This window comes from Seriola dumerili, unplaced genomic scaffold (genome assembly GCF_002260705.1).
Source record: "Seriola dumerili isolate Sdu_G_001 unplaced genomic scaffold, Sdu_1.0 BDQW01000161.1, whole genome shotgun sequence".
NCBI lineage: Eukaryota > Metazoa > Chordata > Actinopteri > Carangiformes > Carangidae > Seriola > Seriola dumerili.
Genome location: NW_019174416.1, coordinates 2,248,615 through 2,320,703, shown reverse-complemented (window position 1 = coordinate 2,320,703; position 72,089 = coordinate 2,248,615). Strand labels below are relative to the sequence as shown.

General features: G+C 39.8%; 3 protein-coding genes across 4 annotated transcripts; 1 reads left to right on the top strand and 2 right to left on the bottom strand.

Moving 5' to 3' along the window:
• The first annotated feature begins 8,291 nt into the window (after nt 1–8,291).
• Nucleotides 8,292–12,596, top strand: LOC111226795 (melanin-concentrating hormone receptor 2-like). Its single transcript, XM_022752109.1, has 2 exons — nt 8,292–8,916; nt 11,076–12,596. The coding sequence occupies exons 1-2, from the start codon at nt 8,513–8,515 to the stop codon at nt 11,713–11,715; spliced, it is 1,044 nt and encodes a 347-aa protein (XP_022607830.1). The 5' UTR covers nt 8,292–8,512; the 3' UTR covers nt 11,716–12,596.
• A 23,099-nt stretch (nt 12,597–35,695) lies between these two features.
• On the bottom strand, nt 35,696–56,537 carry tspan17 (tetraspanin 17). Of its 2 annotated transcripts, XR_002665314.1 has the most exons (9): nt 55,972–56,537; nt 46,627–46,677; nt 44,617–44,763; nt 43,588–43,758; nt 42,970–43,095; nt 42,668–42,715; nt 40,846–40,962; nt 36,765–40,549; nt 35,696–35,892 (listed from the first exon to the last, which is right to left on the bottom strand). XR_002665314.1 is itself a non-coding variant. In XM_022751800.1 (8 exons), the coding sequence occupies exons 1-8, from the start codon at nt 56,056–56,058 to the stop codon at nt 40,484–40,486; spliced, it is 813 nt and encodes a 270-aa protein (XP_022607521.1). In that variant the 5' UTR covers nt 56,059–56,537; the 3' UTR covers nt 36,436–40,483. The 2 variants fall into 2 exon arrangements, 1 of the variants encoding a protein (XP_022607521.1); XM_022751800.1 differs by lacking the exon at nt 35,696–35,892 and having other exon boundaries at nt 36,436–40,549.
• Nucleotides 56,538–58,375: 1,838 nt separating this feature from the next.
• On the bottom strand, nt 58,376–71,030 carry synpo (synaptopodin). The gene is made up of 3 exons (XM_022751893.1): nt 70,196–71,030; nt 63,589–65,672; nt 58,376–61,519 (listed from the first exon to the last, which is right to left on the bottom strand). The coding sequence occupies exons 1-3, from the start codon at nt 70,362–70,364 to the stop codon at nt 60,446–60,448; spliced, it is 3,327 nt and encodes a 1,108-aa protein (XP_022607614.1). The 5' UTR covers nt 70,365–71,030; the 3' UTR covers nt 58,376–60,445.
• Nucleotides 71,031–72,089: the final 1,059 nt, after the last annotated feature.

The window sequence follows — 72,089 nt, the reverse complement described above, 5'->3', positions numbered from 1 at the left end:
TCCTTCCATCAGAGTAGATGTGTGGTTACTTTATAATGGAATGGGTTCACCGCATTATGTGAATTTGTCTTGCTTGATTCCCCTGAGGAGCTGCAGAAGGAGATCATATGATTGTCCAAAGATCCTCCACAAGATCTGTGTCATCCAGCAGCCAGTGGAGAAGAAAACAAGCATATCAGGACAAACACTACGGTCAGGCTCATTTTGGAGAGAATCGCCTATCAAAGCTCATTTGGGTTTTGATTTAAAGAAACATTAAGTAATCTAACTTGAACTGAGCGTAAATTGCGCAAGTCTACAATCTGATGATGTGCATCACTGGGTGAAAAGATTTTTCTGACATGTGTTGACCTGTTGCCCATTCATATTGATAGATACTGCCCCACTGGGAGTAAGTCATAATGTGATCGACCATTTAATCACAATAAATTGTACAATATAAAGACAACTTGTGTGGGAGGGCACCTACAGGGGGGATGTTATGTCTATGTGTTATGACAGAAGAAAAAAACCATCAGAGCCATGGTGTTGTTCAAGACTAATGTTTTGTCATAGTTTCAGGATTACGTTTTATTTCTATGTGTGAAATTTTCATTAGGTTTAACCTGAGATGAATCTGAAGAGAGAGCTTCCTCATATAGCTGACAGTGTTACACTGCTCATACAGTGCATGTACTGTACATGTGAAGAGCTAAACACAGATTTGTAAACAGGGCTACACACCAGTGGTAAAACACAACAACACTGCAGGCATGTATCATGACACTGAACCCAGCTCAGCTCATTTGACCTTGTGTTCATCATGTCTTAACCCCTCTGAACAAATATTTCACATTGTCTTTCCTAGTGTTAAATATAAACTAAACACTGACCAGACCATGCAATTAATATTAGCAAAGGCCCGGAGCATTTATTGAGATGTTTATCTTATCTTATCAAAAAATCATATGACATCTGAGCCATGTGATACTATTAACCTTGAACCAGACAGGGCAGGCCACTGTTTCATTTATGAGGATTCATGTTTTTTTCTCTGGATTTGTGCTTGACTGTAACAACAACAGATGCTTTAAGACCGGCTCAGATGAACGTGTGGCAAAGGCAAATGTATATCTGTGACTCACGAATGACTATATCTGCGCAATAAATGACAACAAGTCTGCTCTGACATCTGCGGCAAATCAGAAAAATATTTATTATATACTTGTATATATATATATATATATATATATATATATATATATCCATTATATATATTTATGAATATTATGGTCATTATGTACTAATGAATGTTAGTATATGTAGACCCTTTCTGTACTGCACATAGACACTGTGGCAACTGTGGCATTTCAGTTCACATTCTCATTATCTAATTATAAGCCTAAGGCACACAAGCATCTATTCAATTAAAGATGTTTTAGAAAATTTTGTTAAGTGCTTCTCATTTTACTACTGAACCCAAGCAGTGCTTATCATTCACTGTTTTCAGTCGCATGTCTATAGAGGGTAGTTATGGGCGAGGAGCACAAGCTGGTCTCAGGTCAGTGTTTCTTGATGAGAGACAAAATGATTTGCTGTGGCAAGTCACTGATCAGTGTTCGTGTTTTCTCTATTAAAGGTAACTATTGTCAAATCTTAATAAATCCCGAAGGGAAATCCCAAATATAGACCCATAGCTTTATTGTGTGCTGCGTATACAGTGTACAACAGTGGTAATGAAGTAAACACAAAAGTACAAAATCTTGTTTAAAGACAGGGCATCATACACCAAACCCTTTAAATAAATGCTACCCCCCACAGACAGATTTAGTGCACACATAAAGCAAGAAAGAGCTGTCAACCACCCTGCCTCCCTCTCTGCCTGAGGTGATGATCCGACTAGAAATCAGTGCAAACTCCTTAACGCTATCGTTTATACTCTTCACTTAAATGAGTCCTCATCAGGACTGAGAGGAGGAGGTTCAGTCACCACAGTGACATCGGAGTATGCCAAAGCCTTTTGACCTGTGCTAGAGAGAGTCAGTACAGTCTTTGATGAGATTGTCTTTTTCTACATTTTTTTAGACATTTATGCGTCATTGAATCAACGCTGGATCATTTACTGGGCTCTCAGTGCCTTTCGGGTTCCAGGCAGAAATTAGATTAAGAAATGGTCTGACACATAACCCTCCTGTGAAGCTGAAAATTGTTGTGGAGCTAAGCAAGCTGTTTCCCCCTCTTTCCAGTCTTTGTGCTAAGCTAAGCTAACTAGCTGCTGGCTGCTACATATTTACTGTAAAAACATGGGAGTGGTATCAATCTTCTCATCTTTTACTCTGGAAAAAAGAGAATGAACATATTTCCCAAATTGTCAAAGTATTCCTTTAAGTAAATGCACACATTTGGGAATATGCACCATTTAAACTCAATAGAAGTCAAGGGACAGTTTTTTTGTCTTTGTTACATGTGATTCCCCATCTCTCCCCCTCTTCTCGTTTCCAGCCAAACCAAAGCTAGAAACAATTAAAAAACCTTCAAATGCATACAGTATGTGATAGTAAATGGACTCTGAAAGCTGCTTTGGACTAGTTCTAAACTAAAGTGGCCTTTCAAGCCAGATTTTTTTTTTTTTTTTTTTTTTTTTTTTTTTTTCAGGGAGTGGGTTATAACCAAAATGTTCCCACACTGGTGTGCTTCCATCTTCCAGTATCGTGACATGAGACTGTGGACATTTGTGTCGTGGTCACTGTTTCAGAATCGTTATACCCCTAAGGCAGACTAATTCAAAGTTGGCCTGTCAGACAACTACATTTACACTAGTTTTAATAACAATAATAATTTGGATTTTTATAGCGCCTTTCAAGGTACCCAAGGCCAGTTTACAGGGAAAGAAACACAAAATAAATAAAGAACAAATAAATAAAAACAAGACGAGACAGAAAACAAGATGAGACAGAATGAAAACAAGACGACGCAGCCTGAACTGAAGGGGGCCAAAGATTTCTCCTGGACTAAGTGAAGGACTAAGTGAAGGACGAAGTGAAAACTCCAAGGAAGAACGTACCACTTCAGAATAATGCTGCTTATCACATGGATAGCACGTGCATGACTTTTTCAGTAAACAACTTGTTATTGTTATTGACAGAAATGACCCACGCAATCATTTTGCTGAAATTATTTTCCTGGACATCAAGTCGATGCTTGAGCTTGGGCATGCATTATTATCACAAAGAATAAAACTAATATTCCCTTTGTGTTTTTCACTGTATATTTTTTCTGCTTCTGCTGTTGTGTCTGTTTTTACTTCTCTGATGCCTCCATATTGTGATCTGTTCCAGCTTTTATGAGTTGCCTGAGGCTGGTGTGGTCTTATTAATGAACACTAATATATTGAGGGTGGTTACTACTACATAGTCCAGGACTCTTTTCTCCGACAGCAACAAATCCATATTCAAGATGTCTTTTGAAAAGCCATTTTTTAAAACTAAGATCGACTATTCACTATTTAAACCTACTTTGGGTTAAATTTATACCCTGAAACTGCCCATAAATGTCCATACACTTTACCCTCATGTTTATTCCTCACTTGATGCAGGCTAGAGTTTTATTGAACGCTCATGGTCTTTTTCCTGCTTTACATTCACACAGGTGCACACCTTCCTACTCAGGAGCTGACCGGGGCAAGCACCGTCCTCCACTGTCGGCCACAGAGCAGATGGGAGATATGACCCCACTAACCCTGTCTCGCACCAGTACTCCCGCTGGCAGCTGTTGAAGGAAGGAAACGAGTACTGCCCAGGTCTGGAGATTTGTAGCAGACAAAAGCCAAATTTTTCAAGGTTTAGAGCTGTGGCCCACTACTATTTACACTAATACCAACTGTACTGTCTGATGAAGACAGTTCAAGTTTGTCTTTGCAGTAGCAGGCTGCACAAATGGCATGTATGACTAACATTAAGCTTGTTATGGGCTACCACTGTAGCTTTAAATAACTCATATATGAGTTCCCTCTAAGAAACAGGCAATCACGTGAAGCATGGACAAATTGAATATTTCTCTGAAGAAGAACAAACAATTATAAAAAACATACAAAAGTAATGAAAATGGTAGAAAAAGGGAACCTTTTAAATGAATTATTACTAGCACAAAGACATTTCCAGTCCGTAGAAAATGTTTCAGGAGTCTTTATGAGCTAAAACTTGACTTAAGCATCCTCCTGCAATTATGCCGCATTTTCCAGACAACTGGGTGTTGAAGATGAAAGGTTTTAATAAGTGTGAATCTGACAGACCGAATGTAATGTGCACCACAGAAGGTCTAATCTGCTGTCAGTCGAATTTAACATTTTATGACTTTGGCAACCCTATGAGTCCCTTCATGGTAAAGCTTTGTATCATTATTCCCTCACCACCACTGTTCTCCTTCACTGAGAAATCAGCATGAACTCGTCTCAGACGTGAGTGGATGAACACACCATTTGCAGAGCTGTCATTGGTCCTGACTTTCAAACTGACAAAACATGGAGCTGCTCTGGGAAAGCATTCAACTTGCTCCTTAATTTATTCATCAAAATCAGTTTCTCTTTTCACAGCGGCATCATCTAAATCAGGTTCACAATAGCTACCACTGCCATGGAGGTCATGTTTTCATTGTCTGTTTATTTGTCAGCAGGACTGCACAGAAAGTACTGAATTGATTTACACCACTCTCGGTGGATGAATGGGATCATTTACTATGAATTTGAATTTTTTTCTCTGGTGTATCTTTTTTTGACGTTGGCTTAGGGGAGTGCCCTTCTAGTATGATGATGGTACCACCTTCAAGTACCAGCTAGCCATGCTAACAACTCTCAGTCAACTCTGAGGCTCTACTTACACACAGTGGGGCTTTAAGCTAAATGTTCTGCATGCCAACATCCTGATGTAAAGCAGGTGTAATGTGTATGATGTTCACCATTTTAGTTTAGCATGTTAGCATGCTAACATGAGCAAATTATCACTAACCAAAAAGTATAGTAATGATGATGGTAATGTCAATAGTTTTGGTATTCGGTTGTAAATCAAGTTAGTCAAATTGAAATTTAGACCAGATAGCAGCAGGGAATGAAAAGTTGGGAATCACTAAAGTTATTACAATTCATCATAAAGGGACTTGAATGTTTGTAGCAAATATCATGGCAATCCATCTAATAACTGTTGAGGGTATCATGCCAGAATAAGTACAAACAAAAATAGATTAGCCCTTGGTCTCATTTTTTTTTTACTCAAGAATACTTTAGCAAAGCCAATACCTCTGTCAAACAAACAAACAAGAAAATACTGAGATGTGATTGAGATGTGTCTAGGATGTGATTGGTGTCCACCTGGGGCAAATTTTTATTGATTGGATATATTTCAAAGAGGCACAGACCTGTGTATATAAGGTCCCTCAGTTCACACTGCATGTCAGGACAAAAACCAAGCTATGAAGTCCAACAAACTCTCTGTGAACCTCAGCGATGAAAATGCTGTAATAACTGTGAAATGCAAGAAATTTGGAACTAGCGTGGTTTTTCCTACAGCTGGCCGTCCGGTCAAACTCTAACACAGCTTCAGAAGTCCTCTGTAGGGATTGGATAACCTGACGGAAGGACGAGCACCTCAGCAGCACTCCATCAATCGAGTCTTTAGTACTTTTTTAACTTTACTATCGAGTTTGCCAAACGGAATTTAAAGGACTCTGAGGGCATGAGGAAAAAGATTGTCTTGTGTGATAAGACAGAAATTGAACTCTGTGGACAGAACTCGAAGAGTATGTTTGAACACCAGGCACTGCTCATCACCTGGCTAATACCATCCCTACTGTGAAGCGAGTCGGTGGGAGCATCACGCTATCGAGTATCAAGGGGTGGCAGTGAGAGCTCAAAGCACTGCAACTTAAGAAACGTGTAGATAAATAGACAAAACACAAGAAAATTCAGAACACATCCTCATCAATTTCAGAACATGTGCTGCAAATACTCACAACACAATCAAATACACAAACGCACTGCAAGCAGCACAAACAACAGCAGAAGTGTTTCCAGGGGACACTACAAAGTGATGAACCTGGCTTTTTGTCCTTTGTGGTGATTTTCTGTCTCATTGCTCATTTTGCATCTCTCTGTGACCATTTTTCATCTCTTTGCAGTCTCTTTATTGTGGTTTTATTCTCTTTGTGTATATATTTGTATGTCTCTTTGTGGTCTTTCTGTTGTGACCATGTGGTGTGATGTTAAAGCTAAAAATGGACATTAATTAGAGCAATACCTAAGTGGAAGCAATATCTCTCCTTACATCTCAGAACAGTATTGTGTCCCATAAACGATCTGTTATTGCCTGTTGGCATTCATTTGTAATTTACTGCCCTATTGTGGCCACAGTATTGTCTCTGGACGCAGGTTGACTTCCAGCTGTTGTATATCTGATTTCTAATGTTTTTGTGGGTGTGGCTGTGTCCTTTTGACAAAAACTGGGGCTAGTCATGCAGAAGGGGTGAGCAGCATTATTAGGACACTTGCACATACACACTGTGGATAATCCTGGGATATTTGATGGGTGACTATAGCTAGGTACAGGCAAGTATGCTTGTTAAGCTTTCCTTGACTCAGCCTCCACCGTTCTGAGATCAGTTATCAGTTGCACACATTATTATAAAGATGCATGTGGAAACTAAAATTGCACAGTAGACAATTACTTCAACAGTCTTTTCTTCCACAGCATTAAGAGGCAGCAGTAGCAAGCAAATGAACTAATTATACGGTGATTTATCAGCTCAAATCCTAAAACTTCTTCAGCCAGGAAGGAGTGCAGAAAGGTGAAGATGTCAAGGAAGAGTGCAACAAGATGCAGAAACTTTCTATTCCTATACCAGTATAGGAAAGACAGGCAGCACAAAATTATGAGAAAGGACAGGCCCTGAATTTATGATTAATCTGAAACTACTACTGTGTCTCTGTGGTCATTTCTTGGTTTCTATCACAGACATTTTCCAGACATTTTCAAGGCCTATGCTTGGTAGGTCTGTTCAGTAATCCAGTGGTCAAAACCCATTGGACTTGCTGTTTTGGTCTTGCAGAAGTTTTGCCACTCAACATGTTTTTAACTTGTAGATATAATCTTCACAGACACTCTTGATGACACCAATTACACTTTCCATCTCTGGGAATGAGGGGTTTATGCTCACAGATCTAAATTGAAGAGATCAAGAAGATAAAACATAAATAAAAAATGTGAATTTCATTCAGGGTGGAATTTTCTTTTGCTGTCAATAAGTGACAGAGCTGAGTTTAAAGAGCTCATTAAAGCATGTGTGCTCTTGAACAGCGACAAAAGTCAGAAAAGTCACAAAGTGTATCCTATTCTCTATGAACACTGGTGTGAAAATAATTATATTATTGTGCACTTTGAAAAGTAGTTGAAACAGGAAGAAGCCATCACAGGGAATGAACAAACGGCACCTGAAGCCAGCATGTGGAAAGCTTAAATATATTCCTGCTGACCTGTGGTCAGATCCCAGCAGAGCCCTCTCTCCTGAGCTGCTTCAAACCCGGATCAAAGCTCCTCCTGGTGATGTCAGAACAAAGCTCCATAAAGAGAAAATCACATCTTTGGTATAGGGTTTATGGATTCCCCCTGAGGTCGTATTCACCATTAAAAAACTTAATTGGTAGTGATCAGCTCAACGTCTTAAAGCTGAATCTAATCATCATTTGAAGAAAAGAAAAAGGGGAGACATTTAAAGCCCACTGGAAATGTATGTTTTAATTGAAATGAAAGAACACAAATCTCTTTTTGTGTAAAAGTAATTGAACCATGTGTCTCAATTGTAGATGTTTCTGTCCCTCAGATTTCATCTTCCCAGTGACTTAAACCCTTTAAAGTAACCTTAAGGAGGTAAGTTTCATACTTATCTTATTGATTCTGAGTTTTTATTGATTTTGTTATGTTAAAGTTTAAACGTGAAAGGCTTTGCCATCTGTATTTATCACACTACAGAATGAGCTTTATTCTTATCAAAGTAGCCTATACAATAAACATGCATCCGTTATATTGAAGTAACTGCCTCAAAATGCATCACAACAAGAGTTTGTTTACTCTCCTTAATTTCAAATCGTTATCAACATGTGAAGAAGGTCAAGGTTTGTGGCTCCCAGGCTCATCTACAAGTGCCTGTTTGATTTGCTTTTTCTTATTATGACACAGCTAATGATCTTCGAAGGGAGGGAACTCTTGTCCACTGAGGCGCACACTGTTTGGTAAAGCGCACAGCAGATCATAATTTGCTTCCAGAGATAAACGTGTTCCAGAGACCGTCATTGCTCATGTAGTCAGATTTTATTCCACGTTTTCTTCTTTCAAGTCGCTTGGTCTTTTATAGGGGGAATACACGCTGAGACGAACTCAAGGTAAGAAGACGCGCTCTTGGACAGTGCGTGACTTTTCCGCACAAGTTTGGAGACCGGACTACGCTTTAACTTCAACCACACCGAGGCGATTATTAAGAGGACGTGAAGATGAACGACACGGGCATATCGTGTAAAAACAACCAAACAGACAACTTGACTGACCCGTCATGTCTGAGCCCATCTCCCTCATCCTACAGCCACATCGATATCACCACTTTCATGCACATATTCCCTTCCATTTACGGCATCCTGTGCGCAGTTGGAGTTATAGCCAATGGACTGGTCATCTACGCGGTGGCAGCGTGCAAGAAGAAAATGGTATCAGACATCTACGTGCTGAACTTGGCAATAGCAGACATGCTGTTCTTGCTTGTGATGCCCTTCAACATTCACCAGCTGGTCAGAGACAGACAGTGGGTCTTCGGAAACTTTATGTGTAAAGCAGTTGTGGTGGTGGATGTGAGCAACCAGTTCACCACAGTGGGAATTGTTACTGTGTTGTGCATTGATCGGTAAGTGCTCCATGCATAAGTATGTCAGATTTGAATGCGTGTTCAGTCCGTCAGTGTTTTGTTATTATTCTTTTAGAAGGTGGTGAAAAATCACTATATTTATCTGGAATTCAAAACAACAATACTACTACTAATAATAAGAACAACACAAGTAATAATAACAACAATGATAGCCCAATAGCAATAAAAAGAATAAAAGTAGAGGTGTTTAATCTTCCCCCAGTTATTATACTAAAAGTATACCACTAAACAGTCCATCTAAAAATATATACCCCATTGGAGGGCAGTAATCATCTGACACAACCCATAAAAACATAATGTTCCTTGCATAAACAATCTGCGTCCTGTTTATGATCAGAACACATGAAGGAAATCTAAGTGAGTCCTTATGCCAAGTGTCTGACTGATAAACATCTCCATTTGAAGGTAATCACAGCTGAAGGAGGTGTTTTCAGAGCTTCAATGTCACAGGTCCTCAGAATAATACACATAATGTATTTCTTAAGGGCCACTAAACAGCTAATTGCATTTTGATGAGCAGCGTCTGTACCCATAAATTCCTAATAACATTTAGAAATGGACTTATTACTTTTATTTTCATCATTATAACTTTACCAATATGGATTTAGAGTATACAGCCTTGTCATCACAGCAATTTAACAAATAGTGGAAAAAAGATCAAACAGCCCTTTGAAAAACTGAATTCCACAACACCTTCAAAACAAGTAATTCAGGCTGTAATCTCACGTTAGAAACAGAAAAACAACAGATGACAACTTAAACAAACCAACAAAAGTCTAGTTTGTGTCCCACATTAATAAGTTAGAAAACTACAGATACTAATAACATAATTTTAATGTTTACAGTGCCTTCCAAATTAGAGTGAAAAAGTTAGCCTCAAATATTGCAAAGTTTCATCTTTTAAAAACAACAGCAACAAATAAAATGATAATCTTTTTTTTCCTGGTAGTGCCAACAAAGACAGTGTTGTTTTAATCGATACAGGAAAAGTTGTGTCTGTTGTATCTCAGCTGTGTAATTTCATTTTGTGGCAGTTTTGTGGTTATCAACATCCTGTTTCCAAATTACAGTGTAAAATCAAAGTGTAAAAAAGTCATTGAATAACAACTTAACACTTTAGTTGTGTTAATAAAAAGTGTATATAGGCTTTTTAATCGGGTCTAGGCAAATAAAAGTGTTCACAAGAAATATTTAAAGCATATAAAACACACTTTCGGTATGGATGCTGCCAAAGGAAACCTATTTTAACCTGAATCTATCCGCTGTAATGCCGTAAGCTACAGAGAGATCAATAATCTACACATACATGGTTGATACAACTCGTGCCAACGGTTTCTCCCTCTGTATAAACCTAAAAAGGATGTAGCTACTTCTCCAAATTGAGAGTATAAAACATTCAGTGTAGCGTGGGTTTGGTTGGAGTTCTGACAGTCTGGTGTAAGTTTTTGATCATGTCAGTATCAAAGTTAACTTATCTGAGGCAACATGCCAGTAGATCACACGTTGGGTTTGGATCTGCACTTAATGATTCAACTGTTAGACCAACATCAACATCAACATCAGGACTCAGGACATCAGCTTCTGTTGAAGAATAGAATGTTGAACTACTGATTTATGGACTAAGATAATTGTAATTTAGCAGGATAACCTGGGGAAAATTGCGAGAATGTCAACATCTTAATGGTTTACTCGCTTGTTAAATCACCCCAGACAGGTCGGGCATGAACACAGAGTAACTTGTAACATGCAGACAGTGACTGAATGTATGTCATTTGCTCCACTTCAGTAACACTTGTAAGTAATGACAAAGCAGTCATTAAATTCCTGCTAAAGTCCTACAGTTTGAGATCAATAGTGACTAAACAAGCCGGGCAACTCCTCAAACTGAAATAAAACCAAATCCAAAATGGAAATGTTCATCTCCTACTGCTGAGTCACCCTGTATAAATTACTGTACTGTAATCACTGCATCCATCATTTTACTGAGTGCGTAATATGTAAAGTGTATCTTTGACAAGGTATTTGGTTTCATCATTGTTTGTCAAGGATGAAAATGACCTCTTTACAAAGCAAGTTGCTTTGATCGTCTGTGTTTGAGACTGCAGTCCAGCTCTTAACAAGTGACTTCTTCCTCCTAGGTACATAGCTATCGTCCACCCCACCTCGGAGAAGAGGACCATCCACTGGACCATCATGATCAACATGCTTGTGTGGCTGGGCAGCTTCCTCCTCACCGTCCCGGTCATGATGTATGCCAAGGTTGAGCGCCGGCAGCATCTGGAAGTCTGCATGATGTACCTGGACGGGCCTGAGGACATGTACTGGTACACTTTCTACCAGTCAATCCTGGGCTACATCATCCCTCTTATCATCATCAGCACCTTCTACTCGCTCACCCTCTACCACGTTTTCAGCTCCATCCGCCGGGTGAAACGTAAGCAGTCCGTTTGGGCAAAAAGAGCCACCAAGATGGTCCTGATGGTAATCGCAGTGTTCCTGATCTGCTGGTCGCCCTACCACGTCATTCAGGTGATCAACCTGAGCAACAATACACCAACTATTGCCTTTGTCTACGCCTACCACATCAGCATCTGCCTAAGCTACTCCCACAGCTGCATCAACCCGCTCATGCTGCTCATCTTCGCACAGAACTACCGTGAGCGTCTCTGCCGCAGAAACGTGCTGCACAGCTCCCAGCACTCGTCCAAGCTCACGGTGGTCAAAACCGACGGTTCCAGTACAACCAACGACCCCAACTACCGCTGTACTGTTGTCTAATCAGAAAGATGTGTCATTTTGTAGATACACATGTAAATGTTTTGCCGCTCACCTCAAAAGGCAGCAGCTTGTCAAATGGTGTTGCCCGTGAAGTAATATTTCCCAACTTTTTCACAGTCGGAAATTGATCCCACACAAAAAACTGGGCATAAAGCATAAGCAGCCATATCAACCATGACTGAAAGAAGTAAAACACAGGTCATGTCAAAGGTTTTCAAAAGAAAATGCAAAGAAAAAGAAACAGATCTTTGGCTCAGAGGAAAGCAAGCACGCTAAAAAAGGAAAGTGAATGTCTCTGAGCCAAAGCTAGAGGGAATTTCAGCAATGACTTCAAGGATGGAAAGACAAGAAGAGACGCTGAGAAGCGACTCAGACATGGCTCTCTTTTTCCTCTGGACAGGGACCTTTCATTAACCTTCATCGATTACAGGCTACATCCAGTGTCATGCTGGTCAGTGACAACACTGATGGGCAGCTTTTGAGATGTGGCACTGGCAAACATAAACACTTTCAAATCTGAAATATTGTGAAACTCACCAGTCTTTTACTAGGAGTATTAGCCAGCTCCCTGAGGGCTCATGATGAAATTTAATTCCACTTAATAACTGTAAAGGTTGTTGTGACGTCGTCAGTCTAGTTAAAATAATTATCGGAGCCACTTTCTAATAAGGAACCACCTGAGGGGCTTATAAACTGTAATAAATCGCTTTATTATGGTTAATAAACAATGTAATAATTCATTACAGGTCAGCTATGAGCAATTAATAATAATAAATTAGGGCATTTTAAATAGTTTACAATATAATTGGCAGTTGTTTATCCTCTCTATTTTGTAATAATGTTATAATTTTGGTAAGTATGCAGTTGCAGTTATAAATGGTGTAAAGGGTCATTAAGTTTGGTTTTAAAAGTTTAATCTGCCTTTGTAAGTGTTAATAAATTGTCAATAAATGGATTTTGGTCCAGATCGTCTGTCAAACAGCTGAGGTATAATCTTCACAACCTGGCAACCCAAAATGTATTCTTATTATTATCAAATCATTACATATAATTATGTTAACCATGAATAAAGCCATTAATTACAACTCACTTATTAGAAAGTGTTACCCAATTATCTAACATGTAATTGTTAAATAGTTGAGTTGGGAAAAAAAGAAAGCATTTGTGAAACCAGTGGCAATTTCTTGCTGGTCAAACATGAGAAGTTTTGTGAGTCTCATGATAAAAGTGTGTTTCTAATATAACTACACATTGCTGACTGTTGCCAGTGTAAGTACTATATGTCATGAGTATTTGGTGGTGACTGACATGTTCTTCATCTAATGATGGAGCCGAACAGTTAGCACACTGTTTGATGAAGCGTGTTTACAGTATTTAAAGAGAAACACTGGTTGCTAATCATGAACAATAGAAGTCTGTTATTTTGCTATTTCTGGACTGAGCAGAACGACCTGAATCTATTCGTTGTAGGCTCTAATTGCTGGAAAATGCAGCGTAAAACACCAGTGACTGCCTTATGCTAATGTCTCACCAACATAAAGACAAGCAAGAATCTGTCAGATCGTCGGGAAAGGCCTACGGCGGTGCAGTTGATCCTAGTGGATGTTTTACAATCTTTATGGTCACAAATATATCACCCCACGCATCAACAGTGCAGTCAACGAAACAGAGGATGAATAAACACAACAATGGACAACTACATACTGATAGCTTTGTTACTTGGGAGGAAAGTTGGTGAAACTGATAATAAAACTCATACTATATATTGATATTATATATTGAGTTAGATGGTGTAGATTTTTGAAGAAATCTGTGGTGGTCTTCTACTGTTTTTCTATTTAATGTACAATCTTCAGATTGTTGTTGCTTGTCTGTTATTTTCAATGCGAGACTCATCTGTATTCACTCAAACTGCTCAGGAGCTGCTTTCAAATGCAATTTTTGTGGTGAGGAGCACTCAGAAGACAAATACAGCGATATTGCAGACAACAAACAATGTGAAGGACAGTGCTTTCACTTTGATATCATGTCATTTGTCTGATTGAACATTTGCGTAATGAAAATGCTGAAGAGGCAGATTTACAGGAAAATTATATTTGCATTATCTTTTGTCACCATGGTTATTAAGTATGTTTACAATGACACTGGAGCACTAAACGTGATATACTGTGTGTCCTGTACATGAATCACATGTCCACACTCAAGCAGCTGTGCATCACACTGTTATATAGTTCTTCTCCTTGCTGTGTGCAAAGATTGTAGGCATTGTTTTACTTTATTCGAGGCTGGAAAACCAGTAGGGCAAAGAGGACAACTGGGCCCCGGGGCCGTAGAAATCAGTCTGTGCTAATTTGATAATTAGCAAATCTGTTGGGTAATATTCTCGACTAATCCACAATATAAACTGAACTGCTAAGGGCCTTTAAGTCACAGGGTATATTTTTACTTGATCATGAGGCTCCTGTATTCAAAAAGGGCCCTGTGTCATGATCTAGTTCTAACACCTTTAAAAGGGGTCTCCAGTGATTCATTATTACACTTCGATTGGGACTCACAAGAGACGAAAGAATGGTCAAAGTTATAGGTCAATCTCAAAAACCATGATACCTATATTTTCCATAATAGTGTTAGAATAGTGTTATTTCCTGTTTGTGTTACAAATTGCAAACTCAAGCCAGGATAAACCCAGGTGACATCACTATGACATAATCGGGGTTATTTTCTCATCCTTAACAAAACACCTGCAGAGGCACAGAGGACATTATACAACTTTTTTAACCAACAAGTCCTTTAAATTAAATGACAAAGTATACCATTGTCATTACCCAACATGACATACTGTACATAAGTTTTCCCCATTTGAGCCACTATGGGCAAGATGCTTGTTTGGTTTTTTTTGTCTGTGCCTTCCAAAACTGTAGCTGCTGGAAAAACAAACCAGTTTTATGATCTGACAGCTGTCTGGTTTAGTTTTGGTTTGACTTAGGCACAAAAACAACTTTGACAAAATGGCAAATTTTCTTGACTCACCGCTCCACTCCGACCTCCTCCATCAGCCGAGTTTACGGCCGTTTAACAAAGTCGCACTACTTCATACTTTGCTGCCAATGAGAAAGAGCCATGATTCCAATAGCTGCCAGAGCGCTCTCTCACCTGAACATAAACACATGTAGTTTTGGGGAATTTTCTGAAATGACCTTTATGTTGGTATTCCAGCTGATATTACGCTTACACAATGAATATTCCTAAATAAAGTTGAGTGTAATCAAATTTCAATCAGTTTATTTTTGCTCTGGGGCCGGACACATGGTTAATCCAGCCTGGACTTTCATATGGTCTTTCTCGGTGTTTGATATTGTTGAGTAGTTATCATCCTTTTTTGTCGTTTTCATTGTTACTGTGTCAACTGGCTGATGAAATCCTTTAAAGCTTATGTGGTTGTTGTAGTCTGTGGTATAACTTACTTGCCATAACTTATAATAAACAGATATATGAGTTATATCTGAACACTGTAAAGATTCAGACTGATATTGTACAGCATAATTGTATACTTCCAATTGCTTCCCAGTGATTGTCAACGGAGAAACTACAGCCTGTACTTTGATAATCACTAATTTAACAAGTGTCACACCAGAGACTACTCTCGTTTGTGTTTAATTCATCACTGCTGTTATTTGTTTTACTTTAACATCTGTAAAGAATACCCAGATGAGATTCAGGCTTTTAAATCAGTAATTGGTGCAGTGGTAATATTGGAGATGCATCTTTGATTGCCCTCACCCACGTCAAACAAAAACAATTGACTTTGCTACTTAAGCTGTTTCTCGTAAGCTCTTAAGTTAATAATGAGTGCAGCAGGCTGCTTGGGGATGCCAAGTGAACCAGTATAAAAATAATAAGTACTGTCATTTATGGTGTGGAAGTCTATTTGCCTCATGTTTGTCTGGTGCGGCGGGGTTGACAGCAGAAAGAGTTTCAGAGTCGATGTCTGTGAGGATTCTCAGTCATCCAGCACATGGTTATTTAAGAAAAGTCAAATGGAGGGCAACTGTAGACACCTGAGGACGTTTCACCTCTCATCCAAGAGGCTGAGCTGAACTGAATTGAAGGAGCCTCTTGGATGAGCGGTGAAAGTCCAGTTGCCCACAGTTCAACTCCTATTGGCGTTCCAGAGTCACAAACAATCCACTTAAGTTACCTTGGATGAGACGTCACCCTCAACCTTGGGTTTTTGGTTTTTGTTTGATTCTCATATTAACAACTGCACATTCAGGCCATAGAGGATTATAGAAACTGAATTAAAGACCCTCTGAAGTATCTGTGCGTTGTCACAGCGGTTTTATGAATGACTTTCTCCATGTCGTGAAGACAGCATTCTTTATGATCCTTAGTGTAATTTGATTTAAAGTTGAGGACACAGTTGAACAAAATTACCATGGCAGCAGAGAATATAGGTTTGCATTTATTTTTCCTATTTAAGGAAATTACTGCGAGTAAACCTTTGACAGTCCTTGCTTTCAGACTGGATGAGATGAGATATGTGACGCTGATGTGTGGTCTTCCCTTCCCTGAACATGTAAATATAGAACATTCCTAGACCACAGGGAGGGAGTTTACTGTGGTGTGTTGGCCTTTTGTAGTCACATTTCTGTTTTGACTCTCATGAAGTTGAAAAATTAAACAGAAAAAAAAAAAAAAAGTATATTTAAAGAAGAGGTTTGACTTAAAAGAATACATGGAGCTCGTTGGTTAGCTTACCTTAGCATGAAGACTGGAAATGGGGGGAAACAGCTCGCTGGGCTCTGTCCAATGTTTGACAATATATAATAAAAAAATATGATTAAATATTTGCATCATCTTTGTTTAAAATTTTAACACGTCACAAATTTCTGTTTGTGGACAGAGATGTAACATAATTCACTAATGAACTTTAGAGCTGGTTGGGAAATATTTGAAATTCAGGCTTGCTGTTTTTTTCTGTTTCCAGTCGTTAATATAAGCTGAGCTGACAGGCTATAGCTGTACAGACATAAGAGGTATCAATCTTATTATAATTGAAATTAATGTTCAAATATGAAAATTCATTTCATTTCTGATTAAAATTTCTTTAATTATTGACAAATATAAGAAAGCAGCAGCTAAGAAAAGACAGGCAGTATAAAGTACATTCACTGTATATAGATAAATTTGTACAGTCCTTTTTGAATGAAAACTACTTTTATTCCAACATAAACGTGAAAAACGAGTCCTGTTCTTATTCAGTCTTCCTTTGTACACAGGAATTTGCCTCTGTCAACCTTGTCAAATGGGATTTTCAGCTCTCTGTTCGCAGTGAAATCTCCCAGGTTGTGTGTTGACAGTTCATTTTTAAAGGTAAAAGACTTAAACATGTCATTTTACCCTCTTCTTCACATTCACTGATACAAGCAGCACCTGCTCTGCATCAAAAAAACATTCCACTCCTGATTCAATAAATGGTTGGACACTAGTCCTTTTATGATCTGGGCAAACACATAAATCACATGATTTTCTCCTCACTTGTCCTCTGCACTGACTTCTCTTCCCCATCTCAGTGAAGCAGAGTCCCAGCAGAGACAACATAAATCAAATTATGGATTCTTTACACTCATGTCTCAGGCCTGGAGAGAAGAAGATAAACTTTTTTTTCCTAGGAAGGAAGGGCTATTATCATGAGATCATAAAAGATGCACACCTAACAAATCGTCCACTCTTCTGCTGAAACATTGAAGAAAAATCGCTGGCTGTAGGATAAGCGGGAAGCAGGTTTTACAGAGCTTCTCAGGTGCTCGAGCATGGCTGATGAACCAACGCTGACTATGAAAACTAAAATGCTGTAGTAGCATAATGCTGTTGCAAAAATGTTAATGTTACACTTGATAATATTTCCCTGTGGAAGTGGAAGTGGGGGGATCTCCTCTAAGGTTTGGAGAGTTAAACTACAAATGAACAGTGTATACATTTCAGCTCATCCAACATTCACACCCAAACTCTACTCAAATATCATCTGTCGCAGCTCTCGCTATTTCTGTGTTGGCTGACTGTGTTGCAAAAGATGACTCACTGGCTGTGATAACTATTATGGGATGAGTTTCATTAGTCCCACGTGAACCAACAAAAGTGGATTAATCCACAGCTGTAATTAGGCCTGAAAAAAATGCACAATTTTCTCCTGGTTGAGCAACATTTGCTAAAAAACCACAGTGCCCAGCTGTTTCTTTTTTTTCTTTTTTTCTTTTTTTTTTGGGGGGGGGGGCAATTTATGAGTGAAACTATACATTTGTAACCCATTTTTAAAGATCTACTGCTTCAGTAGGAAACAATGGGCTATGGGCTGATGGGATGGGCAGACAGGATGGAGAAATCAGAGTATTGAGAGAAAGACCAACACAAAGTCGGTTGTAGTGTTTTCATGTGATTTGTAGAGAATCAGAGAAATACAGAAAGACATCAGCCTCATCCGTTAAGCAAACCCAGACTGTCAATGTGATCAGTTATCATCTATCTTGACTGAAACAATGCTCTTTCCCTACTCCTCCTCCCCTCGTCGATTACGTAGAAAGTCAGAAAGCATAAAAGTGAAATCCACAGGGGATAACTCCATTCACCAGAAGAATGAACACCAAAAGCACGTCTTCCACTTTTGCATTTAAGTCCGACAAGTCAAGTAGAATAGCTTGTTATGTGAATGTAGAATATGTACAGTGTTGATGTGACAATACTAACTTCACTTTCCACCTGCAGCCATTTCTGTGGCTGCAGGTGCCAAGTTCAAATTGAATGGAAGTGCAAGGGGCAACATGGGACAATTGATGCTGATCTTCAACAACTCAAGTACAAAAACATTAAGGCCTGAAGAGAATGAACTTATGGCATTCATGCACAACACACTGCAAAAATGTAATAAACCAACAGACTAATAGCATGTGGAAACTAGCTTCCTCTTAGATGCTGCTAAAGATTGAACCACTGAAAAAAATCATTGCTGGCGTTGGTGACTGTTTACGTGCACACAAGAAACCAGATGAAATGAGGTTTAAAAAGTACAAATCTAGTTGAAAATGTTTTATATCTAAGTGTTTTCACATTGTCATTGAAAAGAACACGGGGGATATGATCAGGTGTCTCCTGCTTCCTTCTTTTTCAGTTGGGGAAACAACAAAATTGTCCATTACAGCTATCATCTGTTGGACTGTGATCAAATCAATAGACAATTTTGACAACCATGTCCCTTCTTTAATGTGCATCCAGTCACCTCCTGTTGACAGTGATGACTTATTTCAAGTGTTTCCCTTTGCTACTGCTGTATGATTTTTTTGTTACTAAACTGCATGACTGAAAAACATTGAAGTTTTATGGCTAACAGTTATACATGGGGTGCTCAGTCAAATGACTGTTTTATACTTGTGCTTATATACCATCACAAATACATCAATACCTCTATTGTGTGATCCGCTATAGGGGAATAAAAATTGAATGAACAGAGAGAGCTGCACGGCATCCTCATGTTGCTGCTACGCAAACATACCCACTATCAAGGTCATCTGTGTTTTCCTCGCCTTCACTTTAACGAGAGACAGTGTGTTGTCTGTCTCATCCATTGAGTATTTTTAAGAAGTTTTCAAATGTGTAAGGCAGTGGTTTGGTGTGGATAAAAGGACAAAAATGAAGGGTTTATCTCCATCGGTGTGGACACAGCCTAAAACTCCCGATTACACACAGATGGTCACTAATCAGATTTCTCCTCCAAACTTTCTCCTCGTCTGATTCTTTAAAAACATCTCAGAAATCTGAGAGGTTTGTCTTTTTTTTCCATTTTTTCCCATAATTCTTCAAAATCTGAAAACCCACATTCCAGCTATCTTTTAGAGCATCCCAGAGACTGTCTTGTGATGCTGCTTGAATTTTCTCTTCACAAATGCTCCCAAAGATGTTCAGTGGGGGTGAGGTCTTGTGACTTGCTGACGGAAAGCCATGCGAATGAACACTTGTTGCTCTTCCTTGGACTTTAAATAGGACCGGAAGAGCTCTGATGGATGTTTACGGTTATTATTTTGCCCAAAAACAAGTCCTCTGCAACACTTTTTCAAAGCCTGGAGGGATTTCACTGCATGCCTCTGCAGGAGAGAGGGGCACTTGTCTTTGATTGGTGGCGGGATGATCCTTTGCTAACCACTGATTCAATACCAACAGTGTTTGACTGCAGCTTATAAACTCCATTGCATTAACATGATATGTGGCTGTTTCTTCAGGAGTTAATTTTTGGTCTATTTGGTCTGTTTAGATTTGCTTTCATTGCTTCGTCACTGATTCGGAAAATGTTGTTCATTGACCAGCGCTAAGAGGACAGGCTGGCTTTGCTTCTCTTTATATCTTGGGTGTAGAGATGTTGTTCCAGCTCATAAAGACATCACAGTGACATTATTCTAAAGTTATTAGCTTTTCCTGTCCGTCTTTGGGTAAAAACAGGCTTGATTAGTTTAAAAGGCCAGGCCTTAAAAAAAATTCCAATGCTTTTTTTTTAGCGCTAACTTCAACTCCAAATTATTAAATTCTCTTGACAATGTTACAACAAACTATAGTTGTAATGGAAATCCCAAATCAAATTAAAGTACCATGAGTAGTAACAATAAAGTGGATCAAGTGGATTAAATTAGATAAATTTATTAATTCTCAGAGGCAAAACTACTGTTGTCACTTGTAGACATTAATAAATAACAAAACACACGCAAGTCAGATAGGTCCCAGCAGACAATATGCAAGACACACTGCCACTGCAGTCAAACTAACACATATTCCAAGAAGACTTCAGTGAAGCTCAGAGGCCTGCCAGCTGCTAAATTAAATTGCAACTGATAAATCAAGAAAAGGTCAATCACAACTGAGGAACCTAAAAATAAGACCAACAAAATGAGGTCAAAACCTGGAATATGCGCGAAATATGTAACAAGTACCAAATAGTGACTGAAACACAGCCTGTTAACTTCCAAGCCATTTCCAAGTTGCTGCTCTGCTGCTAATCCTGACGGTCTGACAAAATCACCAAACACATTAGTTAAAGACAAAGACTGTGCTGTGACTTCGGCTACATGTACTTAAAATGATCTCTCACAGAGGAAGTTAGAAGCTACAGAATTTCTTTCTTCCTCTTTTCTCTTTCGGTACAAAGCCTCGTTTTGAGTCGCTCCCATTTGCCATGTTAAAGTTACTGCATTATGTGTTTATACAAACTCAACATTTCCTGTAATTGTTTCAAATTAAAAGCCATTTGGAGTTTCAGTGGACGGAAACCCTTTATTTCTTAACATGGCTTTTACTGCTGTGCTGCAGTCAGTGTATTGTCTCATTTCCGGTTGCTGGTGTTTCTGTATTTACATCTGCTAGTTTCTTTAGGTGGAAGTTAACAATGACTTCTCTTTCTCCTTCCCACTCTCCTGCTCTGCTTGGTGTGTCTTAAGTTTAGTTATTCTTCTGCCTCCTTTAGTAATGATGATACATGTAATGAATGCTGTTTATTTGCCGTAACCGAGGCAAGGCTCAGTGAACTGGAAGCGCCACTCCGCTTCCCTGCAGCTTCAGAGCAGCTGGGAAACCATGGGTGGCTGAGTGACTGCCTGTAACTAGAGGTGTAGCCCTAAGCCCACTGTTGGCCCCCATACACAGTCCAGTCACGTGACATTCAGCTAGTGGAAACATTATCAGTCAGTCAGCCAGTCAGTAAGTCAGGGACATTCGCCATTATAGGGCTGGTGCATTCCAGCCAATAAAACAGACGTGTAAAACAAAAACTTAAAAGTCAATAACATTCGTTTTGACAAACAAGAGGTGACCTTCACAGTGATGTCTGGTTTGAACTCTCTGTTCTTTGTGGTGACACATTTCTATGAATCTGGGGGTCAAACTAAATATAGAACCTTCATTTTCAATAACCTGAATGAATTAATAACAATCAGTCACTCAGCAAGTCCACAATGATTGGCAAAAAATTCCAGAGCTGAATGTAAAATTCTCGTTCTGAGGAAATTATGTTTAATTGTCGAGTTGGGATGACAAATGAACTTGAATCAGTCAGACACAGCAGGGACGGTGGAACAACATGAAAGTAGAAAAGTAAAGGAAGCATTGATGTACAAAGCAGTTTCTGTCTTTTAATTTTTTAAAGACATGAGATAAACATATTTACTGTATAGTAACAGGCTCACAGTCAAATAGTGACCATTTAAGTGATAGAAAAAACTCTTTCATGGTGTCCTTAAGTAAAAATGTTCTCAGAGCAAATGTGTGATCTTGTCTTTGTAGTTACGGGAAAACAACATTCTGGGATTAGCAGAGGAAACTGACAAAGCTGTTGGTATGTGGTTAATTGTGTGCATCGATGATCCACACTGGCAACCATTTGTGCATTGAAGAAGGCTCATAAACTTGAAAGCAGAAGTCATGCCCTCTGTTCATTAAGGCATAAAGACTGCCCTTGTACTGATGAACACCTTCCTCCAGGCCTTGCCCAAAATGAATCTACTCTTACAAAGCAACGCCTGTATTTCCAGGCTTCATGAGCTCTGACATAAAAAAAATAGAGGTCTTTGTTGAAAGAATGTTTTGTGTAATTCCTGCATGACTAAAGGATCGATAAAGTGTACTGTGGTCTTATGAAGGCTTGTAGGAGAGGCTCACTTGTGCAAGTCCTCTCTCTCTGTGTCTTACAGAGCACACACTGAGCGAGCCAAAGTCAACAGCAAGTTGCTCTGCAGTGTTTCCAGCCAAGGTCAAGTAAACAAGGTTATTAGATATATCATGGCCCAACAATATAAACAAAGAGTAAAAGTTACATGGTGGTATCGTGTTTGTCTCCCTAAGAAGCTGTATGTGAACTACATTAATCACTTTCAGAATTTACTCCTTGACCCTGAGTACAGAGCTGTTTCCTGTGCTTGTTGCGTCAGTGCAACATCTTTTGAGTATGTACTTCATACATTTATAAACAATACACTGTAAATCATTTTAAGTTCGTTCAACTTAGAAAATGAAGTTCCCCTGCTGCCATGAAAATGTAAGTTAACTGACTTTTAAATAGTTCAATGGTTAAATAGATATTCTGGGGCCAAGCTGTGGAGCACCCATTGTGTTTCTACCTTTTCTTCATCATATTCTTCTGCCATGGGAGTCTATGGCAGAACCATGTGATAAAACGTTTTGAAATTCGGCGCACTGATTGGGGACACTCCCATGATGCTTTCCATCAAGTTTGGAGGTGCTTTAATGGATGCAGCTTTTTAACCCTATGCTCAATTTTCAAAAATGGGGTACCATTGGATTTCTTGGATCAAGCTGAGTTCAATGCATACGATGTCAATTTCCTCCATTTGGATTTTTATGTAAAATAGTTTTATTCGTTTCTCCTTGGACAAACTTTGTCCAATCTTCATTAAAATTGGCACAGATGATCTTCAGACTAGGCCTCACAAAAGTTATCACATAGATTTTTAATTTTTGAAAGTGTCTATTTTGAGGAAGTCCAAAATCATTGGCATCAATTTGTCGCTTGGGGGCACTGCAATAAGTAAAAATACATTTTAGCTAATAACCAACAAAAACCCATTCCAATTCTTGTTTCTGGTAAGGTCTTGTTTCATGTTAAAGTTCAAGACATGGTAACTTGTCATGTCATCCTAATTGATGCCGCTGCCATTTTGGATTTTATTGGAAAGCCTTTTTTTTTATTGGACAACTTTTGTCCAATCTTTACCAAAGTTGGCACAGATGTTCTTCAGACTAAGACTCACAAAAGTTATCACATGGGCTTGAACTGGTGGCAAAGGTGCCAAACAAGAAATCAAGTCATATCTCAGCCAATCTTTGATCAACTGACATGAAACTTGCTGTGAGTGCTTACAACCATGCCCCTTGAAATAATGACATCATGTTTCCATGGCAACTGTGGCTTGCTGGACTGCTTGGCCTCTACATTGCTGCTTGCAGCTATATTTCAACCTTGTTATATGAGTTTAGAAAATGTAAAACAAACTAAGTCAGTTAACTGAATTTGAAAAAACAAGTTATTGATTAAATCGACTGTTTAGTCACATGTACAGTCATTACAGGCAGATTTGTTTTCCTTTTACATTTTCTCAGTTTGAAAGAGTCAGTTGGCTGCAGCTGATGAAGCCACTTCCTACAGGAATCATTACAAAGACAATTTGATAACCTTCATGGTGGTTAGCATGGTTTACATTATTATAAAAGCAACCGTGACCTATATTCACATGCATTAGACATGAGTCAAAAGACTTCAAATTAGAACAAGTCATGTTTTTAAATTGTAAAGTGGTCCAAAAATGAAACTACACATCCTCAGTTGAATTAACTTAAAATCAACAATACTTACATATTTACATTGCATTAATGAGAAAAATTTAGTTGATTCCACTAAATTCCTATAAGATGTTTTACAATGTGGGCTACTAGCTCAATGCTGCGCTTCTTCTAAATAATACAAAGCATGGCTGAGAAGACGGTTGATATGAGTTTAAAACTGTGAATAAACGATAATAGTAAAAAAAAAAAAGTAAATAAAAGATTACATTAGGAATTCAGACTGCTGTTTGTGCCACAGGCGGGTTTGTCAGGTTTACCAATCAGAGGGCTGATAAGTGGAACCGCAAATGTGCACAAGCCAAAACAAAAGAAACAGTTGATTTAAGATGGAATTATGCTTTTCTGAGGATAAATGTAATCACCTCTGCCAACCTTGGCAGAGACGTTAAGGGTAATTGTAGGTTGCAGAGGCTTGGAGAAGCCAACATGCACACCTCCCAACTCTCAACTATGCGTTGTGCAGACCTGCATGTCAGGAAAGTTGATAGGTTGATTCAGGCCCTGTTGGAAGTATTCAAACAAAGATTAAAAGAGGAAAAGAAATATAAAAGAAACCGCCACTTCAGTGACCCCCATGCACGATAGCCTATGTATATATATATATAGATACGCAATATTTTTTAGAAAAGATGAGGCTGTTTTCAATTAAAATTTTTCCCTATTAAAATCTATTGTAACTGAAGTAAATCAGAATTGCCATTCTCCAAGCCCTGATCCAGCTGTTATACTACTTTTAAGGGTGCTGCATGGCTATCTCACAGAATTGTTTTCTCTTTCACATGTCAGACACATTTATCAACACATTGTATGAATACTGCCTAAGAAGACGGCGTTGGTCTCCTTCCCTTACCAGCTGAAGTACTATACTCAGTGCCGCCTTTGGTTAAAAGGTTTACTTCTATCCAGAGAGTTTGTGTTTTCAATATTGTTCCAATAATGCATTTCATGAGCAGATCAGTGCCTGAAATGTCCAATATCTTTCAGCTAGCAGGACTAAGATATTAAAGCTATTGCTCTCCATTAAGGAGCAAAGTACAAACTTTCCACAGACCCACTGCGTATTCAGTGACTGTTGGACAGAAGTCAAAAAACAAAATCAATAACAAATGAAATTCTTTTTTGTTTGTTTTGTTTTTTGTTTCCATGTCTGTTATCCATCCATTTAATACATAAAGCTAGCCACAGCAACAAATAAACAGGACTAACAGCTAACTAATATATCACACATCTACCCCCGCTGATACCACTTACTGGCAAAACTACAGAAAATTATTTGTCTCGTGTCCTGAGGGTTTGGAGGAATCCACCTCAATTTGTCATACTGCTTCAAAGGCTCACCAGAATATCTCCACCTGTTTTAAACACATTAGCTAACATGCATTTATTGACGCCTCTGAATCTAGTTACTTTCTCTGATTAAGTGATTCTCAGTCTCAATGAGCAGTGACGGGCCTTCCAGTCTTCGAGCGGCCCTGTGTGGGATGGTAATGTGGGATGAAATAACTGAGATTGACTATTGATCAGGTACCTGTGTACAGCCCTGAGGCACCTCAATATAATCACTTCCACACTTGTTCTGTCTCCTTCTGAGCGTGGCTGATGGAGTGATGAAAGAGGATGCGACCACACTGCGCGAGGTGCAATTTGTCATAATTCAATACGCACCAACGCACATGCGGAGACTCACAGAAACCAGTTATAAGAGTGAGAACAGGTTACAGGCCCTGATCCAGATGCATCATAACGTAATTGTTTTGATCATCTATATTAAGAAAGGTGTGAGATGTAGATTTAATAGTGGGGAAATGCTTGAGTGTACTGAAATTGAAATGAGTTAGACTCGGTTCCATCCATTGAATCAAGCCTTTTTTCTGCAGCACAAGTTTAATTGAACTGTGTCAGCAGGGTTAAAAAAAAGTGGTGCTCTGGCTGAAAAAGAGAGTGTCTGAGAGGCATATTGATTAGCTGCTCCTGGAGGAAAGGATCCTCCTCATCACACTTCCCGGCAACACCTCCCACAGGGCATTCATCTTAATGTGATATGACAACCCTCAGCCATATCAAAACTAACTCTGGACATCGATTTCAGCATTCAATGTCAGCGCTGAAAAACACTTTTCCGCTTTCATACGCACAGCTAGACGCAGGGGTGTTTGTCTTGCCGAGATGGACTCCTGCTGAGGCCTTACGCAGCGTGCCCTGGACATCGAGGTCTAATGCCAATAAATACATATTTCTCAAAGTTTCTCGCCTTTGTTTGTATCATGTTTTCTATCAAACTGCCTGACCAACACACAAAGTCACAAGCAGGTTCAAATAAAGAGGCTTTTTAGAATACAGCAATGAAAAGGTCATGTTCTGTTTGTCCTCAGTAGCAACCACGGACTCCGTGATTACCATTTTTCATTTCTAATTTTAGTAAGGTTCGCTTTAGACAGCAAATAATCCGCTTAAAGAATCCCAGAGTAGTCCTGGTGTTGCAGTGTACATGTCAGAGAAGGCACAGAGTCAGGACATGGTTTCAGCTACTGGCTCTGACCTGAGGAGGCAACAAAAGGCCAGACCAGAGTTTTGGCAGCAAAAACCAGTAAACCAGTTTGATAGGTGCAGAGACTCGGAACACAAATCTACTCTGAAGTGTAAAGAATAACACAGCCAACTGTACTGACATGGCCGAGGCGGATGCACTCATGCACAGTACAGTGCGTCATTTGGTAACTGCACCTCATTCAAACACTTTTGGTATGTATGTGTTGGCTCAGCTGTGTTGAATGTTTTGTAGGTGCCTGTAGGTATGTTATTATGGTTTTTGTGACTTAAAGGTGTGTGTAGTTGAGTCTTGTATCTCTGAAATCAAGTCAACTTTTAAGAATTGAAAAAATTGTCTGTTTTTGATTTCAGCAGAGTTTAACAAGTTCATCCAGTCAGAGAGTTTTCTCAGTCTACAGAGGAGCATGTAATGCTTATACTGAAAATGCAAAAATCTGTCAAAGTATATGATTTGTCATAAGATTTACACACGACAGCAAAGACATGTAAAAGCTTCAGGGCTATTAGTCTTCCATGTGTAATGCATTTTGTGGTGTCTGCTATAGAGAGGTTTTACAGCATATAAATAAACATGGAAGGATTCACAGATTTAAAGGTTTCATTAAAACAAACAATTTGAGCTGGTATACTCATAAGGCTGTGCTAAAAGACAAGTGTGCAATGAATAATAATTATTATAATCTATGTAAAAAGGAAGGATTACAAAGAAAGAAAGAAATATAATGTATAAAAGTTCAGAAGATAAAAATGATGTAATTTAATTATTGAAATGCATTCACTTGAGTGTGGTATGTGGGTGGGCTGTGAAATTTTCCACTGTCAAATGTCACTGTCATATAGAAAACTATGCAATAAAATTTGTTATTTTACTTAATGCACACATTCAAACAAACAATGGAGGTTCATCCTTGACCTTGGTTGAAAATTGGTTGAAAGCTCCACTGATTGGGCCTTGCAGTGACATTGTTTTCTCAAAGGATGAATGAGACTTTAACTATACCTCCAGTGAATTTTCTTCAATAATGTGCGATGTCAGGATTGGCACTGTTGTTGTCTGGTTGAGTGGCTGTGTCTTCATGTTCACGAGTGTCTTTCTGCAGTGCTACATGTGCTTCTTCCTCCTCCTCTACCATTCCTGACAACAACAAAGGTCCCTTTCAACAAAGCTGCCACAGTGCTTGGGCGTCCAACCCACACAAAAAAAAGAGTGACTCAGTTTATGTAGCTCCTAGCTACAGTAGCTATCAGTCCATGACTTCACTAAAACCAACTCAAAAGGAGTGTGGTTAAATTCCCTTGTGGTAACACATATTTAGGTGGGGGATAAACAAATATGCAGCACTAAAGAGGGTGAGGAAGAAGTCAGAGGTATTGAAGAACCTGTTTCTCACTAATATGATTAACTGAGACTTGTTGGCAGCTGCATACATTATGTAAGCTTGCCTTGATGATATATAGAGGAATGATGTGATTAGGAGCATACGGTTATGTAGATAGGATTCCATATTTCATGCCAAATAAAGCTTAAACTCTTTGGTACACGAAGTGTGTAAGGAACTCTTATTACACTTCACTTTTAGCTGTTTTTAGGGTGCCATTAGCTGATCCCTTCATGCTGGAGTTGGACATGATTAATACTGCAGAAATATGGCCATTAACTTGTTAATTACAACGATTCAAGGTCCTTTAAAAAGCTTACTTTTTTAAATTCTTCAGTACTTCTGAATTGAAATAAGACTTTTTTGGGGCGCTCAGAGGGAACATTTTAATTTGTGTGCGTTTAGAGGAATAACGGGACTGACTCTCGCAGAAACCTACAGTAAGAGCTCTGAATGATGGAGGGGGAGGTCTGTGTTTATAGACACCAGGCAGTGTGTTACAAATTCCTCGAGGTCTATTATCACGTGCAGGACGTCTACACAAACACATGGCTGACCAAAATACTTTTAGGAAGAGACCTAAATGCTAACATCGGCATGCTAACACGCTCAAGTTAACATTCTCACAATGACAATGCCAACATGCTAAAGTTTAGCAGGTCTAATGTTTACTCTTAGTTTAATGTGTTAGCATGCTATGGTTTGTGAATTAGGAATAAACACAGAGTACAGCTGAGGCTGATGGGAATGTTAGTTTTGCAGGTAGTATTGGACTGGTTTTGACCAGATGGTGGCCTTAAATACAAAGTTAAGGGATCACCAAAGGTATTTCAGTTCATCCCAAACCATGATTATCTGTACAAATATTCACGGCAATCCACCCAACAGTTATTGAGGTGTTTCAGTCTGTGATCAAAGCTGCTGACCGACCAACCAATAGACCACTAGCCTGGCGAAAAATCCACCAATGCAGCTCCGTAATAAGTATATTTCCCAGAATGTCAATCTCTTCTTTTAATGACTATACATTCACTTACCCAGCTTCTCTGGAGGCTAACCATAACCAAGTAATACATGTCCAATTACGACCATTCCCCCTCACCTTAACCTTTCTCTAATGAAAACATAAACCAGTTTACATTGTAATAAATGTATCTGAAGTGAAACCAATTTGCTAACATCAATTTATCCCCAGGTAGGCACAACATTGGTTTAAATGTAAAAATGTGTCCCCCTAAGTGGCCTAAGACATGCACGCACGCACGCACGCATGCACACACACACACACACACACACGCACCCTGCTCCTCTTTCGAACACCTTGAAAGCACTATAAATATATATAGCGCAGATAAATATTCCAGCTAAAAATGGGTGACATGCAATTAGCTCCTGTGTGATTCTGTCTTTAAAGCAGAGCCACTTGGGTGAAATATGGTTGGCCTGAGAAGCTCTCTCCTTTAACTTAACCCTGTGGCAGTCTTCTGTGACTGAGGTGCCAGCAGATTAAGATCAGTGCCGTGAGATTTGTGCTTCGGCCGTAATCCTTCTTGCCATTAATTAAGTTGGGCTCTGATTCAATAACTGTTTTTCAGGTAATTGCAGAAACTCATTCAATTACACCATCAACCAATCACGTCTGCTAGACTACAGCAAACTCCACAATGCTCAGACATCATGACATAATTTGATGTTTGTGTTTGTCCTGTCTATTGGCTGCTGATACAGACTTGTGGATCATGTGGGGACAAAACTCGAGGATTAAAGATAAAAATCATACAGTTTTATTTACCCAAACTAGATAAGGAAACAAATGAGATGCTGTTCTTCTCATTAAATAACAAACAGGAAGGAGCACATCACTTCAAAGATCAAATGTATCAAGTGTTGATGTTTTTCCCAAATACTTCAAAGATTTATATTTCTAGCCGTACTTGTCAATAACTCCCTGATGCCCTTCAATCTCTGCCCTCGCTGCTCTGAAAGACTGCCTTTAACACACCACATGAAGAGGCGAGGAGCTGAGTACTGTCATGTGATGTCTGTTTCTCCAAGTTAGTTGACGCAGATGTGACGTCACCTGCTACTGAATGGGTGCCTTTGACAGTTCACTCCACAAAATGCATCAATAAAATCAATTGCTGTCCATGCCAGCGGGACTAACAGCCCTATATGGAGGCTGACATGGTTCTTCCCCTCGTGGAGAACCACAGGGACTTTTTCCCACTGCCTCTTAATGTGTTAGTGGTCCTTGATGACTGATACTTGTTCAGATCAGTCACTGTGTCTGTCGTGGGGTTTACTCCAGAGCTGTGGGTTTCATTCCCGTGTGAACCGTAGGAAAGAATTCCTATGCTTGCTTAGACGCCATAACCATATTTGTGTTATGACTTGTCTGATTAATTTGTGTTTTGCTGATAAATAGAATAGGACGGCTTCAGTTGTTGCACATGTGATTATTTCCAGCATGGGTTGTGTTTATTTTGCACAAACTTTAATTTACCACGCTCAGACAGAATGTGCTGAACACAATTTTAAAATGATGATGGTGATGCACCATCAGGAAGAAAGACGCTTTTCTGCCATAAGCATCAAGGAGGAGTCAGTCGGCTCCTTTAAGATTGCCAACAGTGGCCCCACCGTGCTCTTTAATTGGCTAATTACAAACTGGGTGGATCGAACTCAGCTGCTCAGCCAAGGATTACAACAACTTGGTGAAACCCTGAACACAAATGTACGGAGGTTTTTGGGCTATTGACTAAGCATCAGACACCGCAGGGCTGCAGGGATGTAACTCGGGCCTATACCTATTGCCTGCTGTCATTCGCTTGATCATATCTATAGTGAAGTGAAGTGTGGGAATTCTCACTAATAAATTCTGCAGAGTAGAGAACTCAGCAGAGTTTATAAATGTTGAAAGGGGACAAGGCGTAAGCTCTTGGCAGAGCAACACAACGTCTGCAGGCCAGCAAAACCTCAGAATCATAAATTGAACAAAACAGCCAGAGAAAGAGCCGTAATTCCACTGGACAGCAAAGTAAAGTCACTTTCTCTTTTGCTGACAACATTGTTTTTTTTTTTTTAAAAGTGTTAATTACAGGCTGGTAGAAGAATAAAGGAAAAATATAACCAGATTTCTGCATTAAACTGTTGGTGGTGAATACTATATTGAAAACACAATTAGAGAAACTATTCTTTAATATCACTTCCATTTTGGAGGCTGCACAGAAAATGCTTAGGTTGAAATAACAATAATTAAAAACTATCACTATTATAGATGTAAAGCACCTCATGTAAATCAGTGGTAACACACTCTTTTATTCATGCTCATCACACTGCAGATTCTCCACTAGAGGGAGCTGTTCCATCAGATCAGCTCTGTCAATGTGTGAAAGTTCAGAGCATCAGTTTAAGACGCAGAAATGTTGCCACGTTCGAGCTAAATCAGTCAAAGCTACTGCAAATTTTATACTGATGCCACTGCAGGCAATGAGTGCTGCTGTAGCACCACTGTACGAACAAAAAAATTGAACATATTTATCAATTGCTGTAAAGCACCAAATGACAGATTTTTGAAGTTTTTGTAAATAAATGTATATTCTATTTCCATATGAACCAGCCTTAACAATAAGATTTTATTAACTGTCTGGTGCAAAAGTCATAAGCTTTGATTCTAACAATAAACAAAAGATGTATACTTCACTATTGACACTGACAACAGATTCAACTTTTTGAAAATATAAACCAAAAGATTCTTCCATTGTTAAGACTACCAATAAACAAATCTTATTTTTGATGGTTTAAATGTGACACAGACGCACAGTTTAAGAAAAAGAAAAATTAGCGTTGTTGTTACCTTGCCTATAGGTGGCCCAGGATGCCGTTTCAAGTCCTGGCTATGAAATCAGATTTCAAAGGCTGGGACTGATTTCAGGAGCCTTGTACTGTTTCAATGATTGTGTGTGTGTGTGTGTGTCCTTTTTTCAAATGTAAAAGTTGAGACTGATTCGCTACCACCTAGCCTGCAGTTAGCGGCTAGGACCAGTTTGTGATATATGGGATTTTAGCTTTATTTATGAAATGAATGACAGTTTTTCCACTAAATGGGGAGAAGTCCTCGCGAATGCCCGAGGAGGTCATCAAGACATGGTTTCACATGGTTTGGAGGCTGTGAGGCAATAATGTATGACCTATATGCTGCATCCTGCTTTCAGTTGATTCATATTTTAAATTCTCCCAACAGACAGAAATGTGTAACAGCATCTCATTTGAACAAGGTGGAGATCAGATAGAGGAAAATATTTAGCTCTGAAGAAGCAGCCTTGCAGGAGGTGACTGCCTCCTGGTTGACTTTAAAGGAATAAAAGTCAAGGAGCTAAACCTGGAATAAGAAACCTGAATTTATTCAGAGAGAGAATACGGAGTGTGTTTTATGTCATGCAGTGTATGAATAATGTGGAGTGTTTCTATTACATACATTACATAGAGTATAGTAATTTTACTGTATTGGATATTTTATATATGCACGTATTTATACGATATGTATCCATACTCCATATATAGTAGAATAGATTATTAAAAAAGTGATATTAACAAAAATATTAACAAACAGAGGGAAAGATTAACCCTGAGACATAGCAACAATAAATAAATAACTAAATAAAATCTTCAGTCTCACAACAAGCTGCCACCTACGCTCCTGCCCACTGACCACTGAATGGCTTTTTACCTTCCCCTCTCACCTCATTGGAACATACCACCTGCTCAGGTAAGTATGGGGGTACAGGCTTTTCAAGCATGCAGAACATTGTAAACACTGGATTTGTTATTCTTACTGGTGACAATCATATTCTACTGTAAGCATGCAGTTTATTCATAAGCGCACAGAGTTCAACCAAATTTACAACCGAACTGTTTCACCTATCTTCCTAACAGTGGCCTGTCCCTCACTACTGAGAGGACTCAAAGACGGAAAACCTGTTTCCACTCTTCCTGATAGAGCAGCTGATCGACCCCGACACACCAACTGGAAACATACAGCGACGGCTGACCCTTTGACATATACTCGTTTGTCCAAAGCAACTTACAAGTGAGCAACACTAGAGCTTCAGTGCAGTAGGAAACTTTGGTGCAAGTACTAAGTACTACATCTATTCAATCAAGGTGCAAGGAAATCAGGTAAAGGCGTGCACTGAGAATACATAGTAACTCCTAACAGATTGTAAACAAAGATAAACCAGTGTATTCAATTATTAAAAACCCAGATGAATTAATGGAAATATTTGACTGATACTGTATATTGATGATAAGATACACAAAACAGTGATAATGTAGGGGAACATGACTGAGTGAAGAGGGCATGGAGCAGCCTTTACACAATTAGTATTATACATGTTTATAACTCTGTTGGTATTATGTACATATTTATGTTTGTTACACACAATTACAAAGATTTGTCCCCTTGACCACTTTTCAGCCTATATGCCTCTAATTTTGGCTTTACCTATATTATCTTTAAATTTAAACAGGCATTTATCATGCCTCATCTCATGGAACATTTATTTATTTATTTATTTATTTAACTGGGTTAGGATATGGGTTTGATGTGGTGTGGATTGGCACCTGTCCCCAGACACAAGGGAAAATAAAATATGATAGTTTCGTAAAAATGTACAGATTACTCTTTATGCTAGAACGTTACAGATTACCACCTGTAAAGCCAAATGTTGTTGACACCATTCATACTTCAATATGCTGAGTCAACCCCAAACCAGCATATATATTATTAAGTGATAAAATGATTGTTATTTAGTTATTATTAAGTTTTCATTGCATGCTCAAGAGAGAACAACCTTTCCTTACTGCACACAAATCTTGTCTCTGACTTCACCCCAGTCTCACAGATCTAGAGATACCAGTTCCACACCTGCTGTATTCACATTGAGTTCAGGCGGCCAGATGCATTACCATGTTCGGTGCAGACGTGAGGCAGCATACAATAGGAAAGCTGTAGTGGTAGCATCAGTTCAAAGTAAGAAGGCAGCAGGGCCCGATGAGGCCTCGCAGATGTGTGATACAATCTGGTGATTAAATTTTTAAACTTCACTCATGAAGGAAATGGAGCGTGTATCTAGCAGTGCTATCACTGAATTGTATCCTTTAAATAATATTAAACGGTCTGGTTTTGTATGACAAACTACTGGGCAGATGTAAGGAAGCTCTGATGCTTCTGTGCAGATAAGAACACAAGGCCACTCACATCTACTGGACAGATAATGCTTATGGTAGGAGCCACTTTAAATCAAATCAGAAAGGAGGAATCTCAGTTGCAGCAGCTGTCCTTGCGGCCATGACTCTGTGTGCTTTATGTAAACAGGTACGACACTAGATTGAGGAATTTTCAAGGTTTAGAAATGATCATTCGTTGCTGTTCCCTGTGGCTACAAACTGAAGACTGTGTCCACTGAGTCGTTTGTTAAGTGTCAAGGAAACAGCTCCACTTTGTGCATCCTGCTGGAATGGAGTGTTTTATCTTTGAGATGCATGATAAAAGAAAATGTCAATAACCTCTGAAGTTGATGGATTAATTTTGTTGAAGTTATTCACTTTGATCTCAACATCTAAAGACTGAGCTGTAATAGCAGGTACCTGGGTGGATTTGTAGGCCTGAAGCTTCTAGCTGCTCTCCCAAAACTTGTGATGGCACAAATATAATACACTCACTCTTTCTTAACACACACAGTATATATATATATATATATACACACACACACACATACATATATATATATACATACACACACACACATATATATATATATACACTCTCTCACACTCACACACACACACACACACACACACACACACACACACACACACACACACACACACACACACACTAGCAGATTTAGCATTGCATTTTTCCTGCTTTACATGATTGTAAAATGAAGCCACAGCAAAAGTATGTCATTGTGTGAGCTCACAGTCACTGTTTGTCTCCCTCTATTGGCTGATTCACCTATCATATGATAAATTAAAACATTTCCTAATCAGAGAAAAACCTTAAAAACAACATTCCACTGTAAGTAGGACAATTACTGTGGCATTCATGCTCATATTTTAGTCACCGACAGCGACTGCTTGACCCTTTTCTCGAGTTCAGCAGTGGAATAAGTAAAAAATCTGAATACCAGTGTTAAAACACAAGTAAAAGTCCTGCAGACAAAATGTACAAGTAAAGAAATGTTATCATAAAAGTGTAAAGTACTCATTCTGATATATTATACACATATCATTATTGGATTATTACTACTGACACATTCACATGCAAGCAACAACATGTAGTAGTTGAAAAGATGAAGCCACTTTTAATCTACTTAAACATATTTTTTGATATCGCAATTTAGTCCATAACAAATCATTATATTTAATGTATTGGTCTATAATACTAATCTGCAAAAATAATCTGTAACTACAGGTGTCAATTTGAGTTACAACTACACAGTTTCCTTCTGAGATATACAGTAGTAGAGTACAGTAGTAAAGTAGTAAAGTGTACAGTAGCATAAAATGGAAATATTCAAGTGAAGCACAATTACCTCAAAATTGTAATTCATCATTTACTGTCCGATGCTTAAAAAAACACTGCTTTGTTATCTTAAATCCTTTAATATATGAAAGAGCCATATTTTAACACAATATACAGTGTAACAGACCATGTCCCACAGTTTTCATTTACATTTTCTTACAAGGCTGCCCGTCGGAGTAGACGGGTCTCAACTGAAAGAATGGATCAACAGTATGGTTTTGTTTGCTGTATGCTGCTGCAATCGAGATACAACTGAAAACAGACAAACTGTAAGAAAAACAGAGAAAAATGTTTTTGTTGCCCAGCAGAACAAAGATATTTATAGTTGTTTATGTGTGGTTAAAATATCATTTATTACTGTATTCATATTCTTCAACTGTGGACAAATGTGTAAGAACTAAGGAAGCCCTGAGAGCCAATAGAGATCCATTTCTTAAGTCTGATCTAAATAGTTTTCTTTCCTGTGTTTATGACTCAAGAAGAGGTGGAAAAACAAAAAGGTATTTCTAAAGTTCCTTCATTTTTTTCCATTTGTGAACATGTGGAAAAAAGGTTTAACTGGATGAAAAAAGCTTTACCAGAAGGGTATTTTCTGTTTCATTTGTGAAAACAAGTGGTAAAAAAAGTCAGTCTTGCGTTTGTGATTTTTAAATTCTCGATGCTCTCTAAACGCAAGGTGCATACAGTATTTTTTGTGTTAGCAAGTCATGTCTTTGGTTTGGCTAGAGATGTATTTTAATTGGCGCTGTCCTGCCGTTAGCATTAGCTATACTGACGTTAGCTGTTAGGCCACTATCTAACGGACAGTTGTTGTTGTCTGGACATTGTTTCACCTAGCAAAACTTTTTTTTTCTCACACTTGTTGCACATACGAAAAAAAAAATTAAGGAACTTTAGAAAAGTTTATTCTGGTGATATATAGGTGATTCACCGGTTCTTAAGTCATAAATGAGAGAAAAGAGAGAGGAGAGAAAATAGTTTAGATCAAAGGGATCACCAGAATTTTTTTTCCTAACTTGCCTCCTGGGGCCTCCATAAAGAACCCATCATCAACTTCTCTTGATCAAATGTCATGACCTGGAATGGAAATGTCAGTACCAACAACTGTGATATTATGGTATTGCTGTTAATATGCTCACCAACAAGTCAATTATGCTTCTTCTTTGTGCTCTGATGTGACCAGCGTCTACACATGATGAGGTATGATTTGTGAATGTCTGATGTGCTGCTCACCTTTGTAAGAAATATCAACAGAAACGCCTTGAGACATTAGCAGACTTCAAAGCTTGAAAAGGATCACAGGACAGAATATCAGAGTCACAAGGACAAACATTTTGTATTAAATGGATAAAGGAAAAATCATTCATAAACGCATATGTAGCTAAAGAAGTTTTACATTGACAGAGGATTTTCAAAACTCAGAAAATCATCCACATTTCCAGCTACTGAAGAGACATTGAAAACCAAACCATTGTTTAACTGGTTGCTTCTGGTGATTAAAATGCGTTTAATTGCATATAAACTGTCCACGTAAGTCTGCACACACGCCTGGAAACAGAAAAAAAATGGAATGCTCATTTGCTTTCATGCTCACTAAAACAAAATTTTAAAATGTAAAAACCAGAATAACATCTAAAATATATGTAAGGACAACTCTTTATTCACATTCCTAAACTTAATTTGTGTTGTGCATTGTGCTGCATAAGGGTAAAGATAATTTCTGAGTGTGGAGCGGTAGGTCCATGCTGATACAGACTTATACATTCATGGTATGCATAAGGCTCCTCCTCAGGAATGATTTAACTGCCCAGAGGGATAGCAGAGAAATTAAGAGGGTGTTTCATGATGCAAGGCCGTTACGATAAAGGACAAAGCATAATTAGCATTATTCTCTCCCTCCCCCTTTCCCCCGCATTAAAGGAGAACAAAACCAGAACTACCCAAAGCTGTTAAAACAAACATACTCCAGTGAGTCACCTTTGTTGAGTCTGCATATTATAGTCCTGCCATGCTGCTACTACAGATTATTATGGCACTATAGTCCTCATTACCAAGGTGAGTGTCTGATTATTGGCCTATCTCTGCAGAGAGAGAGAGACGGTGTCTGCAGAGAGAGTGTGCAGGAGTGCTTTTTTGTTTAAGAGCTGCAGCTCTGCCCTGCAGCAGAACTGACACCCATGGCCTCCATCTGCCTTCAGCCAGATCCTCAGCATCACTCAAAAAGGCTGCAGCCCCTCTATTTGATCATGTACAACATAGAATCTCCTTGCATGCATAAGCAGAGGTTATTTTTATGAGGAGAAGGAATGGTTAAGACCCTGAGCAAACACTTCCAATTATGGGTGATTTAAATAAAAAAAGATGAGCACCCTTCAAAGATTTGTTGAACTGATTCATCACACATTATTAACTGTTACATCCCATTTTTAAAAATTTAGATGTAGAGGGAAAAAAAAACAAAAAAAAACACTGTTTTCATCCTGATCTTCTAGACTGAAGTGGGACAGACTGACTTAGAACAGTTAGTGAAATTAAAGAAGCCCACACACATTTAGAAAAACAGGATAAGGACATGTAATTGACGCACGGCAGGCGAGCATAAGGTGCTGTTGCTGGATGAACTCTGATATATATTCTACATACAAGACTCAGTAAAGCAGGAAAAGTTTTGGTGTAGTGTTCACAGAATATTAATGCTACTCATCTTCCAACTTGTGCATTGCAACTCAAACTGTGTTTTTTGTGTCTGTGCATATGGATCTGTGTGTGTTGGAGTAAATCCTGCCTGTGCTATGTATGTGAATGACACTGCTTCAACAGGAAACAACTGCAATGATTAGAGTAATGTGTTAAATCATCAAGTGAACCCAGTTAGAACTACATTCTGTGAGGATCATGGACAAAATGAAAATTTTCGTGGGGCAACTTGAAGAGTTCTGATTTTGTTTTTTTTATAATGAACAACAAAGGGCAACATAGAGTAGAAAGTGTAAACTTGAGAAACAACAAATAATCGGAATATTTCCTTAGCCTGGAAACAATAACAACATGGCAGATTGTTCAAATGCCATGATGCGAGACTTGTTATTAGCTTGGTTACTGCACTACATATCAATAATCTAGTCAAAGTTAAAGCAGCATTCATGTTATATTGAGAATGTAGCTAATATCAAAACTGCATGTATTTACTATTCTATTTAAAAAAAAAACAGTCCAAATAAAAAGACACAACATTGAATAAAAGATAAAAGCGATGCTATAACCTTTTTACTTTTTGTTTGATTTCTCCTTTCAACTGGCACTTCCCACATAAAGGGACAATAAATTCACATTTTGGCTATCTAGAAATGCTTTTTGTTATTGTTGGCATTCCTAATAAAATCTGAATTGTAGCCAGATAAAACCTTGGCAGTTAGTTTGTGGCCAGCTCATATTATTTGGTCTCCATTAGGACTGCTAACAATATCAACAACAAGAAGATATTTCGCAGTTGACTGATGGGTCAGAGGTAAAACAGGTGCCTGTTGAAGTCAAACAATGAACCCAGGATATAAATCTGTGTCTATGAAAGGACAGGAAATAAAGGATGAATAAAGGACATCTTTAAGAACACACAAAGACTTTTCATAATACAGAGGACAAAATTAGTGTAAGACAAATGTGGTAACATAGGTCAAGTAAAAAGGCCCCAGACCAGCAATCCCATGTGCTTGAGGGATGCTCAGAGATAAAAGACAAACTCTATCATTAAACCCTTTTCCCGCTTTAGCATAGACCTACAATCCTAACCACACCAGGCCATTATATATAATACAATCCAATATCCTTCAGTAAATCAACAGATAATACAATTACTGCAGGGCAAACAGGGCGACTTTCGAGGAACTGTCAGTGTTTTTCTGCATTAGTTAAACAGACATGCATATTTATCCAAGTTCAACAGACATGGATGGAGAAAAAATAGATATGCTTTTAACCAGTGACAGAAAACATATATTTTCAGCCAGGCCCTGAGGTATTGTGGGGCGGGGTGCAGAGAATTCCATGTGAAGATCAGGAAGGAGACAAAAATATCACTGGAAATTAATGGCACTTTTTTTTACATTTTGAGTTAGAATTTAAATCTCCTGAAATGGTTTGAAGTTAGAGACACGACCAGCCAGTGTTCAGTCTTTTCAGTGGTCATAAAAGGTCACAATGGAGAAAAATGACACGTAGAGGAATCCATGTGTTTGTTTGCCGGCCGGCCAGCCACCCACCATCCCCTACAGCAGGAAGTGGGATAAGCATGTTTAAAACAGGCAGTCTTTAGAGGAGATATTCAACCCCTCGTTGAGTGGGACAGAGGCTCGGTGACAAAGTAACGCTTGACCTAAAAGATGAGACTTGTTGTCCCTTAACCTTTGTGTGTTTTTTGTTGTCTCTTACTTTCATCCATGGCCTCCATTCTCCCAGCTGACAGGTGTCCTTGTGCAACTGTGACCCATAAATACACTTGTCCAAAGAACAAAATCAGAGGAAACAGAAAAACAGAACCTAACTCGGAAGTAGGCTGGGCCATCCTCTGTATATTTGGGTTAAAATCCCAGCTGAGTGGTAAACAAAGTGTTGACTGTTTGGTTTGCTTGGGATATTTTTCTTCTCCCACACTCAAGTGTCACTGATAAACAGGGAAGTAAACGCATTGTGTCTGCTTGTCTGCAAGTGTGAGAGTGTGTATGTGCTGCTTAGCTCAGTGGTAAAGTGGACTGTGTTGAATGTTCATGGCTCTCCGTCCTCAGCTGGATGGGACCGTTTGTGTGCTGTGTTGACCTGGTGTGGGTGTGAGGGGCAGGACTCCCTCACTTCACCTCTCCTGTCACCAGTTGGCCTTGACAGCTTTGACATCACTGACCAGGTTTTGAGCGAGGCAGATACCAAAAATCTGAAGAGGAAGCCAAGCAGGACATTAGACCAACTGATGATTACAAAAAGTGAGATCAGAATACGACATGTTATGGCTAAAAAAAAAAAAAAAAAAAAAAAAAAAAAAAAAAGCAGACGGCTGTATTGCAGGGATTTGACAGATGTTGCCTGTTCTAACAACTAGATGGCAGTGATGACACAAAATCAGAAACCATCCACATTGTTTGTTTTAAGTAAACATATCACTTCAAAGGCGCAAAGTCTCCTCATGTAAATGTTTCCAAGTAAAATAATATACAAACAAGGACTCCTTACCTGTAAAAGTGCAATACCAACAAAGATTCCAGCTACAATGATCAGGTTGTCCTGAAGCCACTTCTCAAACTGTCCCACACAGCCCTTGGTATAGATATATTTCTGCCGATCCAGCTCCTTGTCAAAAAAACAAATAACAAATTAGAAGTATATTAAAATACGAGTGAATACATTGTTGACGTTTTTTTAATTACATTAACTCGAGCAGCTCACATAGAGGACACTGGCCTTTTGCATAATCCAAACAAACATCTGAACTTTGACCTATGACTAATGCTGGACAAAACAAACAACACATAACATTTTGCCCACTGACTCCTTCACTGCTGAGGAGGGCATGAGTAGTGAGTGATAGCCAGTCACTCTTAGATCACAACATGTCAGTGTCTGGAAATAATGGAGAATATCAAGGCGATGTATTCAGTTTCTCTGTGGACCCTGTCTGGCCTGAACAAACAGGCAGAAGCTGTTTCCTGTTACCGGACAGATGGCTGTTTGCGTTGTCAGATTCAGCTGATGATGTATGCGGTCCATTCAGAGATGGAAATAAAAAGGTGTAATTTAGAGCCGCAAAGACACTAAAAAAAGGGGGATAAGAATGGGTGCGAACAAGGCTATATACAATGCTCTCTTTGTTACTCTTCAAGACAAGTCAACCAGGCAAACCCTTTGTTCTCTTGCAAAACCTGAAAGCTATCTTTTAACCAATGGGAGGTGAAGGGAGCCCCTTGGCAGCCAATAAAAAAGCAGGAAACACAATGTTGTTCTGGCTGTGAACTTCCTCAGAAGCTATTTCAGCCCTCTGCCTTTGTTGTGCTGCTGTCTTCCTCATGTCTCCTGCTCTTCCTCTTTCTCAGCCTGCACTCCATAAAAGAGCTGCACAGGAACTTACTGCACATCACTGATGGTTTCAGCAAAAAGTCAATGACCAGGGCGTTAACACAAGAGCACACAGAGAAAATTCATACCAATGCAGTGGCAGGTGGTTCACTGTATTGCAGTGTGCCTAGCAACAGCAATCTTTCTGACTGCAGTGCAGTGAGTTGTAACCACCACACCCACACACACAGGAAAAAGGAACGGACTGGCATAACCCACTGAGTTGCCAATTACAGAGTGTAGTAAGGCTGCTCTCTAGGCTATAACTGGAGCCTAATTATCCCCGTTAGAAGAACAATCTGTTATTAAGGCAAGAAGCATGCAGAAGAGCCTGTGTGCTATTTAACCCTTTACATTCTCTGTCTGCTGTGTTATGTTACTTTGTATTTTCAAAAAAAAAAAAAATGCTATAAAATCTAAATTTGATTGGTTCCATTCAAAGTTATTTATTTCAAACATTAATCCCAATGGATTAATGTTTGAAATAAAACTGGGGTAAATTAAATTCGGTGATTGAGACAAGCAATAAAGCCCAATACAAATGCATCCAACTGCCACTTCTCCCTGAACAACTGCTTAGATCGTTTCAGTCAAGCTCGCAGCTTGTCAATCAACTTGCCCTCAGGAGTAATTCCACTCAGAGGCCTTGTCTCAGTTTAACCAGAAAGGCTGGCTCTGGCTGCCAATCATGCTCCATAACGGCCACTGACTGTCACTGACTGTAGTGTGAAGGAGAACTGGTTCTGTTTAACTGCAACAATTTTATTAGACTTTTAAATCTAGATTTATTAGAAAAATATTATAAAGCACAGCATTCATTTTCAAAAAGCTACGCCCTGAAAACAGAAGTGTGAGTGAAGTAAAAGAAATACAGGGTTGAGTATAAGAGATCTCTAACAGATCAGAAGTGGTAGAAACATGATTATTGACTATTGATACTAACCCCTTGAAGCCGAACATCATAACCACACTGTGTGTTGATGACATCCTCCTGTAAAAACAAAGAATACAACAATATGAGGGATATCAGGATTTTAGAAGAGTTATTAAAAAGTTGAATAAAGGTGAATTCCTTTTTATCAACAGCTTGACCATTTTCAACTCCAATCTGAAAACAATCTACAAGAATAAACTTAAATACTAAAAGAAATGTTGCAGTTGCATTACTTTTAGATTATTAATTAAAATCATGATATTTGATGATATGCACAATTAATCATAGATTATTAATGCTGTGTGACTCACTGCAGGGTCTTTGACACAACATGAAAAGGGCACTCCGCAGCGCTCCCTGCTGGGATTCAGCTCAGTGCAGTTGAAGTAGATGTTAAGGTTCCAGTCGTCGGGCCCGTGCGCTCCACAGCATGACCACTGAGACGGTGGCAACGATAGGAGATTAAACAGCCCACTCTGGCTAACGGACAAATTTATTTTGTTTGATCTGGTCATGAAAAAGCTCTTTAGAGCCTGGCTCAAGTCAGCTTGGGCGGGTAGTAACTACAGATAGTGAGACTCAAATGGCGAGACAACAGCGGATCTAATCGCCTTTACAGTACAACATGACAGAGCCCAGCATTTTCACATGGGAGCCAATTATCTAAACTGTTTAATTCATATAATTGGATAATCATTTGACGGAAATACAATCACATTAATCATGAGCTTTACTGCACAGCTGCAGCAGCTGACTCATACTCCCCTCTGCCCCAAAACTGAGCAGATTCAACATCAGTTTATAAACACATATAAACAACATTTCTAAAGAGGGGAGTGACTTCTTACAGCCAAGAACCATGAGATGTTAAACTAAGTTTTTTTTTCACTGTTAGTGACACAGAAATCTCAGTCAGTAGTTGGACTCACATATTCCTGGGCAAAGTCAATGAGATTCTGCAAGTCGATGTCATCTCGGTAGGCCTTGACATTATTGTTGATGAAAAAGTTGAGCTGGTCTTTGATCCAGTCTTTAAAGACAAAGGCAAGGATCCCCGCAGTCAGCTCCAAGAAGAAGATCAAACCCAGGAACACGGAAAACTGGAAAGTACATGACACGCACACGCACGCATGCACACAAACACACAAACACACACACACACACACACACACACACAGAAAACAATAAATCTGTCACATCAATCAGGGAATCTGGGTGCGCTTAAGAAAATCCGCTATTGTGAAGGATCAGAACAACATTATTTTTGTAGCATTTCTTGTAAAAGAATTAAAAGGACAATAGCTCTGACGTAATGTCCCTGTGCAGGTCAGGCTGTAAAGCATGCACCGATTTGCTGAATGTGAGTGTGGCAACAAAGACCGCAGTCCCAAAGGTACCATTATATCATCCCTTTACAGTAAATGTAGGAGGAGACCGGGCTAATGATAAATGCACAAAAGCCACATTAGCTGCTCACTCTGACGCCTGACTTACTGCTGCTAATGGACATCGGCTGGAGTTAATAGCGACTCAGAATCGCAGCCAGCAACAAGGCAAGTTTGTCTCTGTCAGTCACATGTTGTTATCAATACAGCTCAACTCAAATAAGGCCCCCAAAATCGTGGTGTCACAGCTTTGGCTTTGAAATAATTCTCTGCCTTTTTCAGATCAAAGACAAAGAGGTGCCAATGAAGAAAACGTTGCTTGACACTGAGGAAACATTTTGGTTGCCTATTAGGAATGGATCTGTGTTTCTGATTTTTACTTTCGGATGACACAGGAGTTGGTTTAGTGATGAGATAACACATCTTTGTGCCACACAACCGCTCATAGCATTTGGCTCGGATGAGTGACACCTGCTACAGTGACAGGCTCAGCTCTGGTGTGAACTGCAGATCTAAGGCGTGTGAAGTGGTTAAAATGGTGTCTGTGCTCGGAAAAATCGGGAGCTGGCTTACAAATTTAAGTAGGAAGGTGTTCTCTCTGAGCGCTCCAATACAGCCAGCAAAGCCCAGGATGAACATGACCCCTCCAACAACGATGAAGAGCCACACGGGGTCGAAGCCTCCTAGATCTGTAATGGATGACAGATTGGACAGCACGCCCTGAGGGAAAGGAAGATAGACAAAAGAGAATGGTTAAAATTCTGACTATAATACTTCCAAAATCAATCCTCACTGTCTCTTTTACAAGGTCTCATCAAAATCTCTCACTCTACAAAAACACAGTTAACCTTGAAAACAGTGTGTGATGTCAAAGAGAAAAAGTGAGAATTTAACTGACGACAGCCAAGAGGCCACTGGGGTTGCACTCTTCAGAGAAGCAGCAGAAAACTCTATTAAAAGGCAATACTGTTATTTCATTAGAATGATAGCTATCAAATGTGTTGCCTTCTAAATAAAATAATAATCCGCCCAGAGGATTTTTTTCCATCAATTTATCTACAACACAATTTCACTCTCTGGCAGATCTATGTCCAGCCTACAAAACAAGTAAGTTTTATCAAGAGAAGCAGAGTTCAGGGCCTTCTGCAAACGTTCACAAACAGACATCTGTCCTTCCTCTCTGCATATCCTGTCCCCACAGCCCTACGGCCACAATGTGTCCAACATGTTTTCCTGTCCTGTCTCTGGCCAGCATCATTACACTGACAAACAAGTTTTATCTGAACTTACAGCCCATTTCTCAAATATGTGTTACACCTTAAAGCCAAAGAGCAGGCTCACTACAAGATGTGTTAATGTCACTGGGTAGAAAAATGCAAGGTGCAATGTTTGTAGGTACAAAAGCTTGTCCAGATATAATGAGTGTTCCTATTCATGCATGGTTTCTCACCATCTCTTCATATATTTCTCACCAAAACGGAACCCACTAGAGTTTCTGCCTGTAAATGTGGGCACCTGCTCTCATTTCTAACATCCTGTTTGCTTGTCACATATATTTCACATGCAGCGAAAGCCCAAGAAGCTGAAATCTCATACTGCTGAAGTTAAGCTCCCTCTGCACTGAGCTAGGGGACAACTATAGGACAATACTGCATTCTTGTGTTTTTATGGCACTGGTGCAGAATAAACTGCCTTCATTTGAATTTAAGCATGAGGCCCTGAAACAATAATGTAGTCTGGCTGCACGCAGTGGGCTTGAAACTAATCAGCTTAGTCACTGAGACCCAAACTCACCATTATGCCTTTGCAGTACCCGCTATTCATCATTCGGCAAAATCCCTTTAAATTATTCACTCTGTTCCACAAAGGTACTCCAGTGCAAGGCCTATTTGCACAGTTCATGACCAGACGTTACTAATCGGTACATGCTTCCACACTGGTGCAGCATTTACTGAACCGACTGGTACAATTTCTAGCTAATTAATGAGCAAATTAACTGTAAACTCGTTTGGAAGAAGTTTTGAATTTTGCCATGATACACTGCACATGAGAAGTTGATGGCAGCAGCTGACTTTTGTAGCCTGTACACTGTGGAAAATAAACAGTAACCAGTTTCCAAACAGATTTGGAGGACCAGTTCATTTTGTAACTGTCATACAACACAACATTAAATTCCAATGGCTGTGAGTCAAATGAGTTTGTAATTTTGGCTGAACCCATTTCTAGCTCCTGTTCAACTATTGGAAAAACATTAGCTACACACAGGCTCAACAAATCTTAGAAAGTTACACGTCACACTGGAGCTGCAGCAACATAGTTCATTTCCTAAGGTGGCTAAGAAGTTTTTACCAGGACCATTATCAGGTAATAAGAATTTAAGTGCTATAAAGTGTTACAGGAATGGTGCTTCTATTTTTTCCACATCAGTCCACTCAAAAGCCCTGTTTCCATCTAAACTCTCCGGCAAATTGCACTTACAGCTTATTCCAGCCGGAATATGGGGAAGAATTTGAGCTATGCTGTTGAGACAGTCATGCTGTACTTCACCAGTGTGTGTTTGTGTGTGCATGTGTTTATACTTACCTTCTCCGCCCATGCCCACAAGCCTATGCCCAAGAATGCTGCTCCTAGTAACTGTAAAACAAAGCACACAGAAGAGGATTTGTTGTCAGACAGAAAGCAACAGTACCCATCAGTTAGAACCATTTCAAGGCATCCTGTTTCAAGTATCTAAAAATGTGTTTTTTTAATCTAACCCTAACCCAATAGCAACAGAAACTGAATGAGCATCAATCGAAGTTAAAGGTAGAAAAGTTCTCAGTGGAAAATCAATGTGTCACTGTTTGGTGTTTTAACGCTCAAGTTTACCTTCCAAAAAATTCTTCTACCAAGACTGTGTGGGTGTGGTTTGATCATATGTGATTTACAGAGGTGTCTCCATGGCAACACATGTAAACAACCCAACAACTGCCTTCAGACTCAGATTTTTTTTTTTGTTAAATTCTGATTGATCCACAGTACACCATGACATCACCTTTTCCCAACACAGCCTTTCCCACACCAAATATATAAGAAGAGCCCAGACAAAACACAAATACAGAAATTTCTGATTCAATAACCCAGTACTCTTTTAAAACTGGCAGATAATAGTGTGTTCACGTAGAAGACCCATCACTTAGAGAAAGAATCTAAGTGAGATAATTGGCTTTTAGAGCCTTTAAACAAAAGTGAATTCTCAGAAGATGTCTTTTAACTTGCTGTGGGCAGAGTGAATCATTACACCTGCAGGTTATTGCAGGTTAGAGTCACTGCACTGGGCCGCTTAAGGCTAGAGGACGTGATATCCTGAGAGTTAAGGAAAATCCCTCCAGTATTAGCCTCTCCTCACAGGGATGGATGAATCTAAGGCTCACAGTACAACATGCCAAAAAAAAAAAAAAATGGGACTTCAGAAAGTACACGGAGGCTGCCTGAGATGGCCACAGTCCTGGGCCATCCTTTGTAAATATCTAAAATTATACAAAAACAGCAATAAGGCTTCAAGATTTTACTAGTCAGCCTACATCTCAGTAAAAACACCCATTGCTTTGCTGCCACACAATGTCATTCCTAAGACATTTGGGGTGGTAATGAACCTAACTGAGACACGCTACAATGGCAGAGTCTGAAATATAATAGCTCCATTGAAATTGGGTTAAATCATGTTGTTGGGAAGCTGATTAAACCAAGGGAAGCAAGTAAAACGATGGCAACCTGTCAATGCACACACAACCAACAAGAGCAAGACCAACAATGTGACAGTATGTCGAACAACAACAACAACAGCAGTAACTGTGAGGGTGTGCTGCTGAGTTGGCCTCGTAGTTACATAAGCGGCTGTAGTGAAGGGCGTGGTGGTTTCAGCTGTAAAGTGACATGCAGGAAGAGTCAAGGTAAGCAGGTGGAGATCAGTTAGAAGAGATTAGACTGACTGAGTGGAATTAAACCATTCAGCCTCTCACTCTAAATAATCCACACGGATTAAAGAAGGCACACAAAACGTGAGTCTCATTTAACAGCATGGACACTACAATTATATAACTCCACCTAAAGTATATTTGGATCTAGATACTGTTTTGTGGATTTTCAATTGTGACTTCCTATAAGAAAGTCAATGTTGCCAATGATTTTTGGTAATTTATTGTGATTATTTAACTCAATGTCATCCAGACAGTGTTAACACAGTCTCAACGAAAACTGAACGTTATAACCGTCCTGAGGGAGGATTTATTACAACACTGTTTAGACTGCATTAGTATTAGCATGGTGTCCCTAATAAACTGACAACTGGGCATATATGTGTTCATAATATGGTTATTTAATTTTCTTTTACATCTAAATGTGAATGAAACTTCAATAAAAACTACAACATTTGTTGTATCTATTTCCTAATGGCTATTTGGGCGAGCCGACATTGAAAATAACAAATATTTTTTTATATTTGGATTTTAAATAGGTGAAAAATAATTCTGTAACCTTTGTGGTGATGTGTTGTTTTTGTGTTTGTGTGACCACACTGCCATGTTCTCCAAAATCTAAATTCAGTAAATCGGGTTAAAGAGTTCACTCTTCTATTCTTGAACACATTTCAAAAATTGCAGGCTGGCCAAGTGCAATATCCAAATCGCAGGAGCTCACAATATACAAATATAAATGAGGCATTGTGGTGATACACAGATGCACAGATGCCCTGGCCTACAAATCATATTCTCCAGATGTAAGGGATATCATCATCATCAATATTTTTCTACTGATCATTTTTTTTTCAGTGAAAATGGAATGCAAAAATTCCCATTCCCATTAAAATTGTGACCAAAAGCAACAGCAATATCAAAATAATCACAGTATGATTTTTTTTTTTGCATATTAATCAGTCCTAACCAGAACAATGGTGATATAGTATTCAAGCCTGAACAGTCTGTATACAGTATGTAACAAGCTAAAATTGTATTTGGTAAAAGTTCAGTTGTTTTTATTAAGCACCAAGCAAAGGAGTCCAACTTTAAGATGAGAAATAAATTATTTCTGGATGGTACGGAATGAAGCTTCCTAATTCCTGTGGGACAACACAGCACCTGTATGTGTTATATAACAGGGTGTGACATTTTAACTGCAATGGTTAATATGGTTAATGTCTGACACACACAAAAGCTTGTATTTCCAAAACTACAGTCAACACTACACTTGGGAAGAAATTAGTTGAATTTGCCATAATTAGGAAGAGATAAGAATAGCTTGAATTTGAGTATGAACATTAACAGAATCTAGTGCTGCCTTCAAGGAAGAATGTCACAAGAGCTGATACTTCAGTACCAAGTCGATGCCAAAATTCGGAAAATTCCTACAGCACTTGTTTTTCAACAGTACCGTGGTTATCAAAGGTACCATAGATGTCCTGATTACTGGAGATGTGATTCTTTCAGGACTGACGTGAGCACTACAATAACCCTACAAGCGTTCTAGTCTGACATCGAACTCCAAGTGGAAGGAAGCAGGCACAGTAAATAACAACAACGACAACACGTGGAATGGTGGTATTAAATGCAAGTGCAGCAATTTTGCATTTGACGCAGATCATCAAGGACACGTTATAGACAACCAAAAGCCAGTATGCAAATGGTGCCACAGAGCATGGAGGAAACACCTCAATTTTTCTCAGACACATTTCTGATGATACCAGTGCAGCAGAAAAACGTTTAGGGGACCAAGAGCATATAGTCCATACTGACCAATGTCATTTCTCCTCCTGTTTATCATGCAGTATTTCATGTAAATTATAGGCAATTAAAATAAATATTCAACTACTTTTAGCCAATTTCTCAAAACATCAAGTACAATATGCCCTGATGATTCAGTATAGACACTTCCCCTCTCTCTTCCCATTTCTCCTGCTTCTCCCTTCCTCTGAACTATCCAAAGGTGTCTTCATTTTGGTGCTTCTAAAATAAAACACCAGCAGAAAAGTGGTTTTGTTAGATGGCCAGTTCTGTTATTACTCCGTACTTCAATGCATGTCAAGTTGCATTTCTTCCTGCCACAGCTGAGGGTGACCTTGAAGGCAGCTTTAGCAGCCTGTCATTCTGGTTTACTATCTCTTTTTCAGTCTGAATATTTTCCATTAATTTTATTTATAAAATACACAGTAACTGAGTCTTTTCAGAGAGACCAGAATGCTGAACAAAACTAAAATAAAAATCACACCCAAAACTTTATTTCAGAGATGTTCCAATACTGATACTAGTATGGAAATTGCCTCTGATACTGCCTAAGATGTTGTAACAGGTATCTGAGACTATGCAAGTCTATGAACCAATCTGGTACCACATAACTTACTAATACCCTTTACAGTTTCACACCTGAATAAAACTGCAGTTTTCTTGGAAACCAATTCTTCTTCGCTGCTCTAAAACAGTAGCCTACACAGGAAGTTGCACTGTGCAACCACTGGCAACTACTGTGAGAGCAACGAAGAAGAACCGGTTTCCATAAAACAGTGTTACGTTAGCAATATGTGATTTGGTGATTTGTCACACTGTTAAGTCCTTCCAGTAAAAAGGCTCTGTACTCGGTACTCTGTATCTGCCTATACACAAGTTCAGTTCAAGTATCGGAATCGGGAAGGAAAAAAAAAAATGGTATTAGAACATTTGTACTTTGTTCTTTCTTTTTGATCTCCCTATGAAGAGACTTGGCCTACCATTAACTCACAATACCAAAAGTTCAGTGAAGTGTCAATTAGTTTTTAAGCGTAACATGTAAGCCTAGAAACCATATTCTGATAAACCGTATAATGTATGTTTTTAAAGCCCTATCTGTGAACACAGCTTCCTTCATGTGACAATAAGGTCTGGATTCAAGTGAATTTGACTGAATGAGTACATTGAAACTGAACTGAACATGCCTTTGTGTAGTGCTTGCATTACTTTTATCTCACTTGTCGCACAGTGTTATGTGGGCAGCGGGAGTCAAATTCAGGTCAGTTGGTGGCAATGAAACACATTACCTGTGCTAAACTCAGTCACTGCCACCTTGAGATAAAAACAATCTCCAGATAATCAATTCTTTTTACTAAGTAGCTGATAGAAGCAAACAACATTTTTACACACATTCTACATTCATGTCAGCTCTTCTAAGCAATTTAACAATAAAGCCAAGAACAGTACAGTACACTGTGTTCTTGTTTGTTCTTGCTTAGTTTACACTTCATTGCTTCTGTTTGTGTGGGGACAAGGCGTTTTAAAAGCCTCTCAGGATTTGTTTCTTTAAATCTCACCTGCTCCGGTAAGTTATTTGTTTCCCCTTCCTCTGTGTATTTTTTTATCCTACTATCTAATCCCTGTGCCTTTATCACTGTACTTCTATGTTTAATCACTAAGCAAATAAACATAGTGTTGAACAAGATGTCCTTGTATCTGCCTCGTTATTCAAATCAGGCTGTTTAGGTTATTTCTCTGTCAAGTACTGCTCTAAGATGTGTGTGTCCCAGAGCAAGGGGTTCCTCACCATGTGGACAGAGAGATTATCAACACTTGAGAAGATGCTTCCCTAAGCCAGTTGATCCCATTAACCTCAACTAACTAGCAGACAAACCAAGCTTCACGCTCACTGGACACATACACAGACACAAATGCACAGGGTATAGACTTACTCAAGTGTGACTGCCGTTTCAATGACTCCCTAAAAAGCTGAATATCTAATGTGTCCGACTGTGCGAAGGCAATCATTCTTGATGATACGATAACAGCAGCGGTGCCAACAGGGCAAACAAAATGTGGAGCTAGTGTGACTCAAAAACAAGACACACTACAAGACACTTCCACATATTTTGCATTCACACTTCATCGCACTGGATACAGCAAAATCAATGTATCTATATGGCTGATTAATTGCAGCAGCAACACAAGGTCCAAAAATGTATCTGACGGGAATGGACAATATACTTGAGTCTAAGGCTGTAAAGGGAACATTAGATCCCGTTCAATGCTATTATCTTGTATCCAGATATATCAGAGTAGAGTAGATCCAATTGAGACTACAGTTGACACAGAGTATCAGAACAGAAATCAGAACTAATCAGAAAAGAAAAATCCCTTTGTGAGTGGAGTTGCCTCCATGTTCACATTTGATTTTATCTGTGGCAGATGGCAAATACTACTACCGAACAGAAAAACATACACGTTTATCCTCAGACATGGGACTAGAAAAAAGAAAATAGCTGATATTCTGGTGTACTGCCATGGACACATACACTCACTGAGCACTTAGAGAACACCTGTAGACACCTGCTTATTCATGTAATTATCCAATCAGCCAGTCATGTGGCAGGACTGCCATGCATAAATTCAGGCCGATACAAGTCAGGAGCTTCAGTTAATTTTCACATCAAGCATCAGAATGGGGGGAAAAAAAGTGATCTCAGTGACTATGTCATGATTGTTGGTGCCAGACGGGTTGGTTTGAGTATTTCTGGAACTACTGATCTCTGGGATTTACACACAAAACAGTCTCTAGAGTTTACACAGAATGGTGTGAAAAACAAAAAACATTCAGTAAGCAGCAGTTATGTGGATGGAAATGCCTTGTTGATAAAACTGGTTGGAGCTGACAGACAGGCTTACAGTAACTCACATAACCACTCTTTACAACTGTGGTGAGCAGAAAAACATCTCAGAATGCACATTATGTTGAACCTTGAGATGGATGAGTTGTAACAACAGAAGACCACGTCGGGCCTGTCAGCCAAGAAGAGAAATCTGAGGCTGCAGTGGGCACAGGCTCGCTTAAACGGGACAGATGAAGACTGGAAAAACTTAGCCTGGTCTGATGAATCTGGATTTCTGCTGAGGCACAAATGGACCCAGTGTGCCTTGTGTCAACAGTCCAGGCTAGTGGTGGTGTAACAATGTGGGAAATGTTTTCTTGGCACACTTTAGGCCCTTTCAATCAATCATGCTTTGAATGTCACAGCATATCAGAGTGTTGTTGCTTTTAATGGCCTTCCCAGTCACTAGATCTGAATCCTGAAGAACACCTTTGTGATGTGGTAGTGAGAGATTGTCAGCATGAATGTGCAGCTGACAAACCTGCTGAAACGATGTGATGTAATCTTGTCAACATGGAGCAGAATCTTAAAAGAATGTTTCCAACATCTTGTGGAATCCATGTCATGAAAAACGCAGGCTGTTTTCAGAGCAAAGTGAGGCCCCACCCAGTTCTAGTATGGTGTTCCTAATAAAGTCCTCAGTGAGTGTACATCAGTTGTGTTCAGGAAGTTTATCATGCTATACGATGACGAAGACGATGCAACGAACAATTATCTTTAATATCAATTAACTTGCTGATTTTCTTAATTAATCGATTAATAATTTTCTTAAAATATTGCCCAAAAATAGTGACAATGCCTGTTATGAATTCCTAGAGCGCAATACATTTAAAATATACATTTATCCCATCAACTATCCAGACACCAAAAGATATTCAGATTACTTTTTGACACTTTGACCATTTGAGGAAGAAAAGCATCAAGTGCTCACATTTGAGAGGCTAGAACCAGCAAAGGTTTGGAACCAGTAATTTAATTTACCTGAAAAACTAATTAAATGAATTGATTGGCTGACTTATCGATTAATTAGCTAATTATTTCAGCATTAGTATACACACAGGCAAAAAGTATACTATGTTTTCCTTCAATGCATTCACAGATGCATACTGCATACAAACCTGACTACTGCTAAATGTGGCACGGGTGAAAGGACCTCAATGTGTCTTCAAGTGGCTGCATTCACACTTGAAGACACTTCTCTACTGCTGTCCACCTGTGATGTGATCACCCAACGCATGTTTCAGTGCCAAATGTGAACAGACACTTAGAGCTGTAGCTGGCTAATAACACACAAGCTGCATCCAACCAACACAGCAACTTGGTTACAGCTTAACAAGCTCTTAATTACAGCATGCAGAGCTTCCAAACATTTCAGCAGCTCAGGCAGAAAATGTGATTAATTAAGTGGATGTGAAGAATGTGTCTATTCTAAGGACAAGAGAAGGTGTGTTGTTCTTGGGTGAGAATGCCTGGCTGTCAACAGAGAGCCGGGGCGCTGGAAGAATTCACACAGAAGAAAAGCACTGGGTTTTATTGCTCTATTTTGTTCAAAATATTTAGGGTCTTACAAGCATTCTGTCTCAATTTAGGCAGCATTTTCAAGCCTGACAAGATCACTATGGGAAAGACAAATGGGCTGATTTGTGGAGAATAAACCCCATCTCTCTGTATTTCGGCAACGCGCTGGCTTGTCTGTCAAATCCAGTTTCGCAGAACACAGACAAGAGGAGAACATCTTCTGGTGATTATTAACGGAAACAGCCAGCGAGCTGGAACTTGTTCCACAGTTTCACAGAGAGCTCAGACACAAGACTTTTAGCTTGGCCCAAGTGTCAAACAGTCTGAAAGAACACAATATGAGTCAGACACAACACTACAGCCCTATGACTCAATATTTCCTGGTTGATAGCTCAGTCCAATTGAATTACAGAAAACTTTTCATTGTCAGGAAAATTGCAAAATGTATCTGGGCATTTTCAATAAAAGAAACGAATGAAAGAATGTTTAGCAGTTCATATTACCTGACAAGACTCAGGTATGGTGTAATGCTCCTACGTTATGAAGGGGGAGGAATGAGGAGGTGGGGATGAAAGGAGGATGATTAAGAAGAGAGTCAGTTGCATGTGTATCCCATGTGCCTAATGAGTGCTAGAGAACAAGCATATGAGGGGAGAAAACACAGAATCACACCCGGTGCTCCCCCCAGTCTTTGTTCTCACCATCCCTCTTTGTACGTTTGTGGGTGTGTGAGTGCAGAAAAACAATGCTGTCCCACAGAGACCAGGCACTATAGTCGTGGAGGGAGTGAAAAGGGTGCTTGAAAAGAGGAGGGCTGGGTGGTATTCAGGCCCGTGTGGCTCAAACAGTGTGTGGGGAGACCTTCTGGAGGCAGCACACATACACACCATTCCTTCACCCACAGACATTGTACGACACCAGCCGCACAGAGGCAGTGCAGACGGGTGAGGAGGGAGGGGTGAGGGAGACTGAACAGAGGAACTTTTCAGACTCAGGGGGGATAAAGATAGAGGGGTTGGGCATTGTAAAGGAGATATGGGCTCAGTTGCCACTGGCCTAACAATACAGATGAGTCTCAAGTTATTTCTCAAACTCAAACACAATGATATCACTGCTCACTGCCAGGTCAAAGCAGGGAGGAGAACCAGCATCTGCCCAGCTTTGGTCCCTGAATACTTACAATTTGTCCACGCCACCAACCACCCTAACCCATTATCAAACAATCACTCTTCTAGAAACGTTAATCAGCCAGTAAAGTATCTAAAGAGGTCGGTTATGTATATGTGATTTACTCGTCACTATTAGCCAGCTGTTCATTTCATAAGCTTAATGAAGGGAAACGTTTCAACTACCCACAGTAAAAGACATAGTAAAGGTAGTGGTCTGCTTTAAGATATTAAATATAGTATTTCAAGTCATGGCAACAACTTTTGAGCTAGTTTTAAAGACTTCCCGCACATCTATCTACTGTCCTGCAGTAAAAATCAATGTGTCTCACTCTACGTCAATCAAGCTAATCTGTTATGCCAGTTACCACACATAAACAACAACCCAAACCAATAACAACACATGGCAGGAAGAAAACTACTTTTCTAGTTAACTCAACTAACTTAAGTAATGACGATAATAGTGAAACCTAAAGGATAATTTAAGTTCAATTTGTGCTAACCCCATTTGTTATAACACTTCATTATACTTTGAGTTAGCCACATTAACGTCACTTCTCTTATGAGAACGAGGCAAACCAAACAAAAACTGCATTTACTTACCCAGAATATAATGTTGAATCCAAATAAGAAGTATTTCACACAGCAGCTGACTTCTGCTCCTTTTAAATGATGGTGTTTTCTACTCATTCTTCCAAGGGTAGTGGTGGCTAACGGGTAAGCTAGGTTACTAACTACTACAACTGGTACTTCAAAAGCTTAGCCAAAGCTGCAGTTCGTGAACTACTGAAGCCACGGGTAGCCGGCTCCATTAGCTAAACAGCGCCGAGTTTATTTGCCGAACAGCACTAAGTAAACCAAACATATGCGGCTAATTATCTTTTCCTGGCTTTACCCATTAGCTTGCTAGGCCAGCTAGCTCTCAACTTATCTGGTTAGCATTAGCAGCTAACAACAACAAATCAAGGGGCACTTAAGGCACAGGCATTCATCTGCAGTTCAGTCGATATTCAAGTTGCCTGGCGTTAATTTCGTAGCGCACACCGGTAGATGAAGAGATAAAGTCAGGAGCTTTCAGCTAAATGTCTCCTCCATTATCTCTGTTGCTGCATCGTCGCTTGAAATCTTCATCCTTGTTGTTTTGTGCTGTAAAACAAGCCCTGCTGTCAAACGAGGAAACCACTGCGCTGCCTTTCGCCCTTTTCACCTCAAGAGCGGCATCTTGTGTCTCAGTGAGGGTCTTCACCTCACTGGGTCAACAAAAGGAGCGAGGAATAAATTATATTAATTTTACTCTCCTAGATTGAGCACAGAGAGGGTAGTGTGCTACATTAAGGTCAATAGATGCACAGGTGCAGCAGGAACCTCCAAGGTTCACAATTAAATTAATGCAAAACTGAGGAATAAAGATCAACATTATTTTTAATTACATGGTTCACAGACTACGTTTTTGTTAATGTCCCCATCCATAGTAAATTTGTTATATTAAACAATAGAACAAACACTATTGTTTATTTTATGGTCTACTTTATACTTAACAATGCAAATGTGCAAAAACAAAATGAGAAGAGTTGTGAAGGAGAAACTGTTCTGTTTGTGTTTATGTGTCTCTCCCAAGCCTATTGAGTGGCTGCTCACTGTATGACACCTTATTTGCAGTTCTCTTGCAAGCCTTTCACTTTTTGAGTTGAATGATATGTGTGATATCTAACACTTGGATATTACCTTCTTTTCAACACAGCTGCTGTGCCATAATATCAATCATAGGATATAATAAGTGTGCATACAGGTTTGTGGTGATGCTCACCACATTGTGACTGAAAATGAAGGTCACTGCAGATATGATTAATATAGGCACTGACACAGGGAGAGTATTGGCTTTTATTACAACACACGTTCTGACTTGTCATTGCAGTAAAACACAGGTGTAAATAATATCATTAATGATGGCTTTGGTAACCATGCAAGCATGCATAATAGCAATGCCTGGCTGGAACAACTAAATTTAATGCAGCTATTATTCATTACTGTAATTAATTTCACCTGTGCTTTCCTCCTATGGCATGTTAAAATGTCTGCAGTGAGCATGGTCTATTAGGAATGACATTCATTCTTACTTTGATAAATTTTGATAATTTTCTTGCAAGAGAGATTACCTCATTTTGAGGTAATATGATTGATATGATTGAAAAGAAAACAGAGGCCATGGTGGAATATATAAACTTTTGGGAAACTGTTGCATTCACAGAATCCGTTCATTTGAACTTCTATCTGGAGCCCTACAGATGGCAGTCTATGAACCTATGATGAATGCGACTGGTCTCTTTTTTTTACCCCGAGGAGTTGCTGTCTGGGGCATTTCAGTCTAATAGCTATCACCACAAATATGTAGTATATTTCAATGACAATAGAGCTCAGCACTAGACCTAAAACCAAAGAAATAAGTCTTCCAATGCTGTGGTTATGCCTGTCATTACTCTGGGCTATAAACAACTTGTAAGCATTTGTTAGTTTTTTGTTTGTATGACTTAAAATTGTCATTTCATAACACCTCATTTCAACTAGGTCTATCAAACTGCATCAAAAACTTTTAACTATATTGTCAGACAGTTTTAATGGAAGGGCTGTTCAAGTGCCGTAAGGGGTTATGTAAGGATGAAACATTAATCCATGTTTAGGTAGCACTGCACAGAATTACTATGGTCCTCAATTCAATAGCTTTATCCTCCAAGTGTACAATAAAGGATAAATTAATTAAATAATAAAGAGACTAATTTGACAATATAAATGCGTGGATCCTCTTGCATATGGATTGTTGTGCATCCAATGACTTACTCCCCGATATTTAATTTTGGTATATTAAAAAAATAGGGGGAAATTACTACTCAAGCTTACATTCATTGCAGCTTTATCACTGTTTTGAGTTCATGGTGTTAAATTTATTTATTTTTTAGGTATTAAGTGAAATAATAAAATTAAAATAATGAAACAACTGACAAACTATGAATTATTTAAAATGGTGTGTCATCACTTTTTATTTTGCATTCATTTTCAGAGATCATACAGTTATGAAATACAACATGAGCTGTAATGAAAGCATGCAGGAATGCAGTCACAGAACAAAAGAACAAAAACTCAAAACTGTAATGATTCCTCTCTGTGTTTGGATGCTGGCAGTTTTTGGTCTGTCCAGAGGTGAAGCAGGTTGAAACCAATCCACGACAGTGATAGGCTTAATCCTGCTGCAGGAGCCAGGTCACCATGTAGCAGGTGTCCCTGTCACTCCAGAGACAAACTGAATATTTAGAAATGTGCTGATGCTTTTGGCCTGCATGCCAGGGAATGAAGGGATGATCTGTTGTGTGTGCTGGTGCAGGACTGGGCAAGATGGGAATGGTGTAAAATGGCTTTCAGTTTTCCCACAGTTGAAACAGAGAGCTAGCTGTGGTCTAAAGTCAGCATCAGTCAGGTTTAAAGCTATTTGCCACCATCATATCAACATGTGGCATTGTGCAGGAATGTTCTGATTTTTACAGTAGGATATTTCTCTGCTGGTTTTATTGTGAATGACACCTGTTTGAGCAAATCAAGTTTTAAACAATGTGAACTTAGCTGCTGAAATGGAATGAATAGAAGTGCAAATCGTGTATAAAAACTTCAGAAGTTAAAGATAATGTACATTAGACTTTCATATGTATTTAAAATACATATCTTTCCACAGACCCTTTCTTCACAAACACTAATATAATATTTCACAACATACAACATTCTTCTCACCCTTTTCCCATGGAAGTTTAACAATAACATCTTGTTGTACCTTCTCCACTTGTGTAACTTACAACTTTCCTTCTAACCCTCACTGAAACAGGCACTTTGTACTAAGTACAGGCACAAAATAGATTAATCTGTTCCTCATTAAAGACATTACTGATATGAAAAAATGACTTGTGATGTGCAAAAGCAACAAAGCTAGGGATAGACACATCTCCAAAATGATTATTACAATCAATATGCCATTCATTTTGCTAACAGATAACATCATCAAATTAAAAATTAGCTAAAAAACCTTAGAATTTTTTTCCTGAAACATGGAAACAGTGTTTAATTGAACAGGTGCGTCTATGCCCCATCTGACCCTTACATAACTCTTCACACTCAACACTGCCTTTTCTTTTCTGTCACTCTTTGTCAATCTGTCTGTAAACCTTACATTTATTTCAGCAAATGCAGTACATAAAGCAACATACTGTATATATATTGTGTTAAATTGATTATTGCACTGTGATAATTATGCATATTATTTATTTTCCATTAATTAAAATGGATAATAAACTGTGGTGAATACTTAGACCATGTATGATAAATGTGAATACCATGTGTCCTATCTACCACTGTGTTTTTGTCATGGAAAAATAATGGAAACTCATTTAACCTAGTGTTGTCAAAAGCAATATTCATTATGAATTCACTGTGTAGTTCAATTTCATCCATTATTAATACAGAACAAGGAGAATGCCTCAACCTAAGTACTGTATAGTCCAACAAGATATGTATTTACACAATTTTCACTTTGTGTGTCCCTTCTATGCCTTAAATCTTTAAGTCTCTTCCCACTTGCATAAGACCAGCAAATATAAAGATAACTCATTAATAACATTCAAAACCAATACCAGTACTCCTTTACTTTAACATGATTTAACTGTAATAGTGACTGTGAAGGTATGTTTGTTGTAAAGATGCAAAAAGCATAACATTCATTTAGAGTGAATTCAAATATCTTTGGTTATTTTGAGTCTTTGCACTTTTTGGTATTTAAGAAGCGTACAAGCCACAGCAACTGCGTTATGTCAAAAGCTTGTTCTTGTCAGTCCGCACTATGAATGTGAGTCATATAAAATATTAATACTACCTTGATAAAATATTTACCATTGTCCAGAACGGGCAATCAAAGTAGGTAACTTGCCTAACATTAGTCTGATGAAACTTCATCAGAAAATCTTTTATCGGTTGATCCAATGGCACAAAAGTTTATGAAAACTGAAATGATGTTTTAATTGATATTCAGTGAATCTCTCCCTCACAGGTCAGTGGAGACAGTGCTTCTCTTCACCCTAAGGCTACCGCCCCACCCGCGGGGACAGGTGTTGTAGGAGTGCAGGCCAGGCGATCGGAGGCCCGAGTCTTCAGATTCAACAGAGGCATCAGAGTCGGTGAGGGAGCGAGTGTTGTACAGCCTCGCAGGGGAGCAGATCCTCTGTGTTGGGGTGGGTGGGGGGCTGGTGAAGGTAGGCGACTGGGCGCCTAGTGCCCGCAACTGGAATGGGCTGATGGGTGGTTTGTGACAGTCGTAGCCAGAATTTCCCAGAGGTGAGATGGGGAGGCTGTGGCCGCTCAGTGCACCAGGGGAGGGGCTGTTTTTACGTTTTGCTGCATTAATGATGTTCTTCGCCAGGAGGCGATGGTTGGCTTTCGAGTCTATGTTATTAACAGTGGGGGACATGCAGCGACTGTCTTTGGTTGGCGAAATAGGAGAGGTGGCAGAGGATGCGTACAGAGGTTTAGTGGCAGGGAATGATAAACTGGTCTGAGAGAGGGCAGGAGACTGGGAACGTGACCCCCAAGGAGGAGAGACAGGATATGTGGCTGTAGGTGTTTGGGAAGGTCTGGATGTGGAAGTGGAGACAGACTGGCTCACCATCGGGGACTGGCATCTTGAGCCCCAAGGAGGAGAGTGTGGGGAAGTGGCTGTGGCGCTTTGGGAGGGTCTGGATGTGGAAGTGGAGACAACAGTGGAAGTATTCTGGCTTACCATTGGGGACTGACATCTCGAACCCCAAGGAGGCGAGCGTGGAGAGGTGAATGTAGATGTCTGGAAGGGTCTGGATGTTGTAGTGGAGGTAACATTGGAAAACTGGATATTTTGATTGGCCATAGGGGATTGGCATCTTGTTCCCCTAGGAGAGGAGACAGGGGAAGTGACTGAGCGGTAGGAGCTCGAGGCGGTGGTGGAGGGACGATTAGTTTGGAGGCTGGGAGTCCAGGTTCCAGTGGAGGGACCCTCTGGGCTGCTGAAACGTCTGATGAGACTGGGCGTCCTAGTAGCTGTAGGAGTCTCACTGGAAGTTTCAACAGTGGGGGAGTCCTTTGGTGTCTGTTGGCAAGGACAAATAATGTTTTTAGACTCTGGAAAACTTGCATACACAGCTATAACACAAACATGCACCGTAAGAGTCATTAATGTCTGTACAACTTTATGATTATATGTCCTTATTATTTAAATACTAAGTTTCATGACAATGTTGATGCTCTGAATAAACTCACAATAAATAGACGTTTTTCTGTGAAACTCCACAAACCTATTCCTTAAGATCAATTTTAATAATAGCTCTTAAGTGAATTTGTTTTGATAGAATAGTCTGACAACAGTCTGAGCCCGAGTGGCAGTCAGGTCATCTGAGTGTATTTGCTTCTCCTGTGTGTGTTTCTTCAATAAGCCAGGCCACCAGTATGCATAGGCCCAGTCTTTAGTGTCTCTCTCAGGTTACTGTCATATGGCTTTTCTAAGGTGGTTAACCTTTACAGGGATATGAAGTTACTCAAGTGAAGCAAGGGTGGCATTCCATGTTATGCACATACTAATTAAGAACTAACTGTCTCTCCTCGGGATAATAATATGAAGACAGTATAGAGTTATAGACTGAACAGCTGAGATCAGTATCCTGAGAAGTTACGGTCTTTTAAGATGAATGCCAGTGGTCATGTTTTAAAAGTTCAGGGCATCTGTGGAAGACAGAAGGCCCAGGTCAAGGGTCATATCATTTGTCGGTATGTCTGAGCCCCTGAAGACGAAACATGACTGAAGGGTAGGTCTTCACACAAACACAAATTACCCAGATTCTAATGAAAGTGTAAAATACCTTCCAGTGTCAAGCAGAAATAATTTTCTTTGAACTTTAAATGTCACATATGTGTTTCAAAAGGAGACCTGCCTCCTTTTGCAAATCTGTGTACTAAACGGAGGCATTACATTTATTAGGATATTCAAGTGTTTGCAGTGATTGCAAGAAAGGCAGGAAAGTGAAATAGCAAACATTTAATAGCGAAATTAAATGGTTGAAAGAAGTCAGTGGAGTTGAAATTAAGAAAAAGGAGAAAGAGGTCACAGTAGAGTGTTAGCATAAAGCTTTAATCAGAGAAGGAAAGATTCACTTTAACACAGGAAAAATCACTCGTAACAGAGAAGGTAATAGCAGAAGAGAGCAGTAAATCAAGGTTTATGAAATGAAACATGCATGAACTGTGTCGTCTAAAACAACAGTGACTGATGGCTGAATACTTCTGGAATTACTGCTTTAAGTCACATAAACAATTGATATGTAGATCCATGATGCAAATTAGTATGCAGCCTGCCAATCTGAAACATCAAGGAATCCGAGTGCACGACTGCATAGTCTACAGTATTTAGGTAGAAAATGCTGGAAAAACAGAGTATATTATCCTGAAGACATAAAGACATAAAAGGAGCTCTCTTGCTGTAACTCTCATGTCAGTGAGCAGCATTAAATTTCAAATCATAGATCATAAAGCAGATGCCAGACCATCTGTTAAAGTGCTTTGTGAAGCAGCATCACCCTGGTGCCCACAGAACTTGGAGACAAAGTGGAAAAAGTGCGAGGTTGTTTCTCATTATATTTTAAAATGCAGTGAAAATGGAAGTTTTTGAGAGCTGATGTGCATAGCGGCTTTGGATATGGCAACTTATCTGATCACGTCAAGGCACATTTTTATTTTAACTGAGTTTTTTTTTTGCTTTCTGGGTGTTTCTTCATGTGGAAAATAAACAAATAGAGATTCAGTGCAATTCAGTGTAATTTTGGAAGATATAGATTATACTGTGTGAATACTTGACAATTAACAATGTCTGGACTTATAATAATTGTAGCATATGTATCTTGTAGTATAGAGCAATTGCTTTTTGATATATTTCAGAATTTTAACATTTCACACACAAAAATATTCCACTCTATTATGTATCTACAATGCAGGAGACAGTACAAAGAAAGAGGAGGCACAAGAAGAAGGCACAAGTTTAAGTAAAAAGTGCAGTAAATTGTAAATTTTAAGCTTTCTAAGACTAGCATGTGTGTAATTTCTACAAAAGATCCAATCCCTCTGATGTAAACAAATCCTCTAAAAATGAAACAGAGAGGGTCTCCACACCTGTGGCGCAATCCCTGCCTTCTTGGCAGAAAACGTGGGCCTTGGTGCCTGGACTCCCGACCGGGGAGAGGACACTCGCTCTGGAGAAAAGGCAGGCATGGGAGAACTGATCCTTGGCTGCCCAGACGCTGGATTAGACAGATATTCTGCTCCTCCTGTGGGGCTGAGAGGTACCTGAGGAGACATTCGCTGGGCACTGAAGTGAGAGGGAGTGTTGTTGGGTAAGGAAGTCTGTCTGGGGAAGGTTTGGGTGGAGATCAGGTTCTTGGCCTGTGGTGCTCCTCTGGGTAGCGTACTCATGGGGTCCTTGACTGGGTTAAAGGTGAAGAGGGATGAGCTGAGCTGGTAGGGCCGGTGCCTCGATAGGTCCATCTCTATCTTGGAGCATCCATTCTCTAAAGGAGTCGGCTCTGGAACTGGCTGTGGTGCTGGAGCTTTTTGCCTCGGTTTTTGCTTGACTGCTTGTTGGGCCTTTAGGTTTTGTGAAAGCTGAGTGCTCATGTCAGAGTTTTTAGCAATGGCCTTGACCCTGCCGGGCATGTTGGATGGGTAAACCCAAGATGGTGGCAGAGACATAGTGGGAGAAGGAGACCTCATTTGTCCTGCACTCTGATTCTCAACAACATATTTCTCCATCCTGGATTGACGCTTGGCAAACAGCTCAGCACCCCTCCCCGAAACATTGGAAAGGGTCTGTTCTGGCCTGTGCTCTGACCTCGGTCGGGTCCTGGAGCTCTTAAGGCAGGAGGCCCACTCTGGAGCTTTAGCCTCCTCTGCCCTGTTCTCTTCCTCGGCGAGGAAGTTGGAGGCCTCTGCACCCAGAGCCAGTAACTCTTCCTCAGATGTTGGCTCAGGCACAGATCTGTGTCCGTGTTTCTTCCTTTCATCCACCCCTTGCACCAGAGAGAGCAACTCAGGGTTCGGAGCTACCACCGGCTTCTCTTTGAATGTGAACATTGATTTTCTACTTGCCCTCCTGGCAGCGGCAGCCCCCTCCTCAAGTATTCCTGTTTTGATCTGTGTTATTGGCTTCCTCTCTCCGGAGGGCTGAGGAACAAAGGTGGAAGGCTTTGGTGCTGTGGGAGGGCCGTAATGAGGCATGGATGGGTAATGAGATCCGGAAGAAGCAGGAAACTGGGACGGTGGAGGGGAGGAAGGCGACATCACAGGAGACATCGGAGGTGGACTGGAGTAGTAGACCTGCGGCGGTTGGTTTGTGAAGGCCGGTAGAGGAGGTGTGGGATACGATGGAGGCGGAGGTGGAGGCGAGAACACCACAGGTTGGGGAGCTGTGAAAGCAGGGAGAGGAGGAGTGGTGTAAGAAGGAGGAGGGGGGATGTCCATGACAGGACTGACTGCGTCTGGAGACTGCACCGTCGGCGGTGAGAAAAACGGCCTGGCAGTTCTGTTGATGATGGCGCTTGTCTGCTTGGATGTGGACACAGACGCCCTCTCAGGTCCAGAGGCACTGTGGCAGCCATTAAGAAGCAGTCCCTGGGGAGCTGGCCCTGTGTGGCCCCCATTTATCTCTACTTCCCCCTCAACATGTCCCATCACGACTGGATCAGTACTATCACTTCCAGGGGAAATCTCATCCTTGACTTTGTCCTCATGGATTTTATCTCTTGCCTCTTCCTCTTCCTCCTGCTCTTCCTTGACAGGGAGGAAATGTCTCTCTTGGATAACACTGTCCTCCATGTCCTCCTCTTTGTGGAAATCTTTACCTGGGTCCTCCATGATATCACCTACTGCAGGTACCCTTACAGGTGGTGGTGGTGAGAACAGTGGCTTGGTAGAGCTATTCTTTAAGTTGAGATTCCTGTCTTTTTCCTCACTGCTCCTCTCTGCCCATGTTAACTTCTTAGACGAGGGGTCGGTTCTCACATTCTCCGCTCTGTCCTCCTCTGACCCCTCTCCACAGCTTTCGAGTGTGAAGGCGTTGACTCTCTGCTTGCGGCGGTTGAAGAGCTGCACGCCTCTGGAGCTGGAGTTGGAAGGGATGGTGAGCTGAGCAGCGATGATCTGACTTCTGACTCGGGCCTCTTTGAGCTCCTTCTCTGATAAGCTGGCACTCCGGGTCAGATCTGGAGTGAGAGAGATGGAGAGATGGAGAGAGAGAGAGAGAGAGAGAGAGAGGACAGCCTGATCAGTGGGAGAAACAAGGGATTTTGTTTTTTTTCTTTTCATACCAGAGATGTTTGATTGATGATCAAAGGGACCCTAACTTTGGGAGACTTACATCTACTATTCAAACAAATACCACTCCCTCAACATCTAATTAAAGCTCACCACATCGCTTTTATGTACAAATAGAGGGAACCAGCAAGGACAAATTTTTAACAAGTCTGGGATTGAATATTCTCTTTAAAACCCACATAATGGTTTCTGCACCATATGGTTTTTATTGTTCTTTGCAGTACTTTTGATTCTAACCAATCAAGCGAGAAAAATACAGCGTTGAGGACACTTGACTCAGCAGAGCGTGGCTGTAGACAAAGAACCAACAGACGTAGGCAGAGAAACATTTCATATAAACAATTTAATGAGAAAGACATAAAAGCTTAGTGGCTTAAGTTAATAAAAAGATCTGGGTCATTGTCTGCTATAGTACCAAAAAAAAAGAAAAAGAAGAAAGATCAGTGACTTACACTCCAGTTTTGCTGACTGTTTTTAAATTAAGAGCTAAAATATGTCTATGTTAAAACTGACAGTTTGTTTTCTAAGCTTAAGAGCTCCATTCCAGGCAGTGGAGCTATTTCCTCTGCCATCTGCAGTAGTCCCTCCCTGAGCATTCCTCCACCGCTGAGAAAACTCCCTGCCTGAGCGTCCAACATGCCTTTGGTTTCTCTCTGTAGTTAATTTGTGCAATACTGCAGCTCAAACCCTTAATAGACCATTTTTACAATCTACAGCTTCCAGAAATGACATCTTTCGACTGCTGTCTATAAACATACTATACAATCAAGTGTTCCCATCTTAAATATAGCAAATGCATCACTGCAGAGGAAAATTAAAGCTGCATCTTTGCCTTTTTTATTTTTAACAGAATAAAAACCTGAAGTCATAGACATTTTAAAAGAGAAAAACCCAGTGTAGATTATTCATCTAATTTGAGTAACTGACTAGTGGAGGATATTTCAAATCCCTCCAGTCGGTTTCTCAGACAGCTGGCACGGTCATGACTCTTTATTCATTTAATAAGGTGACGGATCCAGACAGCTACATTATTTGATGTAATCATGTGCCAATCACAATAATTATGCATAAATCAATCACTTGTAAAGCTGTCCTGTATAACTCATTCTGCATGCACTTTTTCCTGGCAGAGTATAAAGCTAACATGATCAGTTCCCCAGTAAAAGGAATATTATGCATCTGTCATTGATTTTACAGACTTTTTTGTGTCTGCCCTCACAGTAATTTAATTAACTCTTTGTAGGGTTTCTTTTACATAAACGATCTGAAGTTCAAAAGCACATGTTTATTATCTAATTTTTACCCTATTGTTTGAATAAATAAAGAGGAACTATGGGGCCTGTTTGGATTTTAAACATTTGCATTGCATTTACAAGCACAAAATGATACCCTTTGACGATGACTGTTATGTCTGCAGGGAAATGCATCAGTGTAATTTTCCACTATACCATCAATCAACCTGACACTGACAGAGGAAAGACAGAACGTGACATTATAAAAGGGAGATACATCAAGCACATTACATATTTGTGACAGCAGCGTAACAAGGATAAAAGCATTATCACACAACCTTTTAAACAAACACCTCTCTCAGTGCTATTGACATGAGCATAAATCACTTTCTTTTATAGACAGCAGCAGCAGAGACGTGAACCAACCCTGTCACACAGGTATACCCAGAGGCTTTTATCAAGGTTGTCAATAAGAGTGGAAATACCTCCACAGGTTCAAATAACAGCTTTTATTTGCCATTTACTATTTATATAATTCATACTACCTGAATATACCAGGGAAATGAGGGTTGAAATGAAAGGTCCTCACTGTATACATCTACCTCTAGTGGGAACCAGACTGGTTATCAAGTAACATGCAGGTGCAAATCCCGTCAGTGATTAATACCATGACCAAAATACACGTGACGCTCTTTATGAAATTTAGACTTTTATCTTTTTTCTCCAAGTTTTTCGGTTCATTTGATTTAATTTGTAGAAAACCTTCATTATAATCTGATTAAACAACAGCAGCCACTTAGCCATTTCATGGAGATGTTAATAAGCAACCAATAAATGGAAATAAATCTGATTTAAAGAAATGAATTTGTGTTATTTCTAAATTAAGATTGCAAGAATGCAGATTACAGATTACAGATCAAGGCAGAAGTAGTTTACAACTTTTTCAGCTGTGAGGGAAAAAATAACCTAAAGTTTATGAGCGGTAGCTGATGTCTGCTGTTACAAAAACATACTGCTACCAACAAGTCGCATTTTTTCACAAAACAGGCAAGCATGAATTGCTCCTCAGTTTTAATTCGAGGCTAATGTAGTAAAGTTAAAAAGTTGACTGAAAGTTTGATTTATCTCGCTGGATTCACTTTAGAGCCTAATCTCTTACCTTTTTCATGTCAAAACTCAGAGCTCCGCTGTTTTGTAGTACTTCCAGAGGAGTTTTCAATTTAACTGCGTCTGATAGCTTCACACCCCCTTTCTGTAGCGAGACACAGGATCGGATTTCTTTTTCTCTGCACTCCAGCACACAGAAGGACAGACAGACAGACAGACAGACAGGCAGGCAGGCAGGCAGGCAGGCAGGCAGGGAGGGAAGGAGGGAGGGAGGGGGTCTGTAGCTGGAGGCTGTGCTGTCTGTCATCCAGCCTCCAGCTCTATTTCACTTTTTCAAATCTGTGTTATACCACCACCTCCACAGGGTTTCCACTAATTATAAAAACTGAGTTGTGCCTCTGAGAGAAGAGCTCAGAGCTTCTGTTGAGAGTATTGATGTTGCACACAGTTGCACGCAGACCACACTTTGTTTTGACAGTTCTGGAGAGGTGTCCAGTCAATGGCAAGTCATGAGCTTCTTATCTCTGTCTAATGTCCTGTGATGGTGGGGAAGTGTCTGACCCTTGTTGCAGTCTTTGAAGTGGAAAGTGAACCCAGAGATACTCCAGCTTATGTGTGTATGGATTAGACCACTGGGACACCAGAGCTCCAGCAGCTGACCTCTTCTGCCCTCCGTGTCTGTCTGGATATCACCATGTGTCTTAACCGCGCACTCTCTCCAACCGAATGTCTGCCTTCTTTGAACCCTCTGGGCCCTGAGCTACAACCTGCAAGGGCAGGATAGGAATTTCCTGTCCTCCAACAGAGACAAAACTCAGCCCTCAGCAATGATGCAAGAGCCGCCACATCACTTTGTCCACCCCCCCCCCCCCCCCCTTTTTCTCTAACTTTCTCTACCTCATCCTTCTGCCCTCGGTCCCCTGCGTGGGTGAGAGCAGACGGGGAAACTCCCCCACAGCGGGAGGATTTAAGTCAGGGGGCCAACCCTGCATTTGTGTATCAAAGGTCAGATTACCCTGTCGGATGTTATCTTTCTCTGGGCGATGGCTGTGGGGTGAGCGGGATGACAGCACCAGCCCCCGTGGGTGATGTGTGAAGCGGTATGGAAAGACAAGGATTAACGGAGGTCCTGGGATCTTACCAGACTGAATTTGACCTCAACTCCTGGTGGATCCCATGGGGGAAATACAACCCCAGCCCATAGGTTGAAACCAAGCTCTGCTGCTCATATTGTTACTTTTGTGCATTATGAAAGGTCTCTGCGGAGGTGTACTCGACTTTTATCAGTGCTTTTCTGTTGTTTTTAGTGATTTGTGTTCCATTTGAGGAAACTAATTAGTGAGTAATGAGTGATGGGAACAGTGCTGGAAGCGCAGAGTCTATAGATGTTTATCAGGGCCTTGACTACATAACAGTTATTTGATGGCTGTGACCTTTCTGTTTTCCTTCCCCGCAGCACAATGTCCTTTGACTCTCTTTGAATACTGCATCTGACAAACTTGTCACAGACCAGAGGTAATTATCCCCCCAGTTGACCATTGTTTTGTTGTTTGTTAATATTGCTATTTAACAACATAATGTCATGGTGCTATTAGGGAATGTTAACTCATCTGTGTTTTCCTTCTTTGAGAGATAACAGCTGTGAAAAGTCTAAAGAAGTTTCCAGACAGCTTTTCCCGCAAGTTAACTCATTGTTGTCGGTGGCTATGTTTATGTGAAGACTGCCCTTTAGCTGTGATGCATGATTGCATTTTCATTGCTGTTAGGTCAGCATGTATTTTTACAGCATGGAAACACATGTTTCATTGAGCATTTCACTGTGTCAAGTTGCGCTGATGAGGCAGAGTTGTTTTCTCTATTTTCTGTCTAGTCCACTCAGCTGTAGGTTTGCTGATATGATGATATACTACAAGCCATACCGTATCATTAAGGCTGCACTGCAAACAAACCACTGGAAATGTATTTACAACTACATTTCTGCATTAGGAAGTAACAGAGTAACACAATGCTTTCACGCTGCTGCTTGGGCTTCCCAAATAAGGACAAAAAATGCCAGATAAACAAACACTTACTTGTTTTCCGGCTCATCTGTTCTTTGTTGAATCCTGTCTTCCCCCATGATGCATTGCACTCTGTCCCAGGAGTATGCATGTCTTGCGTTGCCTGGAGAGGTTTTCTCATTCCTCCTGGACTCCAGCTCACCCCTCTCCTGACAGACATATGTCCCTTCTCCATCTCCATCGCTACCCACAGTTAAATGCTTCTGCTGCAGCGTAAACAAAAGTCCTCAGCAGGGGTAACTGTGACTGTTTCGTTCCAGTCGGCTCAATCGTCTCTCCTGATAAGATGAAACCGCCGGTCCAGTTGGGAGATGGAAGTTTTACTCCTTACTGGCAGGCAGGGAATACGTTTGGAGATACAAGAAAACACACATACACAAAAGAGGACAACGAAAGGAGTAGCTCAGCTTTCCAGGTCGTGGATTCCGGTCATGTCTCCACTTTCAGCAATAATCCTTCCAAATGTTGTTTTGTAGTCAGCTGAGATTTGACGGAAGAAGTGCGCTCGTACTTTGGTCTTCATTAAGTATTGTTTGCTATCTAAGAGGACCTCCCAGGAGGGTCAGCTCCAGTGTGCCTTGGATGAGTTCCCATGGACAACTGCCACAAAAAAAAAATTGCACAAGTTTGTTGTGCTCTGCTACAAATCTGGCAAAGAGAGATGAGAAACAGTCCAGTCTTCTCTATTTGCATCTCTCTAATACTCCTTTTTTTTTTCTCTCCCAGACTTTTCTCGTCCTCCTCTGCTATTTTGGTGACCAAAACATGCTTTTTGTCTGCATCCCAATCTCTAGCCAGCAGATTATTTTTCTCTGAGAGAAAAGGATCTGCCCTTTATCTCGGAGATCATAACTCTACAGTGACGTGAAGGGGAACTGTGTATATGGCGGCTTCCTGCTGTTAGGTGCATGTGAGGAATAACATTTCACTCTGGAAAGGTCATTCCAGAGACTGGTTTGTATTCAGAGCTCCAATGCATTGAGTTCGAGCTGCTTTATTCAAGTGTACTGTGTTATTTCTCATACATGCCAGATACAGCATCTGAAGACAGCATAATCAATTTCTTTCTTTTTTTTTTTTTTTATTCACAAAACCACAGTTGAGAGGGAAAAAAGTCAACTATTTCTTTTGGTGATAGTTGTGATAAATACTGAAATGCATCAGCATGCTAGAACTAAGTATCTGTCATGGATCCAGTTATTCTGCGGTCAGCAGTTCCTCTATTCAGAATTGGTTTTGGTTTGTTTGTTTTGCTCCTTGTAAAAAAGACTTGATGTCTGTGTTCTGATCGTTCAGCCAGTTTTTAAAACAATATGTTTTAGTTTGGTGAACTAAAAAAAAGGATTGACTGAGTGGGGGGGGGGGGTCAATATTTTTCATCTAATCCGTCTCCATGTCCATTTTCTGTCCAGGATCACCTGCAAAATAGAGAAATGAGCAGGTTTAATTCAGTTATGCAAATGTCAAAACCATCAATATTCTTCAATTATGTTATTTAAATGTGACATTTGCATAGACAAAAGCTCGTTGTTACATCTACCCACAGCTTTGGCAATCAGCTGGTACAAGGATCCTACTCGATTGTCCATCATCACCCTTTGTGTAATGGCATGAGTTTCTACCCGCTGGGACTCAAAGTATTATCATGATGGCTTCAAAACAGTGCACAAGCCCGACCTTGGTGCCGACAGAGAATGCGCAGCTTTTACAACTTGCAATGGGTGGCTGTTATTTGGAAAAAGTGGTCTGAAGAGCATTTTAATATACTCAGCCTGGCCCATTTTATACTTTTAATGAACGCTGGTTTACCTCCAAAAGCCACAAATCTCAATTCAAGTCCATTTTTGAGACAATGAAAGTCCAGTTCTCTGTCTTTTAAAGATGGAGACCAGCTTTCTCACTTTGA

Bases quoted from the DNA above. Each gene is read 5' to 3' on its own strand.
- LOC111226795 (XM_022752109.1), top strand. From the start codon at position 8,513: ATGAACGACACGGGCATATCGTGTAAAAACAACCAAACAGACAACTTG. The intron at 8,917-11,075 runs GTAAGTGCTCCA...TCTTCCTCCTAG, and splicing joins ACTGTGTTGTGCATTGATCG to GTACATAGCTATCGTCCACC.
- tspan17 (XM_022751800.1), bottom strand. From the start codon at position 56,058: ATGAGTAGAAAACACCATCATTTAAAAGGAGCAGAAGTCAGCTGCTGT. The intron at 43,759-44,616 runs GTAAGCCAGCTC...TGTACTTTCCAG, and splicing joins ACACCTTCCTACTTAAATTT to TTTTCCGTGTTCCTGGGTTT. The intron at 42,716-42,969 runs GTGAGTCACACA...TTGTTTTTACAG, and splicing joins GTTGTGTCAAAGACCCTGCA to GAGGATGTCATCAACACACA.
- synpo (XM_022751893.1), bottom strand. From the start codon at position 70,364: ATGGAGATGGAGAAGGGACATATGTCTGTCAGGAGAGGGGTGAGCTGG. The intron at 65,673-70,195 runs GTAAGTGTTTGT...CTCTCACTCCAG, and splicing joins ACAGATGAGCCGGAAAACAA to ATCTGACCCGGAGTGCCAGC. The intron at 61,520-63,588 runs GTGTGGAGACCC...CCTTGCCAACAG, and splicing joins AGGCAGGGATTGCGCCACAG to ACACCAAAGGACTCCCCCAC.